Source organism: Urocitellus parryii, chromosome 1, assembly GCF_045843805.1.
Source record: "Urocitellus parryii isolate mUroPar1 chromosome 1, mUroPar1.hap1, whole genome shotgun sequence".
NCBI classification, from domain to species: domain Eukaryota; kingdom Metazoa; phylum Chordata; class Mammalia; order Rodentia; family Sciuridae; genus Urocitellus; species Urocitellus parryii.
In genome coordinates this window covers 26,207-88,818 of record NC_135531.1, presented here as the reverse complement: position 1 = coordinate 88,818, position 62,612 = coordinate 26,207, and the positions used below count along the sequence as shown (strand labels likewise).

At 36.0% G+C, this 62,612-nt stretch overlaps 2 pseudogenes; one reads left to right on the top strand and one right to left on the bottom strand.

The window, feature by feature from the left end:
• The first annotated feature begins 11,749 nt into the window (after positions 1-11,749).
• Positions 11,750-41,541, top strand: LOC113176384 (large ribosomal subunit protein eL24 pseudogene; annotated as a pseudogene).
• Positions 41,542-48,091: 6,550 nt separating this feature from the next.
• Positions 48,092-49,046, bottom strand: LOC113176388 (transcription factor JunD-like; annotated as a pseudogene).
• Between the last annotated feature and the right edge of the window lie 13,566 nt (positions 49,047-62,612).

Here is a 62,612-nt window from a genome sequence, read left to right as displayed (position 1 = left end):
AGGAGAGTCTTTCAAGAAGGCAGCATTGTTACCTGCAAAATCCTACATCTCTGGTTGCTGTTTCTCTTCCACCTACATTTCTTTAATTACAAGCTTGAACTTTCCTAGAAATATGTACACTTCTTTTGAGCAAGTACAAACCTATAATTGCAGGCACTACCTCTGCTCTGATTTTTTTTTATTGTGTGTAATCTTAATGTTATATCAGTTAGTGCCCACTTATAATTTCCACCTAATTTTTTTTTAATTTTTTTATTTAGTTGTGGACAAACACAATACATTTATTTTGTTTATTAATTTTATGTGGTGCTAGGATTGAATTCAATGCCTCACAGGTGTAGGCAAGTACTCTACTAATGCACCACAATCCCTCCACTAACTCTTTTTTTTAATTTTTTTTTTTTTTTTTAGTTTTCGACAGACACAACATCTTTGTATGTGGTGCTGAGGATCGAACCCGGGCCGCACGCATGCCAGGCGAGCGCGCTACTGCTTGAGCCACATCCCCAGCCCCTCTCCACTAACTCTTATGGCAACTTTTAAATTATTCTTTTATTTGATGAAAAAAGTTGTTAGTGAATTTAGATATATATAATGTTGAGATTAATTTTGACATAATTAAAAAAGAATGAAACATAATCTGCTCTAATTCAGTGACCAGTACTTCCACTTTATCTCCCCTGCTTTCTCTCTGTATTCTCTTTCCTCTTCTCTATCTATCTCTTTCTTCTTTTGATCTTATATATATTTGTATTTTTTAGTGGATTATGGGTATACATGAAGACTAAATTCAGTGTTGTAGGTTCATATGCATACAGAGAAAAATTTGATCAAATTCATTCCACTATTCCAGTGCTTTGAGTGCTTTCCCCAACTTCCTGGGTTGGTCTGGGGTAAGGGTTAGGGTTAGGGTTAGGGTTGCATTTTGTAACAGAAGCCCTTCGGTATATCTATGTGATTTCCTTTATTCTATGACTTCATTCAGGAATGTCAAATCTTATTCCAACAAAGGAATCAACATAATGAAAGAGGTGAAAGATTTCTACAATGAAAACTACAGAACACTAAAAATAAATTAAAGAAGACCTTAGAAGATGGAAAAATCTTCATTGTTCATATTTAGGCAGAATTAATATTATCAAAATGGCCAAACTACCAAAAGCACCATACAGATTTTATGCAATTCCGATCAAAATCCCAATGAGATTCCTCATATAAATAGAAAAAGAAACCATGAAATTAATCCTGAAAAAATGAGGAGACCCAGAATAGCCAAAGCATTCCTTAGCAGGAAGAGTGAAGCAGGTGGCATCAATATACCAGACCTTAAACTATACTACAGAGCAACAGTAACAAAAACAGCATAGTACTGGCACCAAAATAGACATGTAAACCTATGGTACAGAATAGAGAACACAGAGAATAAGTCACATACTAGACAAAGGCACTAAAAACATACATTGGAGAAAAGATAGCATCTTCAACAAATGGTGCTGGGAAAACCAGAAATCCATATACAGCAAAATGAAATTAGATCCCTCTCCCTCACCATGCACAAAACTCATTCAAAGTGGATCAAGGACCTATGAATTAAGCCAGAGACCCTGCACCTAAGAGAATAAAAAGCAGGCCAAAATCTTTATCATGTTGGATTAGGCCCCAACTTCCTTAATAAGACTCCCAGAGCACAAGAATTAAAATTAAGAATCAATAAATGGATGGAATCAGACTGAACAGCTTCTCAGCAAAAGAAACAATCAGTGAGTTGAAGAGACAGTCTACATTCTGGGAGCAAATTCTTACTACACACACGTCAGATACAGCATTCAGCTCTAGGATATTTAAAGAACCCAATCATAACAACAGAAAAACCCCCAAATAAACCAATCAATAAATGGGCCAAGGAACTCAACAAACACTTCTCAGAATATAATATAATAGAGCAACAAATATATATATAAAATTCAACATAGCAATTAGAGAAATGGAAATCAAAATTAAGATACCATCTCACTCCAGTCAGATTGGCAGCTATTATGAAGACAAACAACAACAAGTGCAGGTGAGAATATTGGGGAAAAGATTCACCTGCAGTGTATGAGTGTGACTGTAAATTGGTGCAGGCAATATGAATAGCAGTATGAAAATTCCTTGGGAAACTGGGAATGGAACCACCATTTGACCCAGCTATTCCTTTTCTTGGATTATACCCAAAGGATCTAAAAACAGTAAACTACAGGAACACCACCACATCAATGTTTATAGCAGCATAATTCACAATAGCTAGACTGTGGAGCCAACCTTCACATCCTTCACATCCATTGAAGATGTCCTTCAGTGTATGAATGGATAAAAAAAATGTGGCATTTATACACAATGTAATATTACTCAGCACTAAAAAAAATAATAGGATCATGGCATTTGCAGGGAAATGGATGGCATTAGAGCAGATTATGCTAAGTGAAGTTAGCCAATCCTCCCCCCAAAAAAATTCCTAATGTCTTCTCTGATATAAGAGGGGGACTCAAAAATGGAGTAGAGAGGAAGAGTATGGAAAGATGATTACCTCTAGATAGGGAAGAGGGGTGAGAGTGAAATGAGGGAAAAGAGAAATTGCATGGAAGGTGGAAGGAGACTCTCATCATTATACAAAATACATGTATGAAGATGTGAATTTGGTGTCAACATATCTGGTATACAGATATATGATAAATTGTGCTATAATGGTGTATTAAGAACTGAAATGCAAAAATAAATAAATAAATTTGAAAAAAGAAAAGAAAAGAAAAAATCTAGAAAAACTAGAGGTAATAGAAAGACATCTCAATATTTTAAATCTATCTATGCTAAGCCAAAGGCTAACATCATTCTAAAATAAAAAAAAAAAACTTGAAAACATTCCCTCTGAAAACTAGAACAAGACAGGGATGCCCTCTTTCACCACTTCTATTCAATATAGTTTTTAGAATTTTAGCCAGATCAATTAGACAGACAAAATGAATTTTAAAACCACATGGATAGGAAAGGAGAACTCTGACTGGATTTAATTATACTGGTAACAGTGGACAACTACGTATATATTTGTTTCATGATAAGCATGCTGGTTATCTCGGGGTATCTTCTGAAGAAAAGATAGAATATGGGGTGTCTAGACCAGCCAATTTTACTGTACCCGGGGACTCTAAGCAATATGTCCAAGAGTTATTAAAATGGGACTTTCTCTAATAAGCCAGTCATTTCCACAGAAAGTCTGCCAATTCCTTACTGTCCTAATCATTCTGTAATAGAATTTGACACATTTTCTAAATGGATAGACTGTGCAGATGTCTTGCCAATACAACAAAAAGGTTCCTGAAATAGTGGATATATTTTAGACTTGTCTCCAAGAATTGACAAAAGACAATCACATAAGGATGCTATGATCTCTGGATGTTTTGTTGGTAATATCCTAACCTTCAGTGAAGGCAGTATCCAACAAGATGTTTGGTGCTTAATTGCAGCCTCAGATTTCCTATATTACACTGACAGCCCAATCCCTGACTTTGTAGGCAGGGGGTGTAAAGAGGGTTCCTGGTATGGTGCAGGCCCGTGTTCAATCTCCTTATGCTGTAATTAGTGAAAATATTAGAGTTAAGAGAAAGGATGGTAAAAATCTCATAGCCTGTAAAAAGTGCAATTCACCTAATGGCATCACGAGATATAACAGAGGGAAAGGAACATTAATCCTTCACCAGTCTTCCTTTGTATTACTACCAGCCAACATTCCAGAGCTATGCTGATGCTGGTGTTCAGGTTTTACAACAGATGCATGCTCAGGTGACCAGACTTAAGAAAGCTTTTTGACTCATAATTTTTTATTATAATTTTTAAATTTTTATTTAATCTCATTCATCACTCTACAGTTACAGCCTCAGTGACTGTATCTCAGGACATTCAACATGCAAATTTTTTTTTAATAATTTGGCTTAAAATACTTCCAAAGCCTTCAAAAATCACAAATATTAATGAAAGTATTGAAGCTAACTTGAATGCCTTAGAAATTTTTGTCATGAATATTGGTAATGAGCATTCCACTCTCAAGTTTAAGGAAAGGTTTAAATGCCATCTGACTCTGAAGGTCTCTGTTACTGTAGCCAAATATAAGGCTTCCCAATGGGATTTGGAGAAGGTTAAATCATCTAATAGGTATTTGGCATAGCAATAATAATAGCCTGGGTCTTATAGAGTCGTATTACAACATCCAGGATATTCAAAAAAGCAAAATCAATCTTATGGATCCTGCCTCTCTAACTGGAAATACTTCAAGAATAGAATGACTATAACTCTGGAAACACTGAAACACTCTGGGTGGTATATTATTGGAATGAGATGTTTGCTACTAGTTCTTTTTTGTATTGTGATAATTGGTTGTCACTCCCTCAGAACAAGAATCCAGGAACTTGAAATAATGGCTCATCATTTTCTATTGCAAAGTAAAAAGGGGGAGTGTGCAGGGTGCCACCTGTAAATTACTTGAGGGTCTTCTCTTGGTATGGAGCCATGGAGATTTAGGTCTAACTGTGGGAACTGTCTGCAGCTCCCCAGAGTGCACTAGATTGCCCAAGGCACATGACCCTATCTCTGCTCTACTGGGAAGACCCATCTTCTAGCTCTGAAGTTGAGCATAACTCATTGGGAACTGCAAAACCCACCTTCTATCTTACTTAGCAAAGAACATTCCATGGAAAACCTTTGATATTCCCTGATATAAATAAAGCAAAGATGGGCTATATTTTGATCTTTTGAGTGTGGAAGCTTCATCCCTAAATTGGCTAGTCCATCCCACCCCGCTTTTAAATTTACTTCCTGTATCCTGTGGGTTGTTTTCTCTTCTTTACCTTTCTTAGCTTTTATTTTTCAGCCAGACCATTCCACCAAAAGGAACTCTATTTTTGCGATCTGCAGTTTTGAATTCATGATCCTATTGCCTCAGCCTCCTGAGTCATTGAGATTATAGAACTGAACCACTGTGGTGGGCTCTTGATTGCTTTTTTATATTTTTTATATTTTATTTTTATTCTCATCCCATCTTTGTTTTGGAATCTAAAGTGAATCTGATGTACACAGCAGAAAATTATTTTTTAATTCTAGGTCTTATACCCAAAGGTGCCTTAACACTGGGCTGCATCCCCAGCAACTTTTAAATTTTATTATATTTTATTTTCAGATGGTGTTACGTTAAGTTGCTGATGCCAGCATCAAACTTGTGATACCCTAGCCTCAGTCTCACAAGTAGTTTAGTGACAGCATTGCACCACTGTGCCCAGATGATGATGATTTAGACAGGCTCTCTATAAGTCACCGAGTTTGGACTCAAAATTGCAATCTTCTTACCTGAGCTTCCCAAGTTTCTAGAGTCACAGACGTGTGCTGCATGCCCAACTTGATCAATATACTTTCTAAAACTGGAACAAATCTGATCTATATGCAGTAATAGTAATGAAAGAAGTAATAGTAATGCTTCTTCTATGTTGCCACTTGTTTTCTACCTATGCTTTTGGTTCATCAATTTTCTCATTACTTCCTATTAATGATTCATTATTCTTGTGTACCATTTTTATTTTATTTTATTTTTTTGGCACATGTTTTAATTTTTTCTTAATGATTGTTCTGGAAGCTCTAACATGTTAAATTTATGACAATCAGTTTTTATTCATGTAAAATTAGTTTCAATAGTATAGAAAAGTTTTGCTAATCTTACATATTTATCCCTCAGTCCTGGTTTTTATCTTTGTCATAGTCTATGACTTTATGCATTGTGTGTCTTCTAAGGCTTGGATGGCATTTGTCGCCAAACAAGCTTATATTTTGGACACTTGGTCCACATTATGGTAGCACTGAGGAAGGGGAACCTTTCAAATGTGCTGTCTACTGGGAGTTAATTAAGTCATTGGGGACACCACCCTCAGGAAGAATGGACAGTAGTCTCTTGGAATGAGTTTTTGAGAAAATGACTTGTTATGAAAAAATCAAGACTGTCCCTCTCTGCCCTGTGGCTCATATTGGTCCGTATGATTTTTTCCTCTTCCACTTGTCCTCACTCTGATGACAGCCATCATGCTGGAATAGAGCAAAGTGGTTACTCTCCAGAAGCCAAGTGTATGGCTCCTTTATCGTGGACTCTCAGTCTCTAAAATTCTGACCTAACTGACTTTTTAATCACAAATCTCTCAGCCTTAGGTATTTCCTGATAGCAATGAAAACTGGAGTGTTGTAGTCATTTTGCATCAATGTTTGTTTGGTTATAAGTGTTTTTTTTGTGTGTGTGTGTGTGTGTGTGTGTTGTGTGATAAGTGTTATTTTTGCACTCATTTATTTTTTAAATTTTTTGAATTTTATTTTTTACATACACAACAATGTAATGCACTGCAATTTTTATTACACATATAGAGTACAAGTTTTTACACTTATATTTTTAAAACAAATATAAAAGGGTTAGAAACTAAATACTCCATGGCACTGGCTATATTTGCTACCATATTGAGCTACCGAGCTACATCTACCATTATTTCTCATTATTTTATGTGGACTCAAGGTTCTCTCTTTTATCATTTCCTGTAACCTTGATGGCTCTATTTGTAATTCTGGAAGAGTTGTTTACTCACCACAAAACTTTCCTTATACAAATCTCCCCTTATCTTTTGAAGCACAGGTTAGCAAGGTAGAAATTATTGATGGTTATAAAGCAAGTTTCATCATGTCCTCCCACTGCCTTCCAGATTCTTGGGTTCTCTAGGGAAACCCAATAATGTTGTCTTGTACCTGAACAACTGTTTCTCTCTGACCACTCACAAGATTGCTTCTTGGTATTTGTTTTACAGCAATTCTTCTCCATAGTTCCTCTTATCCATGGTTTTCCTTTTTGTAAGCTATAGAAAGTTCCAGAATGAGCAACTCATTTGAGTTTTAAATTGCAAAGTGTTCTGAGTAGCATGATGCAATCTCACTCCACCCCACCCCAGCCCTCCAGAGCATGAGCCTCTGCCTTCTCCAGCAGTTTCCCAGTTGATATACTGTTTTTGTAATACCTTTCTGTTAGTTGTGAGTTTCCATCTTTGTTGAGAAACTGACTGTGGTGATAGTGCTCCACTTGTGTAGAAGAGAACATCTCTCCAATTACTCATGCACCAAATTCTTTTTGTGCCCATATTGCTTTGTTAGCACCTTGGAGCCTTAGAATAGAAAACACATCTTGACCCTCTCCTAATGGAAAAACATGATTTCCAATGAGACTGTGACCTAAGAAGTTGAGATGTGTTTAACAAGTTTAGGATAAAACTCTTTCACAAATAACCTTAAAAGAAAGTACCGGTGACTAGGAAATCAATTCTACTTCATTGTAATGCTAAAATGTCCAACCAGGAAGGAAGTTGAACCATGTTTCCATGGTATATGGTTGTATGCCAAAGTGTCCTTAAGAATGGCTCGTGTTTAACCAATGCAGTCTGGTGCATGCTTAACTCTCAGGATTGAACCTGATTTCATTTGATAATACAAGGTAACCCCCACCCCTGCCACAATGCCACCATGATCTGAGGGATGAGGTATCAGTCCCTGGGCATAACAAGGAGCCAATGGAGTCCCTTGTTCTCTCCAAAAGGAAAATGCTACAGTTGTCATCCATGGGAGAATTTAAGCCTCATTCTCATACCATGTAATACATGCAGAAGCACATATTTCTCATGATCCTGGGCTAACAATTTGCAACCTCTACCAATTCCTAGGCTGTGAGAGTTTGAAAGCTTCTTAGAAGGAATTTCAGGTGCAAATTCTGCTCATTATTTATTTATTTGTTTTTGGCACCAGGGATTGAACCCATGGCTGTGTAACCACTGAACCACATCTCCAGCCCCCCCCCTTTTTAAATATATACTTTATTTAGAGACAAGGTCTCACTGGGTTACTTAGTCCTAACTAAGTTTCTGAGGCTATCTTTGAAATCACAATCCTCCTGCCTCAGCCTCCCAAGTTGCTGGGATCATGGGCATGAACCATTCTGCCTGGCTCAGTTAATTTTCCTTAATGATAAAAATAATGATTGTTTTGATGATAAGGTTTGAAGTCAAGAAGTCAGAGAGAAGTTGTTTTTGATTTGTTTTTAGTTCCCATCAGTTTAAGCAAGAGCCAGTAAGGGTCCGTACCAGTGCTGGATGAGAAGGGAGTTACAGAAGAACTTCCATATGAAGTTGATTGCAAGTAATAGAATGGATAGCTGGCCAAGGACAAGGAGTCAAAGTCCACTTCAAACGTCTTGGTGACAAAATGTGAGAACCCAGATAAAAAACAAGTTTGTGGGAGGAGAAAAGTGAAGACTGAGTCCAGCAGTGGAGATGTCTTGCAGTTTTCATTCAACATAGGTTGATGACTTGTTCCAGGCCAGCAATCCCCAAAGGATCACAAAGTGCATGAATTTATGTATACAGTTTGCAGACAGCCTGATCACATTCTCCTATAAATTAAATAATCTCTTGGTTACTAGTACAATTTGATACAGGGCTGAGGCTATGGGCTTAGTGGCAGAGTGCTCACCTAGCACTGTGAGGCACTGGGTTTGATCTTCAGCACCACATGAAAATAAATAAATAGAAAAAAAGGTATTGTGCCCATCTACAACTAAGAATATCTTTAAAAAACTGGTGCAAAGTAACCACTATGTAAGTAGCCATTATACCATTGCCATTACTTGGGAAAAAGTTTGTACATTTATTTGGTACATGTGCAAATCATGTTCAAATCTTTCCCATCCACCAGGGTTTGAGACCTTGGGTGCAAAATCCACGCATATGGCCACAGGTATTTCCAATCCCTGGAGAAAACCCAGGGCAGGTTGTCTAGAAAAGGCTTAGAAATATGTTGTAGGAATTCCAATAACATCTGGACCAGAGAGAGAGGCAAGTAGAGGGTCAGAGTTGGCACCTGGGAAAGCAGTGAGTGACAGGCAGAGCCATGAGCAGTGGGATGGCAAAAAGGACATGCAGAACCTCTGGCGACACAGGGGTGGTGGGCAGATATTGAGATGGGGAAACACTGAATGCTTGGGGAAGCAGATGGAGAAAAATGACGTCACCGTTAATAAAATAAAAATGGGAACAGAATAGATTTAGAAGCTCAGTAAAAACTCCTCCTCCATTCCCGAAGATTGCCTTCACCTTTCTGAGCAGAATGCAGAGTGGGGTTTTTTTGTTTGTTTGTTTTTTAAACTGGTAAAAGTGTTCACTGGTTTTGAAAGATGATTTATGGCCCATGATTAAGGTTTTCTTGAGTTTCTGGTCACACAGTATTGGTCTCTACTTTTTTCCATTTTTGATGAATATCTAAGACCTGGCCTGAGAGTGTATACTAAATTTTATAAGCCAGTGATTGTATTTTTAAAATGCAAAATTACTAGGAAACTCTATGGGGTGATACATAAATGGTTCTCAAAGAAGCAGCTCATCCCTGCCTTAGTGTTATATATATATATATAATCTGTCTTAGTTTTTTATATATATAATCTGTCTCTCTATTTTCAGTGCTGGTGGTGGATCTACCACTCAACTACATACTTATGGTGATGGATGGGTAGCATGCAGATGTGATTGATGGGATCATGCAGGTGAGGGAGTTATTTTATAAACCTGGCCCACTCTACAGACCCTAACTTTTCTTTTAGAAAAGTAATTTACCTAGATCCCTGCCTGGGCCATGTCAATGTGCTATCTTCCATTCCTCAGCCAACAACCTGTGATTTATGTGAGAAGTGATTTCTACTCTGCTTGAGAACACAAGTTACCCTGGAGGGAATAAGTTCTGGGACACTTTCACAGACCAGATTCCAGAACTCAAGGAGATAGGATGATTGCACCTAACCATCAAGTATGTAAGAACCATTCCAGACCAGCATGGGCCAAAGCGACCTAGAGTTGTCCTGGATCTTTGGCATGTCAACTTCCTGTTTCTGTCACAAGTGTGCACCTGCTAACTACTATTTCAGACACGTCCCTCACTCTATCAGGTATTAGTTTATTTAAAGATGTAGAGAAGGGAAAGAGGAACACTCTCAGGCGGGAGTGTCCTCTCAGAGAGTATATTGTGTCCCTATATCTCTACTGGTCTCAGAAAAGTTCCAATTAGAACTGGTCAGTGCAGAGCAAGGTGACTTAAGAGTTCCATTTATATATTTAGAATATCATCTTTAATTTTTTATAATGTTTTTTATTGATTTTTAAAAAACTAAATGACAGAGTGCATTACAATTCTTATTTCACATATAAAGCACAATTTTTCATACCTCTGTTTGTATATAAATTATGTTGACACCAATTCATATCTTTATAAATGTACTTTGGATAATGATGTCCATCACATTCCACCATCCTTGCTAATCCCCTGCCCTCTCTTTCCCCTACCACCCATCTTCCCTATCTAGAAATCATATATTCCTCCCATGCTCCCACTCCTTTCCCCACTATAGTCAGCCTCCTTATATCAGAGAAAATATTTGGCATTTGTTTTTTTGGGATTGGATAACTTCACTTAGCATTATCTCCTCTGAAACTATCCATTTACCTGCAAATGCTATGATTTTATTTTGTTGCTGAATAAAATTGTATTGTGTATATATAACACATATTTTTAATCCATGCATCCACTATAAGGTATCTATGTTGGCTCCACAGATTAGGTTTTGTGAATTGTGCTGTAATAAAAGTTTTATTATGACAGCTATTATGAAGACAAACAAGAAGTGTTGGTGAGGATGTGGAAAAAAAAGATACACTCATACATTTCTGGTGGGACTGTAAATTGGTGAAGCCAATATGGAAAGCAGTATGGAGATTCCTTGGAAATCTGGGAATGGAACCACTATTTGACCAAGGTATCCCTCTCCTCAGTCTAAACCCATAGGACTTAAAAAAAGCAACTTAGGGGGACACAGCCACACCAATGTTTATAGCAGCACAATTCACTTCATCCACAAAGTTAAATATATGTAAAATTAACTAACAAACTTTTGAATTATAAGAGCAAAAAAAAAAAAAAAGAAGTTATTACCTAACATGTGCATTGGGAAGCTGTACTGTTACAATTTACAATTGTCTTGGAGGAATCTCGACGTCAACAGAGTCCACCCAAGAACCCACATGGTTGTAATAAATCATACAATGAATTGCAATGGAAAAGTCATTATAAATCAAACCCTAACAAGGCCAATGTCAGAAACTTAGCTAGACCTCTGGGCAGAAAAAACTAAAAACTACCAGGAACAGAGCTGAGTGGTAAAGCACCCTTCTGTTAACTACCAGAACAAAAATCCAATAAACTCCACAAAACTAGCTCAGGAATAAGCGAGGTCCCTGTTCACCGCAGCTCCCCTCCTGCAGGAAAACGTATTTGGAGATTTTTTTTTTTTTTTAAACCGGGCATTGAATTCAGGGGCACTCGACCACATCCCAGCCTTATTTTGCATTTTACTTAGAGGCAGGATCTCCCTGAGTCTCTAAGTGCCTTTGTAACTCGCGAAGGCTGGCCTTGACCTCGCAATTCTCCTGCATCAACACCCCCTCCCCTGCCCCAGCCGCTGGGATGACAGGTGTGCGCCATCGCCTGGCTTGGAGATTGGATTCTTGTAGTGGTCCCATCTGTAAATCACCACAACCCAGGAAGACACCGGGCAGCAGCGTTCACCTGCCACTTGGGACTTGAGCAGGGGCTGAGACTGCCCCAGGGGATGGGGAGGCCGCGAGGGGTGTCGGCCACTGTCATGCTCTCCACTCCGCTGGCCAGGGGGACTGAGGGGCGCTGTCCCCGAGGGGCTCAGGCCTGCAGACGCGGAGAGTGCCTGGAGTCAGGATTGGCCAGCTCGGGTTCCCGCCACAGCCGGTTCCACCGGACTGCTTCCCTGCCCGGTATTCCTCCCCAGCCTCCCTGTCCAGGTACCAGGTGCCACTGCACACTCACCATTTCCTGGAGAGCAGCAGCCAAGCCTGCCCTGGGGAGCTTCTGCCCCTGCATGGCAGGGCCACGCGGATCCTGGGCATGTAGGGAAGCCTAGTGTCCAACTTCAGAAACCTTGGAACCTTGGACTGTGGAGAAATAAATCCTATCCCAAGCACGGAAGCCCGCTCCCTGCTCACTGGCTGCGCTCAGGATTGGTCAGCGCTCAGCACGGGGGCTTCTGATTGGACAGGGCGACAGTCAGTCTCCACTCTCCCCAGCCGGAGACCAAGGAGCCTTCTTTTTGAGTGATAGACAGGAACGTGATATCTGCTCCAAGGAAGAAGGAAACCAGAATGGCAGGGTTTGGGTGCAGATTTTTTTCTTTTTATTTTCCTTTTGAGATCTGGGCATTGGGTTAGGATCAGAGTGACCAGAATTCTCAGTTGTGTTAGGTTATGATGTTAGGAAATTGAAGTAATTTCTTGAAAGTTTCATCCCCTGGGCCTCCTCCTAAAATAAGACCTCCCAAAGTATCTTGGGATGGGGGAGGGCTGACTTGTCCTCTGTTTATTTGTGCAAAATTCTCCAAGCAGAACTCCCCTTTCACCCCTTGGGAACTGCCCAGTGCATCACAGCCCACGCTGGTGGAGGCTCACGGGGCCTGGCAGGCGCTCTGGAGAAGGCTCCCACCAAGTTGGCAGCAGTAGAGCTGATTTTCCTCCAGCTGAGTTGAATCTGTAGCTGAAGGCAGAGTAAGGAGATCAGCACAGAAGAGACACCAGAGAGCCCAGACCTGGGTAAACCCCACTGCACTGGGGCTCCCTCGCTCTCTGGCCACTGGAGGTTGAATTCAGAGAATTCCACCTCTGAGACCCATCCCCAGCCCTAATTTTAATTTTATTTAGAGACAGAGTCTCACTGAGTTGCTTAGCACCTTGCTTTTGCTGAAGCTGGCTTTGAATTCACCATCCTCCTGTCTCAGCCTCCCCAGCTGCTGGAATGACAGGCCTGTGCCACTTTTTTTTTCTTTCTTTCTTTTTGAGAGAAATACCTGTGGTGGCCACAGGATAACAACCTTGCACAGATCAAGGCTACCCTGCCAGTCCCCTGAATCCCAGGCAATGGGACCCTGCCTCTTTCAAAAACCAGAGACAACTTGCCCAGGTGTGCATCCTTAGTATCAGCTGAATACTCTGCACTTGACAAGAAAAAAGAAAAGACAGACCATACCTGCTTGTCTTGATGCAAACAAAGCCAATGCATTTCCAAAGAGAGCTCTGGTCTTGTACCCCCAATTCAGTGGTGCAAAAGTCACATAATACAGAAAAGACTTCTCATTAAAAGGGGCCCAAGGGTCTGTCTCTCTAAGGAAAAATAAACATAAATATATGTGCCACAAACAATGGTGCAGCTATGTTCAAACAAACTCTTCTCAAGTTCAAGAGTCAAATTGACCACAACATGATTTTGGGTGACTTTAATACACCTCTCTCACCACTGGATAGATCTTCAAAACAAAAGTTGAATAAATAATCTATAGAGCTCAGTAACACAATTAATAACTTAACTGACATATATAGAATATATATCAACCAGCATCAAGTGGATACACTTTCTTCTCAGCAGTGCATGGATAATTCTCAAAAATAGACCATATATTATGCCACAGAGCAACTCTTAGAAAATACAAAGGAGTAGAGATACACCATGCATTTTTATCAGATCTTAATGGAATGAAATTGGAAATCAATGACAAAATAAATAAAAAATTCTGCACCCTTGGAGACTGAACAATATGTTACTGAATGAACAGTGGGTTACAGAAGACATCAAGGAGGAGATTAAAAATATTTTAGAGGTAAACGAGAACATACACACAACATAGTACTGCTTTCATAGTGTCTGAAAGATTTTGCTAACAAAAAACTTCATTGCATGGAGTTCATTCCCTCAAAGAAAACCCTACAAATAAATGATGGCATACTACATCTCAAAGCCCTAGAAAAAGTACAAATGAGCAGTAAAAGGCAAGAAATAATTAGAGCTGAAATCAAAAAGTTGGTTCTTTGAGAAAAAATTGACAGACTCTGAGCCATGCTAACAAAGAGAAAGAGAGAGAACCCAAATTACTAGCATGTGTGATGAAAAAAGCATTATCACATCAGACACTAGAGAAATGCAGAGGATAATTAGAAATTATTTTGAATACATATACTTGAATAAAATAGAAGACATTGAGGCATAGACAAATTTCTTAAGTCATAGGATTTCCATGATTAAGTCAGGAAGACATACACAACTTAAACAGATCAATATCAAGTGAGGAAATAGAAGAAGACATCAGAAGCTTACCATCCAAGATAAAGCCCAGGTCCAGATACACAGCTGAGTTCTACAAGTTCTTTACAGAAGAACTAATACACTTCAGTTTATTTCAGGAAATAGAAAATGAGGGAGTACTTCCAAACTCAGTCTATGAGGCCTATATCACCCTGATCCCAAAACCAGGCAAGGACACAAGGAAAGAAAACTTTAGACCAATATCTATAATGAACATAGATGCAGAAATTCTCAACAAAATTCTAGCAAATAGAATACAAAATCATATCAAAAAGATTGTGCACCATGACCAAGTGGGATTTGTCCCAGGGATGCAAGGATGGTTCAACATACAGAAATCAATAAACGTAATTCATCACATCAATAGACTTAAAAAAATAAGAATCATAGGTTCATCTCAATAGATGCAGAAAAAGCATTTGACAAACTACAGCACCCTTTCCTGTTCAAAACCCTAGAAAACCTAGGGATAACGGGAACATATATCAACATCATAAAGGCTATCTATGCTAAGTTTCAGGCCAACATCATTCTAAATGGAGAAAAACTAAAGGCATTCCCTCTAAAAACTGTAACAAGACAGGTATGCCCTCTTTCACCACTTCTATTCAACATATTTCTTGAAACACTGGCCAGAGCAATTGGATGAAAGAAATAAAAGGAATAAGTATAGGAAAAGAAAAACGTAAATTAGCACTATTTGCTGATGATATGATTCTATACCTAGAAGACCCAAAAAGCTCCACCAGAAAACTTCTAGAATAAATGAATTCAGAAAGTAGCAGGTTATAAAATCAATGCCCATAAATCAAAGGCTTTTCTGTATATCAGTGACAAATCCTCTGAGAAGGAAGAGAGGAAAACTACCCCATTTATAATAACCATGCACACACACACCAAACAAAAAAATACTGAGGAATCAAGTTAACTAAAGAGGTGAAAGATCTATACAATGAAAACTACAGAACCCTAAAGAGAGAAATAAAAGAAGACTTTAGAAGATAGAAAGATCTACCTCGTTCTTGGATAGGCAGAATTACTATTGTCAAAGTGACCATACTACCAAAAGCACTATACAGGTTCAATGCACTTCCAATAAAAATCCCAATGGCATTCCTCATAGAAATACAAAAAGCAAGCATGAAATTAATCTGAAAAAATGAGAGACCCAGAATAGCCAAAGCAATCCTTAGCAGGAAGAGTGAAGCAGGTGGCATCACTATACCAGACTTTAAACTATACTACAGAACAACAGTAACAAAAACAGCATGGTACTGGCACCAAAACAGGCTGGTAGACCAATAGTACAGAATAGAGGACACAGAGACTAACCTGAAAAAATATACCTATTAGATAAAGATGTCAAAAACTTGAACTGGAGAAAAGATAGCCTCTTCAGCAAATGGTGCTGGGAAAACTGGAAATCCTTATGTGACAAAGTAAAATTAAGTCTGTATCTCTCACCATGCACCAAACTCAACACAAAGCAGATCAGGACCTAGGAATTAGACCAGAGATGCTGCATCTAATAAAAAAAAGTATGCCCTAATCTCCATCATGTGGGTTTAGGCCCCAACTTCCTTAATAAGACTCCTATACTCAAGGAGTTAAAACCAAGAATCAATAAATGGGATGGACTAAAACTGAACAGTTTCTACTTAGCAAAAGAAACAATCAGCAAGGTGAAGAGAGCCTACAGCTTTGGAGCAAATCTTTACCACATACATGTCAGATAGAGCTCTAATCTCTAGGGTGTATAACAATTCAAAAATTTTAACACCAAAAAAAAAAAAAAACAACCCAGTCAATAAATAGTCCAAGGACATGAACAGACACATCTCAGAGGATTATATAGAATTAATCAAATAAATAAAAATAAATGTTCATCTCTAGAAATTAAAAAAAATGTCACATTTAGCTTCAGGATATTTCTTATGGAATAAGTTATGAGACATAGTCTAAACAAAAGAGGGGCTATTTTTTTTCAGGGTAGAACATCATTCACATCTCTGATGAGTTGCAATTAAGGAAAGAAACATGAAATATTAATACTTCAGGATAGAACAGGTAATTTCAGGCTGCCATTCACCTGCATCTCGAAGACAAATTACTCAGGCTCAGTGCTAAAGAACCCACAGAAACTGCTTCTTGGAGCCTGCTCCTATCAGAACATACACTGAGCCCAGAGCGGCCAAATTCTGGCTCCCGGAACTGCTCTGGCCCAGGGCTAAAGAACCCGCGGAAACTGCTTCTTGGAGCCTGCTCCTATCAGAACATACACGGAGCCCGGAGCGGCCAAATTCTGGCTCCCAGAACTGCTCTGGCACAGGGCTAAAGAACCCACGGAAACTGCTTCTTGGTACAGGTCCTGCTTAATACTGTGGAGGCCAGAGGGGCAGAGCAGAGCCACCACCTGCGCCCAGAATAGGCCCAGCGACCCGCCGGCATGGTATCACTTCACCCCAACTGCAGTAGGGGCCGAGCAGAGCCACCGCCCGAGCCCTCAAGGTAGGCAGACCTGTAACCGACAGGCAGAACAGGCCCAGCGGTCCGTGGGCATGGTAGACACGTGACACCAATTGGAGTAGGGGCAGAGCAGAGCCACCACCCGTGCCCACAAGGTAGGCAGACCTGCGACTGACCAGTGGATCAGGCCCAGCGGCCTGCCGGCGTGGTAGACACATCACACCAATTGGAGTAGGGGCAGAGCAGAGCCACCACCCGTGCCTGCCAGGTGGGCAGACCTGCTACCGACCAGCAGAAGAGGCCCAGGGGTCCGAGGGCGTGGTAGACACATCACACCAACTGGAGGAGGGGCAGAGCAGAGCCGCCACCCGCCCCTACAAGGTAGGCAGACCTGCGACTGACCTGCAGAACAGACCCAGCGACCCGCCAGCATGGTAGACAGATCACCCGAATTGGAGGAGGAGCACAGCTGCTGCCCGCCCTGCAAGGGAGACTTTTCAACTATACAAGAGCAATATAAATATATAGGGGGAAAATTTCAAAAACACAACAGTTTCACCAAGAAGAAAGAAACACGAGCAATATGAAAAGACAAGGAAAGAAAGGACCACAAGCAATGCAGGTCAACTCAACTTTAGAAGAGGTAATAGCTGCAGCAGATGGAATGTCAGATAAAGAATTCAGGATATACATGCTTCAGATGATTTGGAGTCTCAAGGAAGACATTAGACAGCAAAATCAGACAATGAAAGATCACTTTGACAATGAATTACATAAACAAATCCAAGAAGCAAAAGATCAACTATACAGGGAGATAGAGGTAATTAAAAACAAACAAACAGAAATCCTAGAAATGCAGGAAGCAATAAACCAACTTAAAAACTCAATTGAGAATACTACCAGCAGAGTAGAACACTGAGAAGATAGAACATCAGACAATGAAGACAAAGTATTTCAACTTGAAAAGAACATAGACAGCTCAGCAAGACTGTTAAGGAACCATGAGCAGAACATCCAAGAAATATGGGATAACATAAAGAGACCAAACTTAAGAGTCATTGGGATACAGGAAGGTATAGAGGTCCAAACCAAAAGAATGAGCAATCTATTCAATGAAATAATACGAGAAAACTTCCCAGACTTGAAGAATGAGACAGAATCCCAAATCCTAGAAGCCTACAGGACGCCAAAAGTGCAAAATCATAAGAGATCCACACCTAGACACATTATAATGAAGATGCCCAACATACAGAATAAGGAGAGAATTTTAAAAGCTACAAGAGAAAGGAAGCCGATTACATTTAGGGGTAAACCAATCAGGATAACAGCTGATCTTTCAATACAGACTCTGAAAGCTAGAAGATCCTGTAATAACATATTTCAAACACTGAAAGAAAATGGGTTCCAACCAAGAATCATGTATCCAGCGAAATTAAGCTTCATGATGGAAGATGAAATTAAAACCTTCCACGATAAACAAAAGTTAAAAGAATTTGCAGCTAGAAAACCATCTCTTCAAAACATCCTTGGCAAAACATTACAGGAAGAGGAAATGGAAAATAACAATGAAAACCAACAGTGGGAGGTAGGACAGTAAAGGGGGGAAAATAATCAAAGAGGAAAACAAACCATGTTTAGTAACATAAATAAACAAATATGGCTGGAAGAACAATCCATATCTCAATAATAACCCTAAATGTTAATGGCTTAAACTCACCAATTAAGAGACACAGGCTAGTAGAATGGATCACAAAACAGGACCCAACAATATGCTGCCTACAGGAGACGCATTTGATAGGAAAAGATACACATAGACTGAAGGTGAAAGGTTGGGAAAAATCATATCACTCATATGGACTTCAGAAACAAGCAGGAGTGTCCATACTCATATCAAAAAAATATATTTCAAGCCAAAGTTAATCAAAAGGGATAAAGAGGGACACTACATACTGCTCAAGGGAACCATACACCAACAACACATAACAATCATAAATATATATGCCCCAAACAATGATGCAGCTATGTTCATCAAGCAAACTCTTCTCAAGTTCAAGAGTCTAATAGACCACCATACTATAATCATGGGAGACTTCAACACACCTCTCTCACCATTGGACAGATCTTCCAAACAAAAGTTGAAAAAGGAAACTATAGAACTCAATAACACAATTAGTAACCTAGACGTAATTGACATGTATAGAATATACCACCCAACATCAAGCAGTTACACTTTTTTCTCAGCAGCACATGGATCCTTCTCAAAAATAGATCATATATTATGTCACAGGGCAACTCTTAGACAATATAAAGGAGTAGAGATAATACCATGCATCTTATCTGATCATAATGGAATGAAACTGAAAATCAATGATAAAAGAAGGAAGGAAAAATCATGCATCACTTGGAGAATGAGCAATAGGTTACTGAATGATCAATGGGTTATATAAGACATCAAGGAGGAAATTAAAAAATTCTTAGAGATAAATGAAAACACAGACACAACATATCAGAATCTATGGGACACGTTGAAAGCAGTTCTAAGAGGAAAATTCATTGCTTGGAGTTCATTCCTTAAAAAAAGAAAAAAACAACAAATAAATGATCTCATACTTCATCTCAAAATCCTAGAAAAAGAAGAGCAAAACAACAGCAAAAGAAGTAGAAGGCAAGAAATAATTAAAATCAGAGCTGAAATTAATGAAATCAAAACAAAAGAAACAATTGAAAAAATTGACAAAACTAAAAGTTGGTTCTTTGAAAAAATAAATAAAATCGACAGGACAGACCCTTAGCCATGCTAATGAAGAGAAGAAGAGAGAGAACTCAAATTACTAGCATATTGGATGAAAAAGGCAACATCACAACAGACACTTCAGAAATACAGAAGATAATCAGAAATTATTTTGAATCCTTATACTCCAATAAAATAGAAGATAGTGAAGGCATCGATAAATTTCTTAAGTCATATGATCTGCCCAGATTCAGTCATGAGGATATAGACAACCTAAACAGACCAATATCAATTGAGGAAATAGAAGAAACCATCAAAAGACTACCAACTAAGCAAAGCCCAGGACCGGATGGGTATACAGCAGAGTTTTACAAAACCTTTAAAGAGGAACTAATACCAATACTTTTCAAGCTATTTCAGGAAATAGAAAAAGAGGGAGAACTTCCAAATTCATTCTACGAGGCCAACATCACCCTGATTCCTAAACCAGACAAAGACACTTCAAAGAAAGAAAACTACAGACCAATATCTCTAATGAACCTAGATGCAAAAATCCTCAATAAAATTCTGGCGAATCAGATTCAGAAACATCAAAAAAAATTGTGCACCATGATCAAGTAGGATTCATCCCTCGGATGCAAGGCTGGTTCAATATACGGAAATCAATAAATGTTATTCACCACATCAATAGACTTAAAAATAAGAACCATATGATCATCTCGATAGATGCAGAAAAAGCATTCAACAAAGTACAGCATCCCTTTATGTTCAAAACTCTAGAAAAACTAGGGATAACAGGAACATACCTAAACATTGTAAAAGCAATCTATGCTAAGCCTCAGGCTAGCATCATTCTGAATGGAGAAAAATTGAAGGCATTCCCTCTAAAATCTGGAACAAGACAGCGATGCCCTCTCTCACCACTTCTGTTCAACATAGTTCTCGAAATACTAGCCAGAGAAATTAGACAGATGAAAGAAATTAAAGGCATAAAAATAGGAAAAGAAGAACTTAAATTATCACTATTTGCAGATGACATGATTCTATACCTAGCAGACCCAAAAGGGTCTACAAAGAAACTATTAGAGATAATAAATGAATTCAGCAAAGTGGCAGGATATAAAATCAACACACATAAATCAAAGGCATTCCTGTATATCAGTGACAAATCCTCTGAAATGGAAATGAGGACAACCACTCCATTCACAATATCCTCAAAAAAAAAATAAAATACTTGGGAACCAACCTAACAAAAGAGGTGAAAGACTTATACAATGAAAACTACAGAACCCTAAAGAGAGAAATAGAAGAAGATCTATGAAGATGGAAAAATATACCCTGTTCATGGATAGGCAGAACTAACATCATCAAAATGGCGATATTACCAAAAGTTCTCTATAGGTTTAATGCAATGCCAATCAAAATTCCAACGGCATTTCTTGTAGAAATAGAGAAAGCAATTATGAAATTCATATGGAAAAATAAAAGACCCAGAATAGCAAAAACAATTCTAAGCAGGAAGTGTGAATCAGGCTGTATAGAGATACCAGACTATACTACAGAGCAATAGTAACAAAAACAGCATGGTACTGGTACAAAAACAGGCGGGTGGACCGTTGGTACAGAATAGAGGACACAGAAACCAATCCACAAAACTACAACTATCTTATATTTGATAAAGGGGCTAAAAGCATGCAATGGAAGAAGGATAGCATCTTCAACAAATGGTGCTGGGAAAACTGGAAATCCATATGCATCAAAATGAAACTGAATCCCTTTCTCTCACCATGCACAAAAGTTAACTCAAAATGGATCAAGGAGCTTGATATCAAATCAGAGACATGGCGTCTGATACAAGAAAATGTTGGCTACGATCTACATACTGTGGGGTCGGGCTCCAAATTCCTCAATAGGACACCCATACCACAAGAGTTAATAACTAGAATCAAGAAATGGGACTTACTCAAACTAAAAGTTTTTTCTCAGCAAAACAAACAATAAGAGAGGTAAATAGGGAGCCTACATCCTGGGAACAAATCTTTACTCCTCACACTTCAGATAGAGCCCTAATATCCAGAATATACAAAGAACTCAAAAAGTTAGACAATAAGATAGCAAATAACCCAATCAACAAATGGGCCAAGGACCTGAACAGACACTTCTCAGAGGAGGACATACAATCAATCAACAGTACATGAAAAAATGCTCACCATCTCTAGCAGTCAGAGAAATGCAAATCAAAACCCACCCTAAGATACCATCTCACTCCAGTAAGATTGGCAGCCATTATGAAGTCAAACAACAACAAGTGCTGGTGAGGATGTGGGGAAAAGGGTACACTTGTTCTTTGTTGTTGGGACTGCAAATTGGTGCAGCCAATTTGGAAAGCAGTATGGAGATTTCTTGGAAAGCTGGGAATGGAACCACCATTTGACCCAGCTATTCCCCTTCTCGGTCTATTCCCTAAAGACCTAAAAAGAGCATGCTTCAGGGACACTGCTACATTGATGTTCATAGCAGCACAATTCACAATAGCAAGACTGTGGAACCATCCTAGATGCCCTTCAATAGACGAATGGATAAAAAAAAATGTGGCATTTATACACAATGGAGTATTACTCTGCATTAAAAAATGACAAAATCTTAGAATTTGGAGGGAAATGGATGGCATTAGAGCAGATTATGCTAAGTGAAGCCAGCCAATCCCTAAAAAACAAATGCCAAATGTCTTCTTTGATATAAGGAGAGTAACTAAGAACAGAGTAGGAACAAAGAGCATGAGAAGAAGATTAACATTAAACAGGGATGCGAGGTGGGAGGGAAAGGGAGAGAGAAGGGAAATTGCATGGAAATGGAAGGAGACCCTCAGGGTTATACAAAATTACATACAAGAGGAAGTGAGGGGAAAGGGAAAAATAATACAAGGGGGAGAAATGAATTACAGTATTGGGGGTAGAGAGAGAAGATGGGAGGGGAGGGGAGGGGTGATAGTAGAGGATAGGAAAGGCAGCAGAATACAACAGACACTAGTATGGCAATATGTAAATCAATGGAAGTGTAACTGATGTGATTCTGCAATCTGTATACGGGGTAAAAATGGGAGTTCATAACCCACTTGAATCAAAGTGTGAAATATGATATATCAAGAACTATGTAATATTTTGAACAACCAACAATAAAAAAAAGAAAAAAATAAAAACTTCAGGTTGAAGTTGTCTGCCAAGGTCTTGCTGAGTGTTTTTTTTTTTTTTTAAACAATATAGTAACCTTCGGCAATATTTTGGAAAAGATTTCCACAACTTTACAATAACTACCCAGCTTTAGAAGCTATCAGATTAGCATGAGCATTTTGTCACATGGTTAATATAAATTGCAGAAAATAGGAAGAAATCCTAGATGTGGTCTAGAGGGAGGCTGCATGCTATGTCACTCTGTTACCTAAGATTCAAACAATGGAAATACTGTTTCTCTGAGAGTTATTAGAGGACACCTGACTGCTGCTCTGATGCAGAAATGCTGGCTTCAAAGCCCACACATGTCCTCCAGTCACCATGCCCAAGCAGAACCACCAGCATCAGCACCTGCACAGGACTCTTAGATCCCCACCCATGCAGGTCACTGCCCCACAGGGTCCTCAGCCATCACTCCTGTGTGAACCCCCATTACCAACATGGGCTCCCCCAGTGTCCCTCTATCTTAGGACACTACAACCACTGCCATAGCTCTGTACATGTGGTAGCCTGCACCTGGGGACACTGGAAAGGGTCTGGAGATGGCTGCCAGCCACAACACTGCATGCCACAGAGCTAGATCTCTTAACATGCCACCAAATGCCACCACCAGGCCAGACACAAACAACACCCTATCTCTGAAAGCAATTGACTCCAACTTGGGACACCTTTGATGCCATCTTTAATAAGGGCAACTCCTAGCTTGGGACACAGGCTGGGGCCTAGAAGCAATATAAAAAACCTAGAATCCCAAAATCTCCCCTATTCCCAGCAGCTGCTAACCCAGCACAGTGCTTGAAGCCACACAGCTGGTGTATAGCTTGCAGAGCCTGGTCCTGGTCTGTTCAACATCTCTCCACAACAGGGGAGCAGCCCCCAGGGCCCAGCCCAGAAGATCTCTGGGAAGAGGAGATTCTGATTTGGAAGTAAAAAGGGGGGAATTAAAAAGAGTTCAAGACTAAATTAGAGGCCAGGAATTGTGAGGTCTCCAGGTGGGCCCAAGATGAGATCCTTGGGGTGCAGTCACACATGTGGACTGGCAAGTGCTACACCCCATTTCCAGGAACTCCACACTAAGACCAACCCTCTCACCCTAATAACCTTCACCATCCTGAGGGTGGAGACACCAGTAAACACAAACAACCCCAACTAGTAGAAAAGAAAAGACGCAGAAAAGATACTACTGAACTCTAAGAAAAACAATTCTGTATCTTCTTTTTATATTTTATTTCTCTTTTCCCTCTTCTCCCACGTTCACATCCCCAACATTTGTAAAACAAAGAACTTTTCATAGATTAGGCAACTGAGGTCTGGGAGGTCTGATTAGTATATTACAGTTCTATTGTATATTATTTTATCTCCTATTTCTACATTATTCATTTCTTATTTATTATGTTTGTGTTTTGTATTCCCTCTACTGTCTTCCCACTAACTTGTCTCCCCCAAAACACTTCCTCTTTTCTCCTGCTACTATTCAACTTCTTTTCATTCCTCTTTAACTCTTCCTAAGACCTAATAACACTATATCCTCACCTCCCACCTCCTTAACATCTCAATCTATACCTCACTCCTGGTTCTTTTTCCATCACAAGAAACTGTAGACCTATTTGCAAACCTATTGTTTATGTTGTAGATAATGATTGAACTCGCCATTTCTGTGTATTGTTACAAAGCCAGAAACATCTTAATAGCAGCTATTTGGTTTAAGGCTGCATAATTTTTGTATTGGGATCTGTGAATATTAATCTCACCCTTAAAGGGGAGGAATTGGAGCCCATTAGGGATACTAAAAGCCTCCAGAGTAAAAAATGTGACTCCTTGAAAACACAGAGCTGGAAGGGAAGATGAACATGAGAAACCAAGGGAAAGTGTGCCTCCCCCCAAAAAAATGTTACATTATGGGAATCCATGGCCATAACAGCAGGATAAATGATAGAGAAGGAGTTGAGGAGGTACATAATTAAAATGTTCTCTGAATTAAAGTATTATATAAGAGAGCAAATACAGGCAGCGAAGGATATTTTAGACAAAGATCTAAATAACCAAATATAAGAAGCAAAAGATTACTTCAATAAGGAGAGAGAGTAATTCGGGAAAAAAACAAACCGAAATCATTGAAATGAAGGAAATAAAAAACCAAATTAAAAATTCAATAGGAAGCATCTCCAACAGAATAGATCACTTAGAACACTGAACTTCAGACAATGAAGACAAAGTATATAATCCTGAAAATAAAGTTGACCACAGTGAAGATGGTAAGAAACCATGAACAGAACATTCAAGAATTATGGGGTAACATGAAAAGACCAAATTTAACAATTATTGGGATAGAGGAAGGCATAATGGTACAAACCAAAGGAATGAACAATCTATTCATTGAAATAATATCAGAAAAATTTCCAAAGTTGACCACAGTGAAGATGAGAAGAAACCATGAGCAGAACATTCAAGAATTATGGGATAACATGAAAAAGACCAAACAATTATTGAGATACAGGAAGGCAAGAGGTTCAAACCAAAGGAATGAACAAACTATTCATTAAAATAATATCAGAAAAATTTCTAAACTTTAAGAGTAAATTGGAACATGAAATACAAGGGGCTTACAGGATGCCAAATGGACAAAATCACAACACACCCACACCAAGGCAAATTATAATGAAAATGCCCAGCATAGAGAATAAGGAGAGATTTTTAAAAGCCACAAGATACAGGAATCAAATTACATATAAGGGAAACCAATTAGTATCTCTGCTGATTTCTCAACCCAGACCCTAAAAGTTACAAGATCCTGTAACAACATATACCAAGCTCTTTAAGAAAATGGATGCCAACCAAGAATCATATCCAGCTAAATTAAACTTTAGATTGATATGCTATTTTATGACAAAATAAAAGCCTTCCATGATAATCAAACATTAAAAGAATTTACAGCTAGAAAGCCTGCACTACAGAACATCCTTGGCAAAATATTCCATGAGGAGGAAATAAAAAACAACATATGTCAAAAAAGGGAGGTATCACTAAAGGAAAAACCTAACAAAGAGAAACCAAGGCAATTTAACTATCAAAAATAAACAAAAATAACTGAGAATACAAATCATGTTTCAATAATAACACTGAATGTTGATTTCCAAAACTCAGCAATCCAAAGTCATAGACTGGCAGATTGGATTTAAAAAAAAAGACCCCAAAATATGCTGCCTTCCAGAGACTCGTGTCACAGGAAAAGAAATCCACACAGTGAAAGTGACATGTTGGAATACACTCTGGGCCTGGGGCTGTGGCTCTGCAGGAGTGCACTAGCCTAGCATGTGCAAGGCCCTGAGTTCGAGTCTCAGCACTGCATTAAAAATAAGTGAAACAAAATAAAGGTATTCTGTCCAACTAAAAATAAATACTTAAAAAACATATGGCTGGGGCTCAGGGGTAGAATGATTGCCTGGCATGTGTGAAGCCCTTGGTTCTATCCTCATTAGCACATAAAAATAAATTTAAAAAAAGTATTGTGTGCATCAACAACTAAAAAAAATAAATATTAAAAACATACCACTCACATGGACTGTGGACGCAAGCAGGGGTTTCCATCGTTATATCAATAATGTGGACTTCAAATGAAAATTAATTAGAAGGGACAAACAATAATATTTCATACTGCTCAAGGGAAACTTATACCAAAAAGAGATAACAATTATAAATATTTATACCCCAAACGATGAAGCATCTATGTTCATCATACAAGCTTCTCACAATTTCAAGAGTCAAATAGATCACAACACAATAATTCTGGGTGACTTTAACACATATCTTTTACTCCTGGATAGATCTTCCAAACAAAAGCTAAACAGAAATATGGAACTAAACAATCAATAACATATTTAACATATATAGAATATTTCATCATTCAACAAGTGAATACCCTTTCTTCTCAGCAACACATGGATCCTTCTCAAAAATAGACCATATACTATGCCACAGGGCAACTCTTAGCAAATAAAAAGGAGTAGAGATACTACCCTGTATTCTATCAGATCATAATGGAGTGAAATTAGAAGTCAGTGATAAGATAAATGTTACTCCAACACCTGAAGACTAAAAATTATGCTACTGAATAAACAATGGATTGCAGAAGACATCAAGGAAGTGATTTAAAAAATTCTTAGAGGTAAGTGAGAACACTGATACAACATATCAAAATCTCTGGGACACTAAGTAGGTGATACTAAGAGGAAAGTTTATTGCAGGGAGTTTATTCCTTAAAAAAAGAAAAAGTCAACAAATAAATGATCTAAAATTACAACTCAAGCCCTAGAAAAAGAACAAACCAACACCAAAAGCAGTAGGAGACAGGAAATAATTAAAATCAGAGCTGCAGTCAATGAAATTGAAACAAAAGAAGCCATGAAAAAATCAACAAAATGAAAAGCTGGCTCTTTGAAAAAAAATAAATATAAATCAATAAACCCTTATCCATGCTAGTGTAGAGAAGGAGAGAAAAACTCAAATTTCTAAAATCCATGATGAAAAATGAAATATTACCATGAATACTACAGAAATACAGAAGATAATTAGAAAAATATTTTGAAAATTTGTACTCCAAAAAAACAGAAAATATTGAAGACATCAACAGGTGTCTAGAATCATAAAATTACCCAAACTGACTCAAGATGATATGCACAAGTTACACAGATCATTTTCAAGCAATGAAATAGAAGACACCATCAAAAGCCTACCAACCAAAAAAATCCCTTGACTGGGTGGATACACCATTTTTCTTCAAATGGAAATATATATATATAATATCACTTTCTATAAATAGAAATATTTAAGATAAATGTATTTTTCTATAAACTTACTTTCAAGAGAAAATCAAGAAATTTTTAATTCTGAAATTATTGTACAAACTTTATAAGATAAAAAAATGTAATTATGCCTGCAAAAATATTAAGGGCTTTAACTATATTTTAAGTAAAATTAAACTATATTTCATTTCTCTTTGTCAATGTGCAATAATTTGTTTAAATTCTAGAATTTTCAGAAATCATTCCACAATATAACCTTTAAGAATTCTAAAAGAAAAAGTAGATACTTCCACAGAGAGGAAACAAACACTGGAGATCCTAAAAAGAAGAAAGAAATCATCTTTGATTAAAACAAGATTTTTATATTCTAAATTTTAATAATAAAATTATTTCCCTAATTAGAAAAATCCCTATCATTATATTTGCAGATTACATGGAAAGTTAAAATAATTGAGAAACAGAATTGCATATAACAGGGCTGATTATAAAAATATAAATTAATTAATTCCAGGATATTTCAGGTTATTTCCCTGATTTTATTATGCTGATATAAGCTAAGATTTTTTCCATATTTTGACATGATAAAGACCTATTAAAATGTTAAGTTTATTTTCTTTAAGGAAGGTCTTTATTGCCTGATGATTCTTACTGTTTAAGACACGGGTTAATTTTAATAAATAAATTCACGTTCTTGATTAAACACTAAATATAGAAAATGACTGACTTAGATTCTAATTTTGATAATTCTTTTTGAAGACTAATTTGCTTAATTTAAAGTAACTGCTGATTCTTGCATATTACCTCTGTTTGTTGGATATTGTAAGATATTGGAGAACATATTTTTAGGACTGATGCTCTCCAAATTAAAGTCCTATGTTAGTTTTAATCAATAAAAATTACAAACTTTGTTGGAAATTCATTAGTATTATATAAGTTCTCTGAGAGTACCTATTATCCATAAAGATATGTTAATATGTATATACTACTTCCTACATTGGGAAGTTACCTTAATCATATTCTCTAGAATACAATTAAGAGACACCTATTCAAAGTACAATATTCTAACAGATAAAGATATTTTGAAACCTTCTCTCAAAAAGGGATTGAGAGTTCCTTTTAAATTGTCAAATTACACATAATATCAAAATAATTCATCTATTCTATATATGAAAAATTACAGTGATTAATAAAAGATGTCTCATTTTCATAACTAGCCTCAATTACTATTAACAGAGAGGACTTTAAAAATTGCCTACTGGAAACTAAAATTGAAGGAAACTTAATATAGACCAAAAGAAATTAAAAGAGACTTTCAAAAAAACCAAACTCATACATTGTATCTTTCAAAATTTATGTCAGATGTCTAACATTATCTAAAGAGATATTATTCTGTTACTTAGATAAACTTTAAAATAGATGGTCATCTGAAAAACAGTTTTTTTAAAAAGATTTATCTTAACCATGTCCCAGTAACACACAATAGGGACAAGTCTTACAGTCTGGAGAACAAAGAGTTCCCTGGGACATATTGGTATTAAATAGCAAAAGAAAATGCCTAAAAATAATAATTTATTAACCCTTTAGAAAATTTTACTGTTTTCATAGAGAGACTTAAAGAGACAATACACACCTTTAATCTATAAGGGGTAACTCATTTTCAAAAGATGAGTTTACCATCCAGTTAGCCCTAGACATTCCAAGACATTTACACAGATTAACAAAATTCTAGTCAATTATTAATATTACATCATAATTAAATAAAGCCTAAACAAAGAAAAAAGGCAAACTTACAGACAAAAGGATTAAAATGCTAATCTTATGCCAAGAAAAATAAGCTTCCTAGTTAAAAATTTTACTCCTCTTCTAAGGTAGAAAAAAATTTTTAGAGACCTCAGACATTGAAACAGGGCCTTATTTCAAAACCCTGTCAACAGTTTTTCACTGAAAAAAAAAATAGCCTTAAAAATAGTTACCCCTAAAATATTAAACAGGCAGCCAATAAATCAGCTCAGCAGCCGATAGCTAATTTCAATAAGAAATCTAACATGGTGAATATTTTCTCAACCTTATAGTATAATATAATATGCTAAATACTTGATATTTTTAAAAGTGGTAAGGCCACAAATTATACATAATTATTGAAGCTAATTTTGCTACATTAAATATAGTTATTTAACATGCTCATATAACTGTTTATTTATAAACAAAATTGCTTTAACAAGGTTACCTCAATGTAATTGCTACTTCAATGCCATAAAATTCTAATTAAATCATTGTCCAAAACTATACTATTGCCTTATTTTTACTCATTTATATTTGAGATATTAACACACCCTACTTACTAAGTTTCATAATAATAATGACAGTTTTTCATGGATTGATAGACAAATATTATTCATTTTTCTAAATCATTTTTATTAATTGTATTAATTATATATATTATATAATATAATAATATATAATAATATATTATATCTTCTCTAGGTTTATTTAACATATGTTCTTCCTATTTTGGATAGAAGTTTGTATAATTTCTCATGCCCCTAATAAAGACCACTGCTTCTAAGTTAAAAACTCTGTCACAAACAGCATTCCAAATTAAGATAATTATTTGAGTTAATCTAGAGCTACTTTCAAAATACACATTTTTATATACAACTTATTATATTCTTGACTTTAACAGAATTATCAAAAATAAAAAAATTAAGTTATACATTTAGTAAAACCTAAATATATTTGTCATGGTCCATTTAAATAACTTTTGTCAAATTCCAGGACTAACTACAGATGGTAAATCTTTTCTTATTATTTAAATACGTGTACTATTATCTATAACTTAAGCTAATGATACTATGGCTGACACCAGGCCTTTTCTCAATTTTATTAAGTGAGGAAAAGGGGAAAACAGAACCCCATAGGACACACTAAATCTTACAAATATTACAAAAATTTTCTTAATTATGATACTGAGAGTCCTACTGTATTGAACATGAATCAGTAAATAAATCAGATTTCAAAAGGTAGAGATGACCCACTAATTGTGAAAATGACTTAAAAACCTGACACAGAAAATTGAATCTCCCAAATGCAGAGTTCATGGACATGCAGCTTCATGGGTTGATCAGGAAAGTAAAAATTATTAACAAGTTCTATGGACTTATTTCTCAGGTTCACCTTTAATGTGCATTGGAGAGTGGACTCAAAAGCCCTCCCACATAATTTGTACTAACTCTAATGGTCAGTTATTTGTATATATTGATCCTATTACCATCAGGATGTCTAGGAGTATCTTTTGAGAAAAAGACACATATAAGAAATCTAAGACAGCCAATGATGCTGGTTCTTAGTAATGAAGACTATGTATCTGGAAAAATTTTCAAAATAGGAAGATTATGAAAATAGAACTTTCTTTTATATGTCAATTATTTTCATAAAATATCCACCAATGTATTGTTGCACTAATCGTTTTACAATTGAAATGGCACCATTCCTAAGTGAATAGATTTTGCAAATGGCTTGCCAGTATGATATAAGGTGTCTAGAAATACTGGGTATACTTTAGACTGGTCTCTTAGAATTGAAAAGATGACTATACAAGGATGCCATGATGCCAGAGTTTTATTGGTAATACCCTAACCTTCAGCAAGATAGCACCAAAAAAAGATGTTTTATTGTTTGACTTCTACCTTCAGAACATTTACATTACTGACAGACTAGATATATTCCTTAAAAGTGAGAATTAAGAGAAAGAATAATAGATATCCTGTAGCATGTAAGAATACAACTTACCTTATTTTACCACTAGTTATAGCTACTAATATTTTAGAGATAAAATATGCTGAAGTTAATGTTCAGGCTTTGAAAGAGGTGCATACCAATAAACAAGATCTAGGCAAACTCTGAATCTGATCTCATAATCTTTGAAGTGACTATTTATAAGTACTATTCCTTGCCACTACAATTCAGCTTTTGTGGCTATGTTTTTAAACTTAGAAAAAGTGAATTTTCTGACTATTTGACTCAAGTTACTTCCAAGAGTCTTCATAGTCAGATAGTGATGATTGAAGGATTGAAATTAAGTTAAAATGCTCTAGAAGCCACTGTGATAAATAATGTGAATGAGCTCTTTGCTGTATGGCTTGTGGAAAATATGGCATGCTAAATTAAAAATATCCATTTTACTATGGCCAAATGCAAGGCTTCAAAATAAAATTGGGGAAAAATTAAAGACCTTCTGATGTGTGTTTGGCAGAGTAATAATAAATAACCTGGATCTTCCAAGTTGATTATGTTCTTGAAATGATATGTTTGCTACTAATTTCTTTCATGTTTCAACAGTAGGTCATGAAGATCTTGGATCAAAAATCCAGTGACTGAAAGGTATAATTCCCCAGTTGACTTTTTAATTTATGTTAAGAAAAGGGGAATAAGTGGAAAGACACTATGAGTGACCACACATTCCATCCCTGAATCACAAAGCTCTGACCAGTCACTACATTTCTTGGTGTCTTAGGAGTTCTCCCAACTCAGATAGCAAGGCAGGTCTACATGTGTCCTAATAACCCACAGGGTTGAGTTACACTCACTTGTTCCTTTGTAATCCTACCCTTTCCCTCATTTGAATGGCTTCTTCCCAATAAAAGGATTCAGCACATGCTCCTTTCTTTATTTCCACAGACCCCCATAGGTCAGAAGAGTCATCACAGGACCCCCAAAAAAGGTATTTCTCTATCTCTGTGTGGTAATTTCGTGCATTACAGTTTCCTTGGAGTGATCTTGAATGTTTATTCATAAGACACTACACTCTACCACTGAGCCACAACTTTAGCCCAGCATTATCATTTTATAAGCTATATGTTGGATTTTTTTCCACTAACTGAACCCAGAGGTATCAACAACTGAGTAACATCCTCAGCCTTTTTTAATATAGACAAAATATTTGATTAATTTGCTAAGTTGCTGAAGGTGGCTTTAATATCATGATTTTCCTGCCTCAGCCTCTCAAGACACCAGAATTACAGACATGCACCACTGTGCCTGGGTTTGATATGGACTTTCTAAAAAAAAAACATTTCAGATCATTTTCTCTTCAGTATGAATGTAGTAAAATGACATTGGAGCAAAAGTTGTCAGTATTTCAGGAAGTACTGGCTATGATAAAGGAAGATAACTTGTCACTGATGTTTGAATTAAGGTTGAATCAATTTTCTTCAGTATGTAAGATACTGGTTTCCCCTCTAATTTCTTTTGTTTATCATTCTCTAGTTCACAAGGTCTTTTCACTTGTTCCTCATTGGTAAGTATGTGGGATATACAGTCTTCCTGAACATTGCCTAACTTTAACTGTCTCTATTGGTTCTTTAAATAAATGTCCCTTTAGTTGTCCTCCCTCCCTTATTGTGTTGTAGAGAAAAGGCCTTCACTGGTGATCAGTGTTTGTCAGGCAAGACCATATCCACTCACTTTATTTCTGTCATAATCATGTGTTATCTGCTGATGACCCTTTGTTCTGTTTCCTCTTTTCTGATATTTGTATATCCTCAGCTAGTTGACAATTAAAATTGAAATACTTTATTTTGAAAATGGACCACTGCACTTTCTACTTCTCACAAAAGGATTACCAAAACCTCATATGTAAATACAGGGAAATAAAGACATATTTGTGGTGGATCATTAATTTTTAAAATGAAGGCATCTATGTCACTGAGTGAGGGCCATCCAGGCATAGCTCATAGCTGAGGTATTACAATCCCCAGTGTGTTCTATTTGTTTTAGTAGGCAGGCATTGCTTTTCTCAAATATGGTTATATTTACAGGGCAATTTACCATATAGAGAAGTGTTCCCATATGCCTGCTCTACACACAAATTTTCCTATTATTTACATCTTGCATATTTATGTTAGATTAATTATCATTATATAAACAATATAATGGAAACCAAGACATTATTACTAATTGGACTACTTGTTTTTTTATTTCTGAAGAAATTGATAAAATATACTGTTGAGTGTCCACCATTATTCCATATTATTAACAGTGTCAGAATGTAAAAGTTCTCTGTTCTTCATCTCTTCACTGTCTTCTATTGCCCCTGAATCTCTGGAACCATTTATACTTTATTGTCTATTCTTTTGCATTTTTCAGAGTGTCACATAGTTGAAGTCACACAGGTAAGGCATTTAAAACCAGTTCTTTTTTAAGCAGTATGCATTAAATGTGCCCTCGTGTCATTTCATATTCGTTAGCCCATTGATTTTGTATTTTGAACAACACACCATTTAATGGAAATGATAATATTTAATTAAAAATATGTAAGTGCTTACTGAAGGATATCTGGTTTGCTTCCTGTTCTGGGAAACTGTGAATAGATAAAGTATGAATATTTTTATTTTTGTGTAATCATGGAATGGAACTAAGGAACTGATGCACACTAGGCAAGTACAGTAACACCTTGCTGTATCCACAATTTAAGACCTTATAAAAATGTGCATGTAGGTTTTCATGTAGGCATTAGATCTCAACTCCATTAGATAAATATCATCAATGTGGTTGTGACAATTGTGGTTAAGACTGTGTTTAGCTTTGTAAGAAAATGCCCAACTCTTCCAAAGTGGCTGTACAATTTTGTTATCCTGCTAGGAATGAATGAGAGTTCCTGTTGAACCTCCACTTACACAAAGCAGTTGGTATTGTCAGATTTTTGGATTTACCCAAGCTTGTAGATGTGAGTAATTTCTAGTTCTAGTAATCAGTCTGCTCAAGTGGCTGAGACAAGAGGATGACAAGTTCAAAGCCAGTCTCAGCAAAAGTGAGTTGCTAAGCAACTCAGTGAGACCCTATCTCTAAACAAAATACAAACCACAGATGGGGATATTGCTTGGTGATCAAGAGCTCCTGAGTGCAATCTTCTGTACAAAAAAAAATAAATTAAATTTCAAAAAAAGCAGTATCTTCAGTGTGGCCTTGGTCCTCATGGTGTGAACCGTGCAGCTTGACATCCTATGACATAGAATACTAAGCATCTTTTCCTGTGTTTATTTTTTGTCTCTATACTCTCCTGCCTTTTTTTCCTTTTATTTTTGGATTGCTTGTAGTAATGTTAATCATAGAAGCTAATACTTATTGACTATTTATATGCCAGACATTGTTTTTGGTGAGTAATTAATTTCTCTTTTCCCTCACATTATCCTTATTAAGTGGTAGAATTATGATCATTTTATGAACAAAACATTTGAGGTCCAGACTGGTAAAATAATTTACTCAAGATTTTATTGCTACTAAATAACAGAGATAGAATTGGATCCCAGGTAATCTGCATTTAGTACAAATGTCCTAATTATTATACTCTGCTCCACTTTGGAAATGAACAAGTGATACTAATCAATGCATTGATACTAAGCCCCACATTAGCCTTTGTCATATGCCAGCTAATCACTGCATATCACTGCAGACAATAGTATGACTCAGAGATGTTTATGTCCCTGCTTAATAGCAGAAAGAACTGGGAGTACTAAAATCCCATGTCAAATAAGCTGCATGGTTCACAACATGAGAACCAAGAACACAATGAAGATACTGCTTTATCATAGGGAATCTAGGATTTAGATAATCCTTTTTTTTGTACAGGTGATAGAACTCAGGAGCACTTGAGCACTGAGCGACATCCCCATCCCTGTTTTATATTTTGATTAGATAGAGGTCTCATTGAGTTGCTTAGCACTTAACTTTTGCTGAGACTGGTTTGAACTTGACAGTCTCCAGTATAAACCTCTCAAGCAGCTAGATTACAGGCATGAACCTCCGTGCCTGGCTCATATAATATTTTGTTAATCTCTCTGTCAAAATGTATTTTCTACAAATTTATTTTGAACCTGTTAATAGGTACCCAGGGTGCCCAAGAATACACTTCCACCCCACTTTTTGTCTTTGGTTTTTTCATCTATAAAACTGAGCAAACCAGATAATGACTCTCTTATTGCAATAGGGTCCTTTTTTCTATTTTGTTGTTGTTGTTTGGTTCATATATTTGTATATAATGATGGAATGTGTTGTTATATATTCTTACATACACACAGTATAACAATATAATTTGACAAATATTATTCCCCAGCACTTCCCTCCTCCCTCAATCTCCCCATTTCTTTAATCTACTGTTCTTTGCCAAGGGAAGTATATGGCTATAGGTAGTATTATCTAAAACTCTAAGGTCAGCCCAACATGACTTATTATAGTTATCTACATTAGTTTCATTGGCAAGAGCAAAACAGAGGATTTAGCTGTCTGTATTGTAGATTTCAATACATCTACTATAGAGAAACAAATGGACAGGGTATATATGGAAATGCTGCATTTCAGGTTAGGGACAGCTCCTAAATTGATAAGTCAGAATAAATAAGGTTGGAATTATTTGAGAAAAACTTATGTAAATCTCTTTCACAATTGGCCACTGCTAAAGGTGGTGGCTTAGTGACCAAAGCTCAATTTACCTGATGTGAGGCCTAACTGTTAGCAGTGAGAGGTGCATACAATATGTTCACCATCATAGGTCCAGGAATGAGGTTGCCAGCAGGCAAAGGGGCGAGTCTGGTGGCTTGGTCAAAAAGGTATTTAATATTACCCAGGTTACTTTAGGTGAGGTCCATTTGCATTGTTGAATTTTGCCTGCATGTTTTTTCTACAGAGTTAGTTTATTCATCTTTTTGTTGATGGTTTTGAGGGTCCAGATATTGACTTTTTTGGCAAGCATCGAGATGGGGTGAGGCTCCTGTTAACAAATTCAAACCCTCAAACTCATGGTTAGGAGGATCCCTGTACCATCCCATGCATTAGTTATAAGATCCTTCCATGAGACCATAGATCCCTGAGAGGGGGACCCAATGTTAATGGGCTGCTGTTTCTATACAAGATTTTGACATTGAAATAAAATTAAAATGAACAAGGTTTTGTTCAAGGCATCAAGAGGGGATTTGTATAATTTTCTTCCTATATTTTGTAGCATGGTCTTTAATTTCTCATGCATTATTTCTGCAATGCCTTGAGCCTGAGGGTTAAAGGAGATCCAAGTTACGTGGTGTATATACCAATCTTTGCAAACCACCTGGAAAGTCTTGCTAGTATAGACTGGCCCATTGTCAGTTTTAATAGACATGGAAGTATTTATATTATTTATATTTCCAAAACATTTAAGTAGATGGGAGATGGACCTCTTTTGTGATTTCTCCTGTGGAGGCTGTGGCCATTACACAGCCTGAATAGGTATCAATGACTACGTGAATATACTTAAATTTCAAAAAAATGCATAATGATTGGAATCCATTGGCCATAAAGCATTAGATTTTAACTCTCTGGGATTTACTCTAGCAGGTTGTAAACAATCAATGGGAAGAAAGACTGCATACTAGCTGTCTGCAAGCCTCTTTGCTCTTCTTTTATGTAATTGCTATGGCTGAGACCAGCAGAGAGGCGAGTTATTTTCTTCTCCCAGATATTTTATGAGATTTAGAGTTATTCTTTTCTAATGTATAATCATTTAAATATTTCATAAAATTATGAGAATTGTCAATAAACAGAATTAACTGGACATAACTTTCCTAGGTACATATATGAATCTACCCCAGTGAATAACATCATCAAGTAAATTAACAAAAGTGGAGGTCCCAATTAGAATAAGATATAGTCCATTCTTGTATAATTATACCAAAATACATCCTACTGTCATGTATAAGAGACCCAATAATTTTTAAAAATGCTTATTTTATTTTTTAATATCTTTAATTATTTTTTTAATGTTGTGCCAAGGATTGAACTCAGAGCCTCACAAGTACTAGGCAAGCAACTGAGTCGCAACCCAAACCCCTTGCTTATTTTAAATATATAAATGCTTCTTAAACTTAAATGACAAATTGATTTATTATAAATTTAATAAATTTTCTGCAATGAAGAAGAGAAATTTACAATAACCTAGCAAAAATATATTTTTTTATGAGAACTATTTTCTCTTCTATTTTCCATTCAAATCTTGACTGATGGTGTTCTAAGTTAATTTTTTTAACAAAAATATTTTCCAAGTGCAGTTTCAATCAAGTCACATTTGCCTATTCATGAAGTACATAAACCAAAACCTTCAGGAATTTGTTTGATTTAGATGAAGAAAGAGATAGTAACTAGATCATAAGAGAGGAGATGTTTTGCACACTGGTTAGCAACTATCTAAATACAGCCATTGGTAGGAAAGTGACTTTAAGTTTGAAAACATGGGGCAGATTTTGTAAAGAAGAAACAATACCCCGGGTGTTTCAGTGCCTCAATGAATATGATGTAAGAGAAATCATATAAGAAATGTCATATAACAAATATTCCAGCATCATACAAACACAAGTTTTCCAATTTTTCTTAAACTTGTTTATAGGAGACAGTTCTTTTTTTTTCATTGGTGATAGATATTCTAACAGAAATGTTACAGGTTGAATTTAATAGGTTCTGAGTTTGATAGGATCTGATTTAAATGAAGGTCATGTGGATGAACAAAAAATATTGTAAACTTTTAAAATTCAGCACTTGAAATTAAAAAAAAAGACTTGGAAATGGGCATGTTGGGATCATTTCTCTAGAAGATTCCTATATCATTTTTAAAAATATTTTTATCTGTAGATGGACACAATACCTTTATTTTACTTTTATGTGGTTCTGAGGATTGAACCCAGTGCCTCATATTACTAGACAAGCACTTAACCACTGAACTACAACCCCAGCCCAATATTTCTATTTCTGCCTATCCAAACATAAAATCCACAGTTTGTGGTAAATGATTTTTATGTAAGCAAAAGTATTTCAGATACTGTATATACAAGCAAAATAATTTTAAGAAATCTGCAGGGAAGATTGAAAATCAAACAAATACTGACCATTAAATAATATAACTTATGATACAAAGAAAAACATAATGTATACAGGCTCAAAGACAAGGGTAAGATCTGAGCAATTTCATGAGGTAAACAGAAGTAAACAAAAATATTACTCTGAAGAATGAGGTATGTTTGAGTTAAAATTTATTTTTTACTTACTTTTTATTTTCTTTTTTTCTTTCATTTTTTTGACCTGCATCAAGGGCTTTCTTTGTGGTGGGCCACTGAAGCTCTTGACATGAAATTAAGATCAAGAATAAAATCCTGCTTTATATAGAGTGTAATAGACTGACTGAAAAGCATGTCAATAAAAATCCTGCTGCAATCAAATACTCCTATTTTTCTTCCAAGAATCCAGATAAAGATGAACAAATATTTCAGTTGTATTTCCATAAGAAATACTTTCTATCCTCAAGCTGGCATTGGAATCTCAGCAGACACATTTCTGCTTTGCCTTTACATTGTCACTGTCTTTGTGGGACCCAAACCCAGGATTACTGGCCTCCCAATCACCCACATGGCTCTAACAATTATCCTCATGCTCCTTACACATGGGACTTTTGGTATCTACAGATTTTGGAGAAGTGTAGGACAGTTCATGTCATTTCAAATGCAAAGTGCTTTTCTTCCTGGCCACAGTCATATGGGGACTCTCCAGCTGTGGTACCCACATGCTGGGTGTGCTTTAGGCCATCTAGTTTTGAGATTGTATGATTCTTTCAAGCAGATACATAATAATAACCTTTCATAGATTTAAACAACAGTCGTGTTTTTTCTAAGCTCCAGATTTTCTCCATAAAGTTCCCCAGAAATAAGACCCACTCATGCCCTTCTGCTGCCCATTATGTGTTTTTACATCCAGTATTGCTTGAACTCCATCATCTTCCTGTTAATAAGCATAGTGTGAGCAAGCTATCTCATCCTGAGATGTCTTCAAAGGCTTGGTATCAATGGTGATGGCATACTCAGTAATTTGGTGCTGATCTATGCTGACACTCAATTAATAAATGTATGCAAATTTAATGGAGAAAAAGGTCTGCTTCTACAAAACTGATCAAAAGCAACTTTGTCACTCTTATTAAAATAATATTCTCTATTTCTGAAAATTTTACCTCTTATAAAAATCAATAAAATAGAATTAAAATTTTCTATTACAACAATGTTATCTAAATAGATAAAAATAGCTTGTAGATAATTTTTTCTGTATATGAATCAGTTTTTTCAACATTTGCATTAATTTTCACTGTATCTTACACCATTTGTTTATCATAAAGTTTTATGTCATGTGGGGACTCTCCACCTGCGCCACCCACATGCTGGGTGTGCTTCAGGCCATCACAAATACATATAGATATATTCATATTAACAAATATATATCTCTTTATAGCATCCATATATATGTTTGAATATTATTCTGCAATAAAAATGAAATACTGACACAAGTGACCATGTTGACAAATCTCAAAAATATTAAGAAAGGTAGACAAAATCAGACATGAAATTTCACCTGTGCTATAACTACATTCATATTAAATATTCAAAATTTGTAAATCATAGAGTTAGAAAGAAGAGAGTTTGTTTCCAGGGGCTTGAAAGGCATTTAAGTGAGTGGTTGATTAACTGATTATATAATTTATTTTCAGTAATTAAAATGTTTAAATCAAAATAATTGTGGTAATTATACCACAAAAGTATAAATGTCACTGCTTAACTTATTTTTGATGGGGTCTTTTATGAGCATTCAACCTCAATAACACCAATAAGAAAAAAATCTTTAAAACATTGAAGTCTATACAATTATAGTTAGAGGTGACAGAAATGAACTATGGAACTGGACATAACTTTCTTATCCTTGTATTTCAACACATGACCACAGAAACTGCATTATGTAGAACCACAAAAATAGAATCCTAAGTACATATGGCAAAATATATTCTATCATCATGCATATCTAAAAAGAACAAATAAAATAAAAAATAAAGAAACAATGGATTTATAGTCACCCACATGTACTCTGCATCACCAAACTAAAGCATGGATGGTAACACTGGATACCAGAAATCAAGAGCCTTCTCTGTGTCAGGCAGTATTCTTGATTCATTATTCACTTTGTCCTTATCTTTCAAGTATCATGAGTCCTGATTAGAAGACCTCTAATCTTACAGATGAGTAAACTAAGTTTGAGGGATGACTGATTGTTCCAAGATCATTATCTATGCAGACTAAGGCTCTGACAATTAATTTGTGTGATTTCCAATTTACTGTATCATGTATCACAATACAAAGTCAGGTTTTTGTTTGTTTGTTTGTTTTGTTTTATTTTGTTCCCCCCACCCCTTGGAGGAGGAAACAAGAGGAAGAAATAAAACAGGGCACCAAGAACAATCTGCATAAACTATCAATGTTAAAAACTTGATTGTGGTCATTGTTACACTGGTAAATAAGTATGTGCAAACATGACAATGTAGGAATTATACATGTATAGTTTATTGTATTTCAGTATTACCCTAATAAAATTGTTTTAAATTTGAATGAAAGAAATAAATATATTCCTCAGAAAAACAAGCTATATGTTTGGAAAGCATAGGAAAAGATGCTGAATATTATATGTCATTAAGAAATTACATATCAGCCACCGCCTTGAAGGTCAAGCTGTGCAGTTTTAGCAGATACAAGATATACCCCAGATATGGGAGGCGCTATGCAAGGGTTGACGGAACGGTTTTCCAATTTCTTAATGCAAAATGTGAGTCGGCTTTCCTATCCAAGAGGAATCCTCGGCAGATAAACTGTACTGTCCTCTACAGAAGAAAGCACAAAAAGGGCCAGTCAGAAGAAATTCAAAAGAAGAGATCCCAATGTGAAGCCAAATTTAAGAGTGCCATCACTGGTGCATCCCTTGCAGATATCATGGCCAAGAGGAATCAGAAACCAGAAGTTTAAAAGGCTCAATGAAACAAGCTCTTAAGCTGTCAAGGAAGAAAAAAAAAAAAGCTAAGCAGACATTTAAAAAAATGGCAATGGCTGCTGCTAAGACTCCCACAAAGGCAGCACCTCAGAAAAAGACTGTGAAACCAGAGAAGTTTTCTGCTCCCTGAGTTGGTGGATAATGCTAAATTGGCAGATGAGATTTTAAAATAAAGATGTAACCCTTTTAATTGGAGAAATGTTAAGATAAGGCAATAAAAATGTATGATTGAATGCTAGCTTTACTTAGATGTGTTTAGGACACACTGCACAGACTGAAAGTACTGGAATCTTGCATAGATTTAATCCAAGTTGACTATTCAAATGCTCTTATCCTGTCATTTCTCTATTTATGACAGGCACATTTGTTTTTTATAGGGTTTGACTTATACATTGGGACCCCCCCTCTTTCTCCAACCATTAGCTATTATCTGATTTGACAGTGCCAAAAATTAATAGCTGTATTAATCTCTTGCTCCCAGAAAATAGCATCCTCCTTTTTATTCTGGTTATATTATTCTGTCTCTGAACCCAGGGACACTGAATAAGAGTATATTTTATCTATTCCCAGAGTAGTTTGTTGAGCTAGGACTTTTGACAAAGCTGTGCAAATGTGTAATGTGATAAGAAAAAATATTATAATTTGTGAACAGGCTTGTACTCTATAGATGTCTTTATTATCTGCCCACCTGTGCTGAGTTGCAAGGATACAACAATGCATAAGTCATGTCTTAAACAAGCTTGCTCAAGGTAAAATTATGGTGCATGTCAACATTTTCTTTATCCCCAATTAGCCAAGATAATGGATTACTAATTTTCTTGCTGGTGCATGTTAAATTCAGGCATTATTCTAATTGTTGGGTATAATAAATAGGTTTTGGGAGAAAAAAGGAATTACAAATTAAGCACATTTATTAAAATATATAAAATTTTATACCTGACAATATCAAGAGCTGGCAAAGATAAGGAACAAAAGGAACTCTCATACATTGGTGTTGAGATAACAAAATTGGACAGCCACTCTGGAAAACAGTTTGGTAGCTTCTTAAAAATCACAATATACACTTAATATGGCCCGATAATTGTATTTCTCAGTGTTAATTTGATGGAATTGAAAGGTATGTTCACAAAACCCACATACAAATGTCCACAGCTTATTCACTCATAACTGCCAAGAAAAGAAAGCAGCTAAGAGAGATTTCAGTAGCCATTTACCTGTTATTAATGTAAACACTTTGATACATCCAAACACTGGAGGGTCACTCAAAAAATTTAATAAAATGAAATTTACTATCAAACATGAAAACACAAGGAGGCATCATTAATACATATTGCCAGAAAGAATATATTGTCTGAAATGCCATATTTGTGTGATTCCAAATTTATGACATTCTGGAAAAGTCAAACATTAAAAATGGTAAACATTGCCAAGAAATCAGGCAGAGTAGATGTTAAAGAGGTGAAGAACAGGGACTTCTGGCATGGTGAATCTACTCTTTAAGATGCCATCATGGTGAAAATTGACATTATTTTTTCTCAATGCTTTAAAAACTGTAAAATTTTTAAAATTAATTAATTAAAAATTAATATTAGTAAAATTAATGTTTTAATATATAACTAAACTATTTATTGCCATTAATAATTATTTAGTACCATCACTATTGGCAAAATATTTTGATTTTTTACTTACATCAAATGTTTCTCAGTAATATACAAAGAAAAAAAATAGTAGAAACTCTGAATAGGAAAGGCATATGGGAATATGGTACTATGTAATTCATTTTTCTGTAAATCTACAACTCTCCTTAAAATAAAGTCTGTTCATTAAAACAATCAAAGAAGGCTTGGTGATTTTCCTAGCCTCAAACATGTTCGGCCTAGGACTGGCCCTCAACAATAAAATTTGTACTGAGAATTAATAATTTCCAACAACTCTTTCTTCCTTCCTTCCTTTCTTTCTTTCTTTTACTTTTATTTATCTTTTTTTTTCTATTTTCATTATCTTTTTAGAGAACAGTGGACATAAGCCCTTAGTGAATAAACTAGTACCTTACATTAAAAAGATGCTTATACATCAATAAAAATGATTATTTATCACTCTGCTCCATAGGTAGTAATTCATTAAATACTAAGGAAAAGATGTTCTAAACTTATTTTACTAAACTCATATTTATGAGAGAATTACCTGATATTCTTTCAAGTCCACTTCACTTCCAATATGCTACCTATAAAATGAGATTACTTTCTTTTTCTTACCCAACTGCCACAGTCTGGCTGCAGCAAACTAACTGGGGGGTGATGAGCAATGGGAGCCATTTATTGTAGTACAGGAGGGGTATATATATACATTACTGAATTCACACAGCTTATCTTAATTAACATAAACTAGATACAGCAGTCAACCAATAAGGAATCTCCACACTTAGTGGCCCACTGGCGTTACTTCACAAACCACTCCCTCTGGCAAAATGCCAGGGGCCATCTTGACTTGTTTACAGACCCTAACACCCAACATACCTCTGGTTGAAATAAATGAAGATAGTCTAAGTAAAGGGGTTTGCTGATACACATTAAGGGACAGATAAATTGTGGGTGATATTACTGAGAAACACAGTCCTATTGATCAGATAAATAATAGGCATTTGGTGATACTGAGAGGTGCATAATCTTTCTCCATTTTTTTTTTTTTAAATTTAACACTTTCCATGTAGATTTTGCAATTCTGAGCTATGGTAGTTACTAACACTAACCTACCAGAAACAGATAACATGGTCTGTGAGTCATATATTTCCAGATCAAGTTCCATTATGCTCACAACAATATTTAGTAGAGTTGGACGTGACCAGGGCAAGTCGGGACCTTCCCTTACATTTCTCAGACAAGGTTAACGTAAAGAGGTTCTCATTTTGGTTTCTAGAATGGGAAAGAGAAAATCCTGCAAGATTGGCATCAACATTTTTTTTTCTTCACAGTTCTTAAACTACCTGCTCATGGCTAAGCTGGACTGTGCAGTAGCTGAAAAAAATTTTCTTCAAGCACAGATGGTTCATAATGACAATGTATATCTGCTAAATATTCAATATGATGAGGGTGAGAGAATGAGAAGATAGACTACAATGGAAAGGGGAAATTCGAAGAAAAACTGGCTCCCTCAGGAAGAAGGTGCTTTAACCTATTTCCATTCCCAAATGAGAAAAAACATTAGTCAAATTACTTCCTTCCTTTCTCTCGTGTCTACTTTCTTCCTTCCTCATTTCATTGGTTATTTTTTATTTCTCATTTTCCATCCCTTCCTTGATTTCTTTCTAAGAGAAGATGTCTCAATTCACACTCCATATTTACTTCTCAGAAACTAGTCATTTGGAAAATAAAGCTCTATGGGAGGCATATCCATTTATATAGGGTGTCATTACTCTAAAATGTTTCCAATAGAAAAACCTGAACAAATATATTGTAAGAGTATACATGCTCACATGAAACATTAGTTTGGGGTTTATAAAAATTTATGTTCTTATACACCAAGCCATACATATCTGGGGTATAGTGAGAGGCCTTACATTGTTTTGCTAGGAACAGAACAAAAAGAAAAAAAAGAAAAAAAAACATGACAACAGCAATATAAACCAAATACTCTCTATCACATTACTGACTTTTCTGTAATAAAAGCAGTTTATGATAATTTAAAGTTATTTTGTCTTTTATTGAAAAATATTTAAACTTTCAAATGAATTTTTATTGATTTTTCACTCAAATACCAAAGGATGATTTTGTTCACTGAAAAATTTAAAGAAAAAATGTTTTTCAAAGACAATTTAAATTCATTTAATGAATTACAACAGACTTTGGGTGTTTAGGTAAAGTAAGCATTTTCTTTCTTTTTTTTTTTGATGGATGTTTATTTATTCATTTATTTATATGCGGAGCTGAGAATAAAACCCAGTACCTCACACATGCTAGGCAAGTGCTCTACCACTGAGTCCCAACTTCAGCCCCTACATATATACTTTGTGTTTGTATTATTGTACATAATAGTTGGGTTTGTTTTTACATAATCATACATGCATGGGATATAATTTACTCCATTTCAGGCTCCAGATCCTCCCCTTCTCTCCCTTCTCCTTCTCTCTATTCTCTACTCTTAAAGTAAGCATTTTCAATATTTTTTTTTTGTAATTTTAAAGGCGAAAGGTAATTGGATCATCAGAGTACAACTTTGCCCCAAACATCTGAATCCATACATTGATATCAGGATGGCCAAAGCTTGGGGAAAAAAAGACAACTTTTCCCGAAGAAAACTCAAAGCCCTGGGTACCTACTTTGTACCCATAAGTCTTTCAGGCACTGAGTGACTATTCTAGATGAGGCAACAGAGTTAATGAATACTGCAGCATTATTCAGTGTAGCCATTTATCTGAGAAGACTTTCTGTTATTACTGAATTTATTCATGGGAAATAGTCATTTTCCCTTCTTGGTCATAGATGTGTGAAAGACAGTTTAACAAGTTGAACTTGACAGTTTCTTCTACCACAGCCTGGTTTATTAGTTTCCCTTGAAATGAAGAATCTTTATTGAATTTATTAAAAAAAATTGTAAACTATTGCCTTCTACTCTGTCCTCAGCAGCAAGAGAACTGATGTTCTATTTGCTTAACTTTATTTCTTTCTACAAAACATCTCTAGGCTTCACATTTAAATTTCCAGCTAAATTCAGCATGATATTTATGATAGTGCTTCCCTTATTTCCCTATTTCTTAACACTGTGATAGTATCTTATATTCTCCTACTTTACAAACACCTTAATATCTTAGTGTAGTAATTATCCCAACGTACACACACACACACACACACACACACACACATGAAAAATGTTGATTCCACCTCTCATGGAACTTAGCTTTTAATTCAGAAGCATTTCATAATCTTCATCCTGCTGCCATGGGACTCTGTCACTTCCCTTGACTGATCTCATGTGTTTTATTTATTTCAAAGCTTTTTACATTTATTTCAGGAGCATTATGTCAAGAGTATGAATAACATTAAATTCCATTAGAAATAAATTTGAGAATATTGGAGAGTTAGAGTGTTAAAATATTTTATCCCATCATTTCATACTTCCATGTAGAGACTCTGATAGAAATTATAGCTACTTTAAGTGTTGTTTAGATCAAAAATTTAAGAGGTGGGCTAAAAACCTTGAGTAAAATACCCAAAATGGAGTCATGGCTGTGTTATTTAATGCAGTTTTACCAAGCGACCACAAAACTGTGGATACACACACACACACACACATAGACATACACATACGTGATTTTAAAAAAAAGGAGTCTTGGAGGTTTCAGTCCTCTCCTGGGGAAAACAAAAAAAAATTAAATATATTGTTTTTTGATGACTAACATTTGTCAAAGCAAGCTAATGTTAGGGTAGTCATTTCTCCTCTAATGCATGAAGTCTTGAGTGTACTACATTAATTCTCCCAAGTCAGTGTTTATCACAAGCCTATCAACTAAGATAAACCCAGTATCAGAGGAATTCTCAGCCCAGTTCTACAAGAAGTTGAAAAAAGAATGAACACCAATTCTTCTAAAATTATTTTATGAAATAGAAAATAGCAAAACCTTTTAACCTCCTTCTATGAAACTAATATCAACCTGATGCAAAAACCAGATTGAGATGAATCAAGGAAAGAATATTTCAGACCAGTATTCCTGATGAACAGAGATGTAATAATTCTCATTAAAATTATGGCAAGCAACATGCAAAATCATATTAAAAAGATATTACAACATGATCAGTGGAGTTTGTCCCAGGGATGCAGGGTTGGTTCAACACATGGAAATAAATTAACATTTTTTAAATAAATAGATGTAAAGACAAGAATCAGAAAATTATCTCAATAATTGCAGGAAAAGCATTTGACTAAATACATGGTCAAAACACTAGAACACTATGTATAGTAGAGATATATCTTAACACTATAAAAGCTGTCTATCCTAAACACAAGGGAAACTTACACTAAAAACAGAAAACTGGGAGAACAAAGGATTACAAACAGGAATGTGGACTCACAGCAAAACAAAAACAAAAGAACAAAAGGGCAGGGGGGAGGGATGTCAAAAGGACAGAAGGGGGTAGCCAGAGCAAGGAAAAGGCATAGTATTTTTTTCTTCTTCTTCCCATTTCTTTCAAAAACAAACACAAGAAAACACACATGCACACACAACCATTTGTTCCCTATTAGAAATATAAATAGTGCAAAATCGAACACTCTGTTCTCTCTTCCAAAGGCAAAAAAAAAAAAAAAAAAAAAGTAAAAGAAAAGGCAGGCTGGAGGCTGCAGCCACAAGAGCCTGCTTCCACAGGAGCAGCCAGGGTGCTCAGGCTTGTGCAACACAGGGAAGCGTGGGCAACAGAGGCAGCTCGAGGGGGAATAGAGGCAGCGTGAAGGGGGGTCATGCGCTTGACTCCTAAGGAGCAGGGGGTCCAGCTTGTCAAAGTCTAGGGCGCCCTCTTCAAGTTCTGGACACCCCCCCCCCCAGGATATCCCTGGGGACTATGCCCTCTCCAAGTCCTGGGCATCCTCGGGGAAGGAGTCGCCAGGGCCACACCCTCTCCAAGTACAGGGAGCCCAAGCTCCCCGCCCCCCACTAACCCGTCCCTCAAGGAGGGGGTCACCTATGCGCCCCGAGCTCAGGATCAGTATGCGGGCACCTGGTGCTGGGGCAGAAACTGGCAGCCACTGTTGACGTGGCTGAGGACTTTCTGCTTGTGATGTGCCACCTGCCCGCGCAACAGGCTCACTTGGGACGCTATCTCCGTGTTCTGGCTCTTGAGCGTCTTCACATTCTCCTCCAGGCACGAGATGAGCTCCAGATTATGCTTTCGGTACTTGGAGGCTGTGATGCTGTTGAGCAGCCTCTTGGGCTCCGCCTTGATGCGTTCCTGCATGTCCATGTGGATGGGCGATGGCAGCCTGCTCTCACCAAAGCTTGGCACAAGGGGCATCATCTGAGGCTTGTCCTTGAGCGCGGCCAGGCATAGAGGCCTCAGTGCGCCAGGGGAAGCATGGTGGGAAGTGAAGTGAACGTGCCAGGCAGCAAAGGCGGACCTTATGGCGCCCCCAGCACCAGTGGCGTCACCCGCATAGCTGTTCAGGTTTGCTTAGACCGTTGCCTCTGGCGCGCCCCTGGCCAGGGCCAGCTCTCTGCAATGTGTGCGTGCCTCCAATGCCTTGCCAGAGGGTTCTCCTGCAGGTGGCCGCGCCAAGCTGGTTCTGCTTGTGCAAATCCTCCAGAGCCTTGACAATGTCCTCATGAACTCCTGTTCCTCGCTGCCGCCACCTTGGAGTAGAGGAACTGAGTGCTCATAAGCGTGGTGGTGACCATCCCGTTGGACTGGATGATGAGGCACTCCAGCTCAGGAGAGGCGAGCTTGAGCAGCCCCACTTCAGCGTGGAGAGCAGGCCATGGGGAGCGCTGCGCTGGGGGCGCCATCTGCATGCAGGAGGGCCAGAGGTGGCGCTGCTGCTTCTGGCCTCCACCATCAGGGGCCTCAGGGGAACAGGCAGCCGGGTCGCCAAGTTGCCGCCATTGCCACTGGCGCTGCAGTCCAGGCCGCTCGGTGCCTCATTGCCCTAGAAGGGTGTTTCCATCCTCAGCCTCCCCCACCAAGCAGGCCCTGTAGTGGTGGGGGAGAGGCCTGGCCTCCCTGAGGATCCACGCCCCCCACCACCTTACACTTGACCCTGCTCCCGCCCAGGCAGCAGCAGCTGCGCCTGGACCTCCAATGGCAGAGGCTCCTAGGAAACATTATTCTTAAGGGAGAAAAATTTAATGCATTCCCTCTAAAAATTAAAAAAAGAAAAGAAAAAGAATGCACCTTTTTGCCACTTCTATTCTACATCATCATTGAAACACTATCCAAAACAATTAGATGAAAGAATTAAAGATAAATGAAGAGAAAAAGAGGAACTCAAACTATCTCTCTTTGCTAATGACATGCTTCTATATTTAGAAATTCCAAAAAATTTCACCTGAAAACTTTCTTGACTAATAAATAAATTTAGCAAAATAGCACAATATAAAATAAACACCCATAAAACAAATGCATTTCTATAATTAAGCAGTGAATCCACTGTAAAAAAAAATTAGGAAAACCACCCAATTAACAATAGCCTCAAAAAAGAAAAAAAAGCATAAAATAAAATACTTCAGAATCAATCTAAAAATCAGGAAAAATACTTCTACAATGAAAATTAAGGAACACTAAAGATAGAAATTGAAGATCTTAGAAGATGTAAAGATGACTCATTCTCTTGGAAAGGCAGAATGATTGGTCAAAATGGCCATTCTAACAAAATAGTTATACAGATTCAATGCAATTCCATTTAAACTCCCAAAGACATTCTTCATAAAACTAGTAAAAGCAAACATGAAATTAATTTGAAAAAATAGGAGAGCCACAATAGCCAAAGCAGTTCTCAACAAAATGAGTGAATCAGTAGGCATCACAATACTGACCTTAAACTATACTACAGAGAAATAGTTGAAAAAAAAAAGGTATCAAAAGACATGTAGACCAATATATACTAGACAAAGGTGCCAAAAACATAAATTGGAGAAAAGATAGCCACTCATCCTATCCTATTACCATCAGAAAATGTGTGGATTCCCCCCAACACACTCTTTTCCACTTCAGCACTCAAGTTTCTCTGATAGTCTTCAGGTAATGTTTTCCTGAATTATGCAACAATAGTTTGGCTCCAACAGTGTATCAACTTTTTATCCATTCAGAATTACCATGTGCTATTGAAAATAATTTTAGACTACAATCTCATCTTGAGGTTTTTTGGTATAGATCCTGATTTTATCTGTTATTAGTTAAGTTTTAAGTACACCTTGAAAATTCTACAAATTTTGGTTTTATAGATGGGTATATTATTTCAGTGCTATCTTTATTTTGGTTTATTATCAGACCTAATATCTTCAAAATATCAACTGAGCTAATATTAAGAATTACACTCTTTAAGACACATTGTTTGAATTTGCATCTGAGATCTTCCATTAATTTCAAGTGTGATCTTAAGCAGTCTTTGATACTAAACACCAATCATCTCGTCTACAAAATATGGGCTGTAATATTACCTTAATTCTAGATCTGTTATGTGTGCAAGAAGATGAAGTACCAAAGATGAAGTGTTTCTGACATATAATGACCTTGAAAAATATTGGCCAGTATTTTTTAATTCTGCATGTTCTCATGCATGTTACTTGCAAGATTTTATTCAGTTCTTTTAATTATAAATACCTTTATTGCCATCTCAAAATTTTTTCATGATTTTGGAGCATTTTGTTACTATCTGTACTAAGATCTTTGGGGGTATTTTAAGACTGTCTTTGAATCCACAGTGTAGCCACCCATATTATCTACATGTTATTATCATCACCGGAATAGCTACCCTAAGTGATACAAGTCCAGTTTCAAATACTAGTAAGAACATATTCTAATCTTTTCTACTCAGTCATCTGAAATCAGGGTCATAATTAATGTCATAGTTAAATACATCCTCAGATTAATTGTAAGATTTTTATTAAAGAAAAATAATTTTACTCAAGCCTGGAAAATGGATCTTCACAAGAGTCTGTATTATCACTTCCAGGAAGCAAGAAATTTTTCAGTTCAGAGGCCCAATTATCAATTTGATACAGAAAATTTAATGTTAATTTACCAATGTGATATTTTCTATACAACACATGTTGTGCTTTAATTCAAGTGCCTGAAATTGTAAGTATGTCTTTTAAATCATGTCCAGCCATACATTGAATAATAAATGTCATCATAAAATCCTGCATGTAAGATATCATTTAATATCTCTTTACAACATGTAAATCTATTAGTCAAGATACTAAGGATGGGTGCAGTGGTGCAAGATTCTAATCCTAGTGGCTCTGGAAGCTGAAAGAGAAGAATTGCAAGTTCAAAGCCAGTCTTAGAAAAAAACGAGGTGCTAAGTAACTCGGTGTGACCCTTTCTCTAAATCAAATACAAAATAAGGCTGGAGATGTGTTTCAGCATTTGAGTTCCTCTGAGTTCAATAACCAGACCAAAATAAATAAATAAATTAATTAATTAATGGGAAAAAATATACCAAGAAAAACTAAGAAAAGCTAAATACTCATGAATATTTAATATCATGTAAAAACTTGAATTTATGTACATACTTAGTTAAAACATTGAAGTGTTTATTTTTTTGTTTATTTTAATTGGAATCTAATATTTGTACTTGGATCTGGGATCCAGAATTATAATCCCACATGTGTAAACATTGTGTTGTGATCAAATCAGGCTAATTTCCATTTTTTAATGTTATCATTTTTATGTTGAAAGCCTGTAAACTCTTTTCTGGTTATTTTGAATTTTATAAGTAACTATCATTGACAACAATTACCCTATTATACTTTAAATCCTGAGTTACTTTTCACTCCTAACTTTTTTGGCATTCCTTATCCACCAGCTATCTCACTCTATTTCTAATAAGAGATATGGGACACTTTTCTCTTCTCAGTTTCTGTATGATGATTTTTTTCAGTTCAATGTATGAGTACCAATGTACAGTATTTGTGGAAAATAAAAACCATCTACCACCATGAGCAAAGGACAATTTTTCCCCAGGCAATAATCAGGAAAATTGACAAAATTTGATCCATTCACTCATTTAGTGTTTTGCAGTTGTTTCCCAAGATAATTCTAGAAAAAAAAAGATTAGAAAGATATACATGAAATGTCCATATGTACCCAAGCTTTTATGGATTACATTTGATCACTAATACTGGGTTCTCTTATTTTGTAACATCAGCATACATGTAAATGTCATGTGACTGTTCTTATAAATTATTTTATGCAAATCAAATATTCATGGGTATTTTTACACTATAAGTACAAATGGATTCACATTAGAATGTGCTAAATAACTCTTAAAAATTGTTTTAGGTCATTTACAGGAGTCTGAGACAGGAGGATACCAAGTTAAAAATCAGCCTCAATAAATTACCAGGGCACCAAGTCACTTAGTGAGAGCCTGACTCAAAATAAAAAGTATAAAGTATTGGGTATGTTGCTCAGTTATTAACCCTAATCCTGGGTACAATCCCTAGTAACAAAAAAAGGTCTTGAAATTTCTTCTCTCAATTGGAAAAAAATTGTATTATGAAAACAAAATTCCTTTCTATCATATCATTTCTGTGACATACAGGATCTGCTTTAATTCATTTTAAACACTTGAGCCTTGTAGAAACAAGTATTAAAATACTGATTGAATAAACTTTTTAATCACCTGTATCTCAAAGCCATTGGATGACATTAAATTCGGTTTGACTGAGGAATCTGCAGGCCTGCAAACAGCAGTAATGAAAAACAGGTGTGTACAGAGCCATGAATTTACAATAACACTCCAGAATGCATGGATCATTTTTTGGTTCATTGCCTTTAAACCAGTGGAAAATTGTTTTCTGAAAGTGAATTTCTGTATTAGTCACAGGATAAACTTAGACTCTTTCCTAGTATATGCATGAAAGAAAGGGATGCAATTTGATGTGATCCTAAGCACAACTATTCTATCTCAATGGAGTGCCCAGAGAAACCCCAGAAAAAAATACTTTTCTAATCATCCTGATATCCCCAGTTTTGAACCAAAATCATATCAGTAAATGTGGCATATGAAATATATATATATGATTAAAATTATATAAATATATCATAGTGGTATTGTAGCAAGAGTTCTATAGTGATGTCCATGCTGACGTACCATTGTTGTTAGAAAGCTTTCTGGGGAATGGGGACCATTCTTAGAGAGGAGCTAAGAGAAATCTTGCAGCACAACTTTCCACCTGTGATTCACCACACTCATGCCTGGAATAGCAGTCTAAGAGATCACGGGACAGAGCACAACCTTTATGACATCAGTGAGGTGATCTGAGAAAAAGTCCTCAAATAATGGTCTTCGTAGTGATGCTGCCAGCTTAGTAATTGGATGCCCTCTATTCATAGGTGTTAATATTGTGCTTTATGCACTGGAGAAATACATCCTGTGTGTAAGGATGTATAAATCACAGTGAATCTACCATGGATTTCTAAATAGGTCACATTTGAAGAATCCACATCTGGTAGGAGAAAGGAAATGTTAAATGAGTAGATGAGAAAAGGGGGGCCTCATTCCTTCAACATCTAGATCAAGAGTGCTGTCATGTTAGAGAGTGTGCCCACCTGCAATCACCAAAATCATGGGTGGCTTATGATACATGCATCATCATACATCTACCCCCAAACTAGTGAGAACTGCTCAGCCAGTGAACATGATCTAAAGGTTAGGACAGAAGTAGAGAGAATTAAAGGAACAGGATGAAACTTTGCAGATCCCACTGCAAATTTTGGGCTCTTAGGACCTTCTGGGTTTGCAGATTCCATGGTGCGGAGTTAAGGGAGCACACATCTGTTCTCTCATCTGCAGTGTGAACATCTTCCTGCCTCTCTCTTAGGGATGAGATGACAAAAAATTCCTATTACTTACTCACCATTTGACTATGCATGTGCAGATTCACATGCTTTGGAAATCATTACCCCAGAGCTCAGCTTTACCACTGTTGCCAATCCTCCCCAACCACATCTACTATTCACTTAAGGTAAAATTGGACAAAAGGGATGAGGCAGGTGAGATTAGTCCTGCTTCAAGCAAGTGAGTTTGGGACTCAGGTCAATGTAGGCAGAACTTTCTTCATTATGGCACTACTTGTGCAGGAAATCTATAAAAAGCATTAGGGCAAGATAGTGGGCACCTCAGGGAATGGACAAACCATCACCAAGAAGATGTTAGTCCTATGGACACATCTTTTGTAAAATTCACAAACGCCAGCAATATGATTAGAAGAAGCCTGCATAATATGTTGCCAAATGAATTGCAGCTATTTGTGAGAAATAGAGGTGAGAATTATCAGTTGATTTTGTAAATTGTCAGGCTTGTAAAACTCAGGGTTCACATTTACAGCTATGATATTTATATTACCAATACTTAAAATTTCTACAGAGAAAAGCCACTATAAGACAAAGTGAATTTTTATTCATTTTTTTACACACAGCAATAATAATATTTTCAGGATGACCCATAGGTGCTTCTTCACAGACCCTAAGGTGACATTACTGGAAAAAAATAAACAGACCTCCAGAAGAGTCCTTCTCCCTGATTGATGTAGTGATGAGAGTTTCAAGTCATGCTTTCCAGATCAACAGCTTTGGATTTCCTGTCTCTTCTTGTTCTTTGTGTCATAGTGACAAAAAAAGAGAGATAGATTTACATTTTTCTATGCATGCTAAAGACATGAAAAATTGAGTTTAAGAAAAAAAATCTGAAAGTTAATTACTGCTAACAGGGTAGAATGGGATTTAACTGATCTAACAAAATCAAATTCAAACATTTTCAATAGTAAAGAAATTGAAAGGGAATGTGTTTATATATATAAACATAAATTACTAGTGAACACAAATACATGACTAAAACATAGAGTACTAAAGAACACAAATATTTTTTTTTCTCCAAACTATTGTGAATTATATTCCTGGATGTTTTGGAGCCAGGAAAGAGAAACTACCAGCATATTCATTTGATTTTTAAAACATGTTTAATGAACCTCAAAATCTTATTATCGTAGTCCTCTCATGTAGCATTTCTTATCTGATAGAATACAGGAACAGGGAATTTTTAAATTGTGAAATTGCATTGAATGCAAAGACTTCATAAGAAAATTCAAGTATATATTTTATACTAGTGTGAGTTTTTCCTCTATGAAATGAGTTTCTAAACATAGGCCCTCATTTTCTTCTAAAGATTTCAAATCTTAATTCTTCAAACTATGAAATTCACTTATATTAATGAGAGATCTATTTGATTTGTCAAGATGATAGAAGCAAAATTATAAGTAAGAAGAATGATCAATTAAAACATGGCTTTTTTGATTATATATATACATACATACAAATAAGTGATGTATAAAGTCTCTAAAATTGAGAACATATGTAAATTTTTTCAATAGAAGTCATTAAATTAAAAAATAAATAAAAACTAAAATTAATTTATATTCCCTCTGAAAAATAGACTAACATAAGGAGGATCTACATTAAACAAACAAACATTGTTAGAAGAAAATATCCTCATTGCATCATTCAGAACACATTCCTCCTGGCTGTGTAAGAGAGTTGGAGCTGATATCTCCTCTGCAGCTTCTGGAAACCTCATTAGTAGCCTCAAATTTCCTTCTTCTGCATTCTTTCTATGACCATTGAAACACTAATTCTGCATCTGAGAAAACAGAGGTACTGGGACTGGGGTTGTGGTTCAGTGGTAGGGTACTTGCCTAGCATGTGTGAGGCACTGGATTTGATTCTCAGCACCACATACAAATAAATGAATATAAAAATTAAGGTCAATTAACATTAAAAAAAAAACAGAGGCACTTACTCAGATGGCTGAGGCAGGGGAGGACTCCATTCAGCTGAGAAGAGACCAAACAGTTGTAAGTGTAAAGGAGATGATGTCTTTAAGTCCTGCCTCTTCAGGCCTGTCATTTTAATATCTGTAGAAAGATGAATAGATCCCACTGGAGAACACAGAACTTTGTTTTCCCCAGTGGAACATGTCCCCTGTTTCTTAATTTTACTTTCTTTTCTGGTGGATAACAGCAATCCTGGGAGATCTGGGCTCCAAAGTATTTTGCTAAGTTCCCTGGATGCCTCTGGAGAGTGATCTTGATTGAGATTATGTCCTAATCAGGTTGACAATTCCAGTTACTTTCATTTTGGCCCTAAGATTAAATTAGTCAAAATCCCTTTCACAGTTTATGATCTCTCTACTTTTATGAGGTATTCCTGGCACCATCTATGGTTTCCCAGTGGCTCTGAGAGTCACCTTGATACAGTGTGTAATGGGCCCCACTTCCCTAGTTTGTTCTTATAGAGAGCACCTGGTTTCTAAGTAGAGTTAGTTCTGTATGCCATCATTTCAAAACGTTATTTCTTTGTTTAAAGCTATGAGCAAGATATAAAATCAATCTAAAAATGGATGATAAAAAATTCAGAGATACAACTGAGGTCACAGGTTGAGGAGATAACAGGCAGATTGAGCATAGCAGAGCTGAAACAGAGCACAATCTGGGAGTTTGTTCAAAGAACCCGAGTGATCAGTCCTCTTCCTCACTAATGAAGGTAGAGGGGAGTTCTGTATTTCCTCTGAGATAATGATGCAAAATTAGAAGCAGTCTCCTATAGATTTTATAGGAAGTTATACAAAGAATTAGAGACCAAACAAAGCCCTGTGAACTGAAGTGAAAAGAATGTACAATAATTTCTATCAGACCTAGTTATGTTCTAGATGTTGCAATCAGAAGATAGTTCTTTATGAATACCTGAAGGGGTAATACAGGTATGATAACAAATGTAAAAAGAGCTATTTCTAGAGACCTAGAAAATCAAAATGAACTAATTGCACATATATACAATGAACACTGCACCCGCTATAGGCTAAATTTCCACATGGATGGGCCTAGGGAGGTTTGAAAATTGCAGAAGACAGTAACAAAAAAATGCCAAATCATATGGTTTCCAAAGCCAAATGAGAGGGAAATTTCATTTTTTGTATATTTTAATTTTATTTTAACAATTTATTTTTAAAAGAAACATGCAATTTACTGAATTTAAAACAAACAACAATTTGTTTAAAATATATAGTAGATTATACAGCTTGGGCACTCAGACTCGATTATATTTAATGAGGGTTTGTGGTCAGTCTCTAAGGAATTAACCTGATTTATTTTTTTAATTTGTTGTAATTAGTAATAGAAGGCAGTAGAATTCATTTTGACAAACTTTACATGAAAAGAGCACAACACTCGTTCCTCTGGCTGCACATGTTGCAGAGTCACACAAGTAGTGTAAACGTATATGTATAAAGGATAATAAGGTCTGTCTCATTCTACTCTGCTTACCATCTCCTCAGCCCCATCTTTCCCCTAACTTGCCTCTGCACAATCTCCCATTATGAATCATCATCCACTTATCAGAGCAAATATTCTACCTTTGGTGTTTGGGGATTGGCTTATTTTATTTAGTATTATCTCCCCCAGTTTCATATATTTTCCAGCAAATTGTATAATTATTTTATTCTTTGTTAAGGTTGAGTAATATTCAAATATATCACATTTTCTTTATCAATTCATCTGGTAAACAGCATCTATATTGGTTCCATAGTTTAGCTATTTTGAATTGAGTTGCTATAGAAATTGATGTGGCTTCATCACCATAATATGCTGATTTTAGGTCCTTTGTGTATAAGTGAAGGAATTGGATAGCTGGGTTAAATGGTGGTTCTATTCCAAGTTATTTTTAGGAATCTCCACACTGCTTTCCAGAATGGTTGCACAAATTTGCAGTACCAACAGCAATGTATGCATGTGCATTTTTCCCTCCATCCTTGTCAACACTCATTGTTCCTTGTATTTTTGAAAATTGCCATTCTGACTGGAGTGAGATAAAATCTTAAGAGTAGTTTTTATTCTCACTTCTCTCATTGCTAGAGATGATGAACATTTTTAAAAATATTTGTGAAGACACTTCTGTAAAGTGTCTGTTAAGTTCCTTAGCCCATTTATTAATCATTTATGTGATTTTTGCATTTTATTGAGTTATTTATATAACCTGAAAATTAATGCTCTGTCTGAGATGCATGGGGTAAAGATTATTGCCCATTCTGTAGGCTCTCTGTTCTCATTATTGATTGTTTTCTTTTCTGACATGAAGTTTTTCGTTTTATTATATTACCTTTATTGATTTTACTTCCTGTGCTTAAGGAGCCTTCTTAAGGAAAGTAGATCCTAAGCCAACATGATTAGGATTTGTTCCTACTTTTACTTCTATTAACTACAGGGTCTCTTTTCTAATGCCTGAGTCTCAGGTCCATTTTGAGTTTATTTTTGTACAGAGTGAGATAAAGGTATAATTTCATTTTGCTGCATATAGATTTCCATTCTTCCCAGCACCATTTTTTGAAAAGGCTTTTCTTCAATGTATGTTTTTGGCACCTTTGTCTAGAATGAGATAATAATATTTATGTGGGTTTTTCTCTGTATCATGTACTTTATACCCTTCAAATACAAGTCTTTTTGGTGACAATATCATGCCATTTTTGTTACTATTTCTCTTTAGTATAGTTTAATTTTTGGTATTGGTATGCATTCTGCTTCATTCTTCTTAATAAGAAATGCTTTGGCTATTCTGGATCTCTTATTTTTCCAGATGAATTTCATGATTTCTTTTCCTGGTTTTATTAAAAAATGTCATTGAGCTTTTAATATGCATCGCATTAAATCTATATAATAATTTTGATAGTATGGCAATTTTTACTATATTTATTTTGCCTATCCAAGAGCATGATAGACCTTTCTATATTCTAAGGTTTTCTTCAATTTCTTCCTTTAGTTTTCATTGTTGAGGCCTTTCACCTATTTTGCTAAACTGATTTCTCAAATATTTTTGAGGCTAACATGAATGGAGTAATTTTTAAAATTTATCTTGCAATGGATTTGTAGCTTATGTATAGAAAAACATTTTACTTGTGGGTGTTAAATTTGTATTGCTACATTGCTGAATTCATTTATTAGTTCTAGAAGTTTTCTGATAATTTTTTTGATCTTCTAAATTTATAATTTTGTAGATGGCAATAGTCATATTTTGAGTTCTTCTTTTACTAATTGTATTGCTTTAATTTATTTTGTCTATGTGACTGTTCTGACTAGAGTTTCAATGGTTTATTGAATAAAAATGGTTAAAGAGGGCATTCCTGTCTTCTTCCAGTTGAGGGGGGATGCTTTCTATTTTTATACATTTAGAATGATGTTGGCCTTTGGCTTAGCATATATAGGTTTTTAAATGTTGAGGTACGTTTCTAGTATCCCTATTTTTTCTAGTATTTTGAACATAAAGAAGTGCTGTAGTTTGTCACGTGGTTTTCCTGAATCTATTGAGATAATGATTCTTGTCTTTATGTATGTTTATGTGATGTACCTCATTTATTGATTTTAATATATTGAACCAACCTTGCATCCCTGAGATAAACCCCATTTGATCATGTTGCACTCTATTTGTAATATGGTTTTGTACACAGTTTGCCAGGATATTACTGAGGGAGGTCAGTAAACCTGGGCTTAGCACCCACAAGAACAGCTGTAGTGTGGAAGCAAAGCAGAAACTTGTTTGCTGAGATCCCAATGTCAGTCTGGGGATAAAAAAACATATGGCAATCTATCTATTCATCATCCTGGAGAGTTGAGATAAGTAATGATTCTGGAAAGAAAACCACCAATGTTTGACAGCAGAAGCATTTTAATTCACATGCATCTAATCTTTGTCTCACAATTTTCAACCTCTATCATAATCCTTTTATCAAAATAATTCTATACAGTAAGATTGACTCTGGATTCCTCATTTCAATGTCAATTGAGGGCTTGGAGAGAGGCTAAGTGTTTGAACACTGGACATCATGCATAAAGCCCTGGGTGTCATACCAGTACTCTAGAAATTGTGTAATCAAATAGGTGATTTTAAAAATTTTCAAATAATGAATTTATATTTTTTAAAATCTTATTTTATGTTTTGGTAGTGCAGAGGATTGAACCTGGTGCTTTGTACATTCTAGGCAAGCACACTGCCAATTGCCCATACCCACCAAATAAAATGATTTTGTACATCTCTCCTGAGGGGTCCATATCACACATTTCTTAATAAGCTTGCAGTACTGTCTTTTCTTTCTTTTATATCATAAATTATCTTAAATTAAATTATTAAATGGAAAGCTTTTATTTTTTTTTTACCTTTTCTTTTTTCCCTCTGGACTTCTTAAGGGTGGAGATATGGTGCTATTTTTATTTGGATCTACAACATGCCAAACAGTGCTGCTTACATAAATGTTGGTCAGCAAGATGGCTGATGTCTATTTTGGCAGCTGAAAATAATTATCTTCTAGGTCAATCACCCCAAAAGACCCAGTTTTCATGGTTTATTTGTGGAAGTACAGAATCATGGAGATTTTGTAGTATGTATCCTCCTCCATGGTTGCTTTTGTTTTACAAGGTCCTACCAGTTACTACCTGGGTGAGCATTATCAATTCATTTAACTAATGTTTTTCTCACTTAAAATTATGTGTTAAAGGGAATAGGATTCATACTTTTCTCATAGCATTTTGTAATTGACAAGTAAACACAAAACCATTGAGAAAAATTCTTGACGTGTATGAAACACCATAGAAATGTTAATTATTTGTTTATTATTTATTAGTACCTACGTTTGTCTTGGGACAATTAACATAGTGCATTAAAGATGTTATAACTTAGAGAAAAATGCCTAGGCTAATATTGAGCTACTTTGGCAAACTGATCCCCACATACTAGTAGTATTATAGATTTTCTTTTTTCCTTTTTTAATCTAATACTCTATTGGCTTCAGAACGTAGCCTCAGATGTTTTCAACACATCCCAGGGAAACAGACAGACAGATGATATGGCCTTCTTGCCCATTATTAGTAGTATAAAATCAATTACTTTATGTTTTTAGTTTTTCTCCCACTGCTGCTCAGAGGTCAGAACTTATATTCTCAGGATCTCCTTTAGTTAATATTTTATATAAACTCACAATTCTGCGTCTATGTGGTGAAAATCACACTGAATAATAGGCAATAATTGCAACTATGGTATTTTTATTAATTTATTAATTTTTATTAATCTCCATAACATATGCCCTAAATTTTTTTATATTTATAATAGTGTAAAAGTGGTATTAAATCCATGAAGATTCTCTACATGGAAAGTAAGGACTATGGAATAAATAATTTTATGATCTAATTCTCTGATTTTACCCAAACATATTTCTAATGGAAGGAAGAATTATTAAGAGTCTATATACTTGAAAAAATGCTCAGGAAAGCAGGACAAAACCTTAGAAAGATACTCAGAGACACATAGTTTTCTCAGGCCAGAGAAAACCCAGAGCACCTGTGTGGAAGCTTCAAAGACTGTATTAGCAGAATGAAGAGCATGAGACATTGATATTTCAGTTGAGTGTCAGCTCAGTGTTTTGTTCAGTGTTGGATTAGAAGCAGAGTCCTATGAGAAGGCAGATAACTTTTCAGAGGGTAAAGGATGCTGAGCTAATTACCATTTAAGGGCATTTGTGCTTTTTAATGTAGGAAAACAGCAGAGAGAACAACAGTTTTAGGAAATTAAAAATTACAAGGATCACTGACATAAATACTAGGTGGAACAAGCTACAAACCCAAGTGTGAAATCTGGGGATATTTTTATACATAGCAACAAAGCGGGACCTTCACAAAACAATTCATTGGTTCATCTGCCTCTGAGTAGATAACTGAAGCAAGTAGTTTCTTCACACATTCTGTAAATGCAATGAAGCATTTGATTTAAAGAAAAATGTATAATTCAGGGTTTGGTATATGGACCTGTCATATTTAAACCTGTAATGCTGCAGTTGGCACACCCATGACCAAGGATGAAAAGGGGCTGTCCACTATGAGTAAGATTTAGAACAACTGGAAGTCATCTCAGACTTGTGGTTACTCTTTGGATTGTGTTACAATATTCACTATTTCAGACACCTCTTAAAATATATTAGGTGCTGAAAGACACATGAGTGTTCAGGAATAGCCACACAGCCATTGAGTCTCCTACAGGGAGACTGTTTCCCAAGCTTAAGTCATTCTGCCACCAAAGTCTGGATTTAGATATTTGGGAACCAAAATTATTAAGATAATGAATTGCTAAATGATGAATTGAGACATTTTAAGTTTTTTTCTCCTAGATTTTTTTTCTTCCTATTTTGTAGGTTTAAAATTCTTGTCTTCCTACATCGTTTCTATCTTTCTATATCTTCTCTATCTTTTTTTTACCTTTCTGTACTTCTGTCTTTAAAGTTTTCCACATCAAATTTTTAATCTTCTTTATCCAAATATCTTTTATCCTATTACCTTCCCATTTTCATGTTTTTTTTTAAAGTAATGCTTTTAAGATTAACTAGGCTTCAAATAATACAATCTTTCCTCTGCCATGAAGGCATCTTAACCACCTTTAATTTAACCTTTTAAAGCCTTTTGTAACTTACTTAGACATT